Genomic DNA, 60,948 nt, shown 5'->3' with positions numbered 1-60,948 from the left:
TCCAAGTTCATCGCTTTTTATTATACGAGTATATTTTACATGGTTTGTTAAAGTACTCATATGGGAACACCATTAATATAAAGTTTTAATTATATATTTTATTACATTTAATTTACTTTGTTTTTAATTTATGTAGGTTTTTAAAGAAAAAGATTTATTTATTTTCAATGAATTGATCCAATTCACATCGATAATTACCTGTTTGAGGATTGTAAGGATTTAGATAACTCAATTGTTTTGAATTTATTTTAAAAAAAAAGACTTTTAGAACGATTTGTTTCGTGTTGGAAAATTGAATCGAACTACCAAAGATGACAGTTAAGTATAATTGCACAAAATTATCATACCTCAAAATTTAACTCAACACAAAAAATAAGTCAAAAAGGCCCAATACCTAACATGGGTTGGATATATATACAAACAGTTTAAAATCACCGCACATCGTGCGGGTAAAGAAATCTAGTATGTATATATTCATTTAATCACCGATAAATGACTATATATAAACTTTCGACCAAGTAATTTGAAAACAACTCATTGCTCATTCTATTCATTTACAAATCTAATCCAAATCAACTTAACCTTTATGGTCAATCGTCTTAACTTAAATGGTCTCATGTTTATTCAATACAAATGTACAACAATACAAAGTCTCACTATATAACCAACAATGAATGGGACTACTCTAATATATGTTGGATTTTGATGACAAAGATGTTACTAATAAAACTATTACAATATCAACGCTGAAATTTTGTAGCTATAAAATACATTTTCTTGATGCATGTAATTATTTATCACTAACAACAATAAAAGCTATCACAAGCAAAACCTATTTTGCTTAGTACGAGTAATAAACAGAATTAACAGGTTAAACGTACATCAAATAGTCATATGACAATAGAAACACGTTTAACCATATGCCAACTCTTTATTACTCGAATCCTCTTAATGCTAGCCTTAACTTGTTTATCTGCTGTTGAGTTCGTATATCAAAATACATTTTGCACCCCTTAAACTAATTAATGTAATTATTTTTTTGGGTATATATGCGACGATGATTTCATATAACAATATCGAATGTCTTACAAGTAATGTAACAAAGTGTGACATTAGTTCATACATATGACATGCCGTATACCTATAAACACGCAAAATTAAGCTGACAACATAACAAAACATTAAACAATACTCAACTAGTGTAAAAACTTGATCACTGAGCATAAATGTAGATTTTTTAGTACGATTTTTTTCTAAAAGTCAGAAAATACATAACTAATTTTCTATTTTTTCTTATAAGATATAAAAAGTTAAATCATGTTTACACCCCCCAAAACCCAAAATATAGATTGGTCCCCTTTGAAATGCAGTGACCTCCTTCTGCTTCTTCTTTGAAAAAAAACAAACCCCCCCTCTCTCACACACACACCATTCCTCTACTTTCTCTCTCTAAAAAACTCAAAATTTCAATTCATAATTAATTAAATAAAATTAATTATCAACAAAATTTAATTTATGATGTTATTCTTTCTTTTGTGTGTTTGAAACTTTGAATCAACAAAAGAAAAAACAATTAATTTCACACCTCAAAATTAAGATTAAAAGAATCTTGATTTTAGGGGATCTAAAAAAAGGTTTGATTTATCCATCTTTTTCTTCTGGGTTTTCTCTCTTATATCTTATATAGTTGCCGTGGCATTGCGTTTTCTTCATCTTGGAAGAAATCTTTGGCTTTTTTTCTTATGGGTTTTCTGACTTTCTCTCTTATTCTTAAGTGATTTTGTAGAAATCTTTTGGCATTACGTTTTCTGGGTTTTCTCCAACTATCATTTTACTAATTTTGTAGAGGAGCACGGAGTCACATTAGAAAGTCGTCTGTCCTCGTTCACTAATTTAGTCACTATCAAACAAGTCAAAAAGAACCCTTTTAAATTCCCAACCCCCACAATTATCTTTGGTCCAATTTTTTTTTTTTTTTTCCAGTGGTTTATAGTCTAAAAATATTGTTAGTGAGAAGGGTGAAGATAATAGGGTCTAACAAAAAATAATGAATCAGTAGGTGGTCCAGTATCTATATCTCATTTGTAAGAGGGTGCAACTAATAGCCGCCTATAAAAAAAAAAGATATACACATAACTGCTGTTGTATCTTTAATGATGAGAAATAATAGTTAATGTGGAGTTAAACTGAAAGCAACAAGAAATATATGGTGGAATGGAAGCCAAGGTCCCCCACAAATAAGAATTCCGTATGATTGCCTTTGCACCATCACCGTCCACTTACTTCCACCATTATATATCATCATGCTCGCCGGCCTCCATTTCTCATCAAAACTAGTTAAACCCCCATAATTTAAGGGAATTAGTACAAGTCTCAAATCTCAATAGCGGAACTCGAACACCTTCTAATGGTTGATAATGTAAATTTTTTTTGAGTTATGGAAATTTTTTTTTTTTTTACTTAATATACTTAATAATTAAGAACTTAATACATTCAGCCAAATTTCATGTTTTTTTACTTAATAAACACCACTTACCTATTTATTACTTAATACATACAGACATTATTTATACATTCAGTCACTTAATACATTCAACACTTAATGACTAAAAAAAAAAGAACGAGCCCCTTCGCTAAACGCCTAAACAAAGCTCTAGCAGCTTTCGTGAAGGTGCATTATAGTTATACGCTTACCATAAAATTCATAGATGCTTTTGATATGAAAACCTATAAAAAAAATTTATGCACATTATGTGAAATCTTAAAGTCTTTCACTTAACATTTGTTAATAAATTGTACGGAGTACATCACTAAGAGCATCCCCAATGGGTGGGGTGAATACTATCAAATACAGTGCAACATCAGCGCCACATCAGAAAAACCTCTTTCTAATACATTTTCCTCAATTCACACCCAATATCCAATACATCCAATACATAACAATATATATCTAGGACCCATCATTTTAAATAATAAATATTAAACTATGTGAGAGAAAAAAAAAAAAGAAGCAATCCTCCGTATTCACCACCACAATTCTCTTTCTCTAAATACACACTCCAATACTAACCCAATACATAACACTCCCAATGGTATTCATCCGTATTGAAATCCAATATTACCCAATACTATGTACATTGGGGGTGCTCTAACTAAAAGATTTGGAGAGACTTGGTCCTTGAAATGACACGAATTTGTGTCTATTAGAGCACCCCTAATGTATGAATACTAGCACCGTATTGAACTTCGAATACGGTCCACACCATTGGGTGTGGGTCGTATTGCTCTTTATTCGAGGTCGTATTGGGTCGGTTTGTGGTGGGGAATACGGAGGAGGCAAGTGACTTTATTTCTTTTTTTTAATAAATCGATTTATATATATATATATATATATATACATGTTTGTGTGTATGTGTGTTTGAGTGTGTGTTTTGTGTATGCTTGTGTGTGTCTATGCATTTTCCGACAGTACTCCGGTGGGAGTCGATCGAGAGGTTGAAGAAGACCCATTTAAATATTTATACATTAATTAATTTTTATTTTGAACCTTATACTTTTATATATATTTCATTTCTGAACCCTATAGTTTCATATGTATTTCAAAACTGTTTAAAAGTTGTTGTTGTTATTATTATTATTAATTAATTAATTAAAAGTGAAAATAAATATGTTGGAGTGTATTGGATGTATTTGATATTGGGTGTGAATTGAGGAAAATGTATTGGAAAAGGATGGCGCTGATTGGCACTGTATTGGATAGTATTGGGTTCACCCATTGGGGGTGCTTTTATTACCATTTCTATATTCATGATAAATTAAATAAAATTGCTACTTTGCGTAATTATATCAAATGATAGCTTGAAACAGATAAAGTAATTGTCTGTGATTTGATCTCTATTTCTTGCGAATTTTAATCACTTTTGCATTTAATTGTTGTATTACTATATGGAATGTTGTATCGCTATGTGTGGTTATCCAGATATTATAGGTTTATTGCTCCAAAATATATATTTTTTGCTTTTTATTATGAAGAATTACTAGTGATTTCTCATATGTTTTTCTTTATTCAAAAGTGTGCATTAAACAATTTTAATTTTGTTGATTCTTCAAAACATTCCAAGAAACGACCAGAAGATGTGTAATTCCGTCATTCATCTTAAGAAATAGTATTCCATGAGCTAATCTATATCTATACTATCTATATCTATATCTATACTATATTATAAAGCAAACCCTCCATGTCTACTTTCAACATTTACTTTCTCAAAATGCCCATATATCAATTCCATTTTTACCTAACACTTTTTCTCTCTCCTCAAATCTCAACCAATCATTTTTTTCTCTCCCCATAAATCATTTATTCTTTCAATTTATTCAAAATTTTTTATCTCAAAAACCGTACATCGATAAATTTTAAAAATTAAATGGGTGTTCTTAAAATTTCATGCTCTTTCATTAGAGATGTCACTCGATATACTTTCGACGAATTTTTAAATCCAAGGGCGGAGCCCGTACGGCTAAGGTATTTGGCTATCACATTCTATGATCTATCAACCCCACCATCTCACCGTCGCAACGCGCGAGTACTTGCTCTCGTAATCATAATATATTAGACGGAAAACTTACTCAAAAGTTAAATTTTATTGAAATTATATAGGAAACTAATAATTTTTCCTAAGCAATTAATAGTTTCATTCCATTGTCATTTATATAGACTAGCCCGATGCCCGTGCATTGCGACGGCTTTAAGATGATCGCACACGAAACATGAAAGAAAAAAAAGAAAAAAAAGACAACGGTAGGGATTTGATTCTGGCCCCGACGACATCAGAAGAAAAATAAATAAAGACACCGGTGGGTTTTTGTTTGCGTGGATATGTATTTCTAGGATGTGTGGGTTTTTTTTTTGTGTGTGAAAGGGTAAGTTTGAAACTTTAGAAATAAAATGGGGGTATTTTGGGAACAAAAATTATGCTGAATTTCTTAAACTCCAATCCTTTTTATAAGGGATTATAGATAGATAGATTAAAATAACAAGAATATTTTCGAGTTACAAGTGTGGAGGGAACGACATCATTTCCCTTTTCTTCACAATTTTCTTTTAATCATTTCATTGAGAAAATTTCCAAAAGTATTCTCACTTTTTATGATATAAAGGAACCCCTTCTTCACAAAAAGGGACACGAGTCAATGCAACAGTGTTGTGATATACGGGATACTGGGCTAGTTTCAGATCAACGGCATGGCTACCATAGAAATGGGTGGCAGCGGAACAATAATATATGTTTAATTAAGTAGTATAATCTATCTTAAATGTTAGCAAAATGTTTGATTGACCAATCACAATATTTAATTTTAACAAATAAGCTTAACGTAGATCAATGATATTAACATTTAAACATCACTCATATGCATTTTGTTGATATTGATACTAATTAATTGTGATACAGTAATAATATCTATGTCTATCGGTACTATCCTATAATAAAAATAACACTTTATTTTCAAAAGTGTTAAAAGTTTGTAATATTTTTATTTAGTATTTTTTAAAATATTTTCACCTAAAGTACATTATCTTTAATATTAATGATTAAATTATACTATAAATCTTTATCTTTTAAAATATCTCCATTAACCCTTTACATAAATACTTTTACATCAAATATCTATATAACACTCGCCTCCGCCTCCACCACCACACCTTCACCGCTACGACCACTACCGCATTGCGTGAACAACGTGCTAGTATTCTTTTGTAAAAATGACTATTTTTCTTAAAAAAACTTCTAGATCTTACTGATCTACTATGACCCTCAACTATCGGTTTTACTTTTTCATCTATACTTAATATATTTATATTGCCTTAAATGAAATAATATACAACATAGATATATCAACCCATAAAATAATTTTATAACTCCATTTTACATTAATTATTTACATTAATAGCAACTACACCACCACCGTTGTTATCACCCATTATCACCATCAGCACACCGCTACTACTTCCACCATTATCACCATATCACGCAGACATATGTTTAGTTTGCACCAAAGGCTAAATAATATCTCATCCTGCATCGAAAGTATTATACAAACAAGAAAGGTGGAACGGTTCAAGCTTATTAAGTAAACTTTAAACGAGCGTACTCGGTTCAACACGACTGTAATTTATGTCAATTTACAATACTTTTATCATTTTAACCCCAATTATTTGTGGCCTGGTCTTGTAGTAGTCATAGTCATCGATATAACTAATTAATTGCCCACTTGTGAACAAGGTTGGCAAGTGAATTTCAGCATCCGTGTGCGAAATCAAATTTTCAAAATGTGACTCGTATAATAAAGAAAGATTATATATATATATTTTGCGAGAATTATAATAAGTGTACAAAAAAAATAGTAATTGCTTATAGGAACTTCTTAAAGTCAGGGCCATGTGCGCTGACCTATATAGCACTTGCCAATATCATCCACTACCGGTGAAATACACTTGTTTCATACTTTCACAAGTGTTTTTGCCGACTTGATCAACTTGAAACCACCATTTTCGTCCTAGGCTTTCTTGTGGTTAATGTTTTTTTTTTTTTCCTTCAATATATTTATAAAATGATAATCATTGATTGAAATCTCAAAATAGAAAGAATATAAATGGTCATAGACAACGTATTTTTATTAATGAGTTGCATGAAGATATATACACCGTGACTAGCTAGTCACTGAATTGAAACTCAAGTAACAGACTAACAGTAGCCTTCTTGTATGAAGGTGTAACAACCTATATTTTGTATTTAGTGGGTTGGTTATTATTTTTGCCGATCAAACCGATAGTGACGACACATCACTAAAAAGAAAACTTTGATATAACACAGCGAGATCAAGATCGAATTTTCGCAACGATCAAGTAAAAAAAAGCCACCAATCAAGTTTCACCATCAACACTTTCTGCTAAGTAGGCGTTAATTTTAAGGGTACGGGGAGTGATCTGAATTGGCCCTCCCTTCGGCGATTTTGTGCACACCACCCTCCTTTCTCGGCGCGATGAGAGCGTTCAAGATCTGTTGAAGGCTAATGAACTTTACGTTTTTTTTTCTCTCTTTAGCAACGACTTAGCATTTAGTAGTTATCTTTTAGCGAGTTAGTAAAGATGTTTACTTGATGAACGATAGATATTCTACAATGGAGCTATTACTATTAGATTCAAAATTCTTGGTCTTTATCGGCTCGAAGTTCTAGATACTTTTTCGATGATCGTCTCTACTGTAAAATTTTGTTGTGGCATTCATTTAATTTCTATCACTAAGAACAAAATGATTATGGAAGCTAAAACTCAAGGCTTTTATGTCATCTATATATATATATATATATGGTTCAAATGTTTGACCAAATTTTAATAATTGTATCACCATCTAAACGGTCATCATGATTCAAACTTATAACCTACCTACCAGATAATAACAAGACTAAACTTTCTCAAAATGTATAAACAAACTAACAACCTCCTCGATCAATCACTTTCTTTAGAATCGTATTATAACATCATTGTAATTGCGTAGCATTCCAATAAAAGACTACTACATTCTACATATATACATCATTCTTTTTCCGATTTTGAACCGTGTTAAAACATAAATTGTTTTTAAACCAGACTGGATATCAACTGTCTATATCTTCCAACCAACCATACATAATCGAAAAATTGAACCGCTAATTAATTAAGGCAACCTTTGAAGTAATTCTAAAGAAGAGTGGTTGGGTATCCTAATGGGGAATGGGCAAAAGGTGAAGTAACAAAGACTTGCAACCATGGTAGGCTAATAATAAGGAAATTATATAGTATAAAAAAAGAGGTATCATATCTTTCTCTATCATCACGAAGAAGATTCTGTGACCTTCAAAATCTTAAATTCGTTGCGACTACCTATTCATTCTATTCTTTTGTTAATATTCCTCATATATACATATATACATATACATTCTATATATATGCATTGCATGGCAACCAAATCCCAATGCAAATGCCACGATTCCCTCTCATGCATGTTCCTACTCACCGACCCACAATATAATATATGTGCTATGTGCCATTTCAGAATATCAATAAGAGAGACTAAAGTCAATAAAGTAAAGGGTTGCTCGAACTTAATATAACACACTTGCTAGAAAACAAATTATTATTTGATACACATTAAATAAGTAATTGTTTACTACATTTCTACGATGACCTTTTAGCTTATAAATAACATTAAAACCCATAAAGTGATTACAGGTTTTAATTATGAGGGACGAATTTTTTTAGACACTAAAACTACTATGTGCCAACTAATATTAAAAGGTTGGGAAAGAAATATATCGGGTGACTGCAATTGTTAGAAGCGCAGGTATCGAACCACATTGCTAGTCAAGTAAGAGTATGAAAACTAGAACCCCAAACCAGGAAATCCTTAAAATTGAACCACGGTGATAGTAATCCTGATATGGTTCAACCGTGTATATAACTTCATTCGCAGTGAAGCCAGACTTGATTATAATACAACTTTAATCAAACATCTAATCGAGTCCGGTTCCAGTTCATGCATTTTGGGATTAACAGAACCACTTCTAAACCTACACTAGACAATTTGGTACTTTGTTTTCACATGTTTAAAATTTTGATTTCAGGTTGAATTTTAGTTTCGTCCAGTGTAGTTTTTGACTGCTGCAGAAAAACAGGTTATATAGGTAAGACCAAAAGTAATTCGATTAAAAGTATAATTTTAACAAGGATATTACTATACTGTAAGCTCAATCAGAGTTGCAAGATATCCATTTGCAGTTGGTAACTAATTTAGTTCAGATTCTGGCTTTTAAATATATATTTAACAGTTTAAATAATTAAACTTTTTGGGTCACAACAAAAACTATGAAGATAAACGTTAAAAAACCTATCTGTTATTGGATATAAACTATACCATGTTACAGGCTAATCATCCGATTATATACGTATGTTAGACTCTAATGATCATACAGAATTCCTAAACCCTGATACTTCGAGAGTGGATGCATCATGCAAACACAGAGTAGCTGCAGTATATGGAACTTGACTCATATGGACCAAACAAAATATAATTTATTCACAGATGAATGCTTACAGGACATATCATGTTTAATCAGACTCATCAAAAGTAGATACTTAAAACCATAATTTTCCAACATCTTCGCATATTTCCGTTTAGTATTTATTTTTAACATAAAACAAGTGTGCACTATAAACAAATCTTCATTTCCTTAGAACTGTTAACGATGTATGTAGGTAGTTATCGATTTTAACACCCTTCAACACATACCTGGATCATCACTGGTTTTAAGGGATTTAGTTTGATTAGTTCAAAAATGACCAAACTCTAATTTTTAATGCTAAACAAAACTGATTTTACTTTTAACCGGAATCAATCACATGAAAAAATATAACTTCATCATATATTTCGGTATAGTTCTGATAAGAACAAGGTAATCCATATCAACCAGAATCTCCACTTACAACCATGTGCAAAGATCATTGTGGGCCAACTTATATACTATATAAGCATAAATACTTCCAACCAGATCCATGTTGCCCATCTAATGTAACAATGCAAACATTAAATCGGCTAAATAATTCAAACATTAAAGCCGCAAGTCAACACATACAAATTTATAAGCTTGTTGGTGAGTGTGTGTGTATACAGCATTACAGCCAGACAAGAAATTGACATGTATGAAAGAAACTAACCAGAAGTTCTGTCGCCACCGAAACCTGAATCTAAGTACCCGGCACCATTAAGATGGCTGACATCTCCCCATGATTTGATGAGCCATTTATCATTATCTAACAAGTGTAATACATTGACTGACACATTCAATATCCTTCCTGCCCTGTGCCCCTTTCCAGTTGATGCCCGCTGGTGAAGTGCTCTGATCACACCGCCATGAGTCACCACGACCACCCTCTCCCCTGTGAGAAGTTCAAAGTGTGCAACAAGGGGAAATTTTATTCAATTTTGGTATCACTGTAACAATGACTAAACTACTTGAAAAAGATGCTGAAAATGTGCACAGCTGTTGGCCAGTAATGAATAGTACCTCGATGTTTACTGGCAATCGTTTGCAATGCAGTTGTGCAGCGTTCATAGAGTTGATTCAGACTTTCACCACCGCCCTACAAAAACAATAAACTTGTGAAGGATCTATCTTTTATATCCTTTCTCAAACAAATTAATCAATGCAAAAGTGATATATGCATGATCAGTGACTTTCTTTCATTTAGTCATTCATATGCGTAAACTTTTAACTTAGATTTTGTTTAACATGTTCAAGAATAACATATCAATTGGGTTAAAAGTTGCCAAAGTCTATTTTAAATGCAAGTGTTTAATAATGATAGCTAACACATTAACTCTAAAAAACTTTAATAGGATGGAATAATAGGTGTTTGTAGGTCAATCGAACCCCTGTGCGGTATGTTTATCTTTCCTTCGACTCATATTAAGAAATACCATGTCAATGGTCAACCTATGAATCTATGATTGCTTTTATGCGTTCCCCAACCCATTAAACCTGCCCCATCTTGCTGTCTACAACCAAACAAGGATTATAATCAGTTTCATGTTGAAGACAACAGCCAATTTCCATGGTACTTACTGGAATTTCAACATCCATCCCATGAGACTGAAGAGCTTCATATGCCTTGGTTTTGATTTTTGGTGCGTCACTATACACAAGACCTTGAAGAGCACCTAGATGTCTCTCTCGTAAGTTTGGATCTTGAGTTACCTAACATAGAAATATAAGAAACCAACTGTTTACTAAAAAACTTATAGACAACGTTAAATTTTCTAAACTACAAGATTCCACTCCGGCTGTTTTATTGTATGAAAAACATGCACATGTCATCACGAGCAGCCTTAGATCTATGCCTCACTTTAGCAATGATTAATTGTGCATCATCATAGCTATTCGAAAGCACTATTTAGATCTAAATCAGCAACTCCTGGTGGGCCTGTAGCGTGATATGCAACTACTTGAATCAACCATGTTTAGTAAACTGTAGATAATAAGAGAATCAGCTTTTGAAATTAGTGTTTGCATCTATGCACACTTTATTTTATATATGGGTAAGTCGACTAGGGAGATTCCAAATACTAGATTTCCATTCTATAACTGTCTAGCAATGAACTTTTAGAAATGACATCACATGCTACATTGGAGAGCATATACCATCCGTTCATGCTTGTCAAACACACTAATTTCTATGCAATGCTAAACTTCCTTTTCCTGAAGTACTACATGCTTTTTTGTTATAGACCGTTGGTACCCATTTCCAGGGAATGCCAGAATTCTCCCAAACTATAATATGCTATCTATTACATAGCTAATACTACAAATGCCATCTCCCAGCTTCATCCTAATTATCTTCTCTTGATGTAATGGATCATATATGTAGAGAAATTACAAGTGGTTATTAAAATCATACCTGAAGCATCCCACATCTGCTTGCTATCGTCTCTGCAGTTTCAAGAGCTCGTTTTAGGTCAGAAGAGTATATAGCGGAGATTTTGGACTCTCCTGCTAATCTTTCAGCCACCTGCAACAATAACATACAATCTTGGGTTACTAAAGTCATTGCACTCAATTACAAATAGATAAAGTACAATTACGGTTACCCTATTATTTCTTCCAAATATAATAGTATGTAACTTACTGCAACTGCTTGTTGTCTTCCAACATCATTCAGGTCAATGTCTAAATGTCCCTGTTCAGCATAAGGAATTGAAATAAACTTGAAGGCAACATGAAAGGTCATAAAAACAATGAACAATCGATAGCAATGGAATAAAATTTTTTCAGTGAAATGCAATTTTTGGTAATGAAATCAAGCAACAAAGATGTAACTTGTACATTTTATTGTAGCAGGACAATTCAAACAGACGGATACTTGTATACCGTAGTAAAATTTGTACGAGACACGAGTATACCGTATAAGCGAGAAAGTACATTTCTAATCTTTATAACAAGTTCAGAAAAAACATCACATATCTTAATATCCATAGTTGTCGAAATATATAGAGAATCGACAGATAAACGAGTTAAACCACTTAAATTAACTGAATAATAATAAAACCTGTATTCTTCTCTCGGCATTCCACTCGGTTTCGCCGTGACGCACAACGACAATCTCGGTAACATTCCGATCAAGATAATTTAGCTCAACATCATCACTGCATTAATTACCACAATATTACAAAAAAAAAAAAAAAAAACTTCACAAACTAAATATGACATTGATATTATCGACGCTAATTATATCTATCTAACGATCATATATATATATATATATATATATATTAGATATATGAAAGTATATATAGGGCGTGGTAAATTGAAATAGTGTACGTAGTAACCTGGAAAGAGTGTCCGCCATGAAAGGGGAGACGGCGGTGAGCCGAGGAGAAGGAGGAATTGGTTGAAGTGCGGCGGAGGAGGAGATGCCGTAGGGTGTTGTACGGCGGCAGCGGATCTGTTTGTTGGCAAGGTTTGAAGGAAAGTGAGGGGAGGATGATTGTGAATGACGCACAGTTGGGAAGGTTTTGTTCATTCCCTCTCGTGTTGAACACTGTTGGATTAAGGTCGCCTGTTTGGACCCGTAATTACCCTTTTAATTATGAAATTATTATTCATAACGAACATTATACCGCGCAATGCGGAAGTGATAGCGGGAACGATGATTTAGTGGTGTTGATGACCGTATTATTGGTGGTGATGGTGGTGTTAAGTGGTATATGTTGATGTAAAGGTCATGGTGAAATAATTTAAAAGATAAGGGTTTAAAGTGTTAATTTTTAAAATAAGAGTTTAGAGTTTAAATTAATTCATTAAGGTAATTTGGTAATTAAATTTTTTTTTTTCATAATGGGTATTTATTAAGGACAACTTAGTAAATTTGTATGTAACTATTATGTAACACTTTCTGAAATTGGGGGTTGTGATATTTTTTATAAAAGAGTATAAATATTAAAGGGAATGGAAGGACCCTTTTACTATTCGTCCTTATAATAGTCCGTAATATTAGTTGGATTTTCATCACATCGTATTCCGTTCATGTTTTATATTACGTGTTACTTATTTGTTTTTAAGTAATTTTTTTTTTCTTTTGGGTTCTCAAACAATGTATTGCAACTTTTTATGGTTATATGTTGTACCATTTACCATTATTCGGATTTTGACATATAATGATTTGAAACAAACTCATCCATGAGATAATGATTTTTAATTAGGCGGTTAGAGGTTCAACGCAAGTATAATAAAACAACACAACAATTTGAAAACGAAAATTGAAACCCTCATCTCGAACTTTGAACTTTACTAGTTAATAATAATGAGGGGATGTAAGTTAATAATAATGAGGGGGTGTTTGCCTCTTTGGCATGGATTATATTTTTGTGTTTATGTTTTTATTTTATACAAATAGCTTATATAAGCTTATAAGCACTTTTAATGATGTTTGGATTGGCTTATATCCTATAGAGCTTGTTGGACTATTTTAATAGCTTGTGTTAGAAACCATTATTGAAGAGCTTTTCAAAAGTAGATTATACAAGCCCAAATACTTATGCTCCCATAGATAAGCTAGGCCAAAGATATAAATGTCTTATCTTGTGAAATATAACTATATAAGCCATAAAATCAATAAACTCCCATGGATAAAGCTAGGCAAACACCCCCTGATTCCTTTTGTTTTCTTTGTTTTAATTTTGGTTTTGATTGTGACCCATTTGGTGTTTGTGTTCACCTTTTAATCTTTTTATAATTTTTATTGGATACGTGTTATTGGAAAAAAAAATTAGGATATCTAAATTTTAATATTAACAAAGTTAGGCCATTTTTATGTGCAATTTTCCCTTATTAAGTTTTTACTTTTTAAAAAAAAAATATTGTACAGTATAATTTTATATCATGGAACCAAAAAGATATGTCCTCTTCATTGTTGTGCAATTTTAGGAGAAGTCATTCGAGAGAGAACTACCAAGGCGATATAACATAATCCATCTACTTTGATGATCTTCAAAACAATCTAATCAAAATTACAACACGTACTATACTAGGCAAACAACTGGAATATTAACTTAGGCGAAGGTTTCGCTCTTGGCTAAGCAAATTAGCGAAACGAGTCAAAGCTTCAGCATTTGTACCTTCTCTTTCGACCACTTGAAATATACCCGTCTCTAAGTCCACGCGCGACACCTTCTTGTTCAGCATTGTTTTCCCCATGGCCTCGAGTGCCTGCATATTCTCCTCGGTTGCTATGTCTACAGACGACATGTCTCCAAGCAAATTGTCTTCCTGCCAATTACACAAATTGTAAAAAGAACCCATAAATTTAGCTAATTACTACAGTAATTTATAAATTCTGAAAATATATATATGCAAATGCTAACTAAATTGAGTAAGTTAAAAGACTACTAAATAATGTACGTGTCTTGTATTAATTATAGGTTAGTAATTACGTACCTGAATGCGTAAATAGTTGTGTTGGGCATTAAGGGATCTGAAGAGGGTGGAGACTTGAATATCAACCATATCAGAGCTTGCATCACTGTAGATTTCAAAAATAGGCGAGGAACCATTGTTAAAGACCCAATTCAGCAAACCCCATTTGGAAGATGTCAAAGCATTATATTTCTCCGAACGTCTGTTTATACCCGTCCCAAGTGAAAGCACTAGCATCCTTTTGCTGTCGATGGACTCTATATCGGCGAACTTGTGTTTCCCGATCAAAACTTCCTTAAGTATATGTGTGATTGCCACTTGTGTCTATAGTCATAGATTTAAAGGAGATAAACAAGAAGGGCGTTAAATTAAACTTTTGTCTGTAATTTGTTTGTAATTAAGTAGTGTAGTATTTTACAATTTACATAAATGTACATTTTTTCAAACTTAACCATTTTGCTGTTTTTTATATATCCGTATGTTTTTACCATTGTAAGGTACTAAATTTGTGAGTGAGATATTAACTTATATACTTATGGTCTTATGGCAATTACCGGATTGTTTGCTGCAACTCCACCATCAATTAGATCAAATCTATGCATGGATCCATCAGTTTCTTTGGTCTCGAAAAAGTGAGGAGGAAAATAAGTTGGAGCCGCAGACGTGCCTATGCATATGTCTGATAGGCGAGCATTTTTCGAAGCAAACTCTTTTGCCTAAATAGATCAAATTAGGTAACTTTTAGTACTATTAATTCCAGTATTAATTTGTAAAAAGATGATTTCAAACAGATGAATATATATATAGAAAAGAATTTTTAAGGAAATAGTGAACAAGAGATGGAGAGGAGATTGCGTACGTCGTCAGTGGTGAAAATTATGGGCTGAAGGCGTTTGATATCGAAAGTTGGTATGATGACGTCTGTTAAGGTCTGATTGATTGTATGGTTTCCCAATATCTGCCTTGCGATTGATCGGAGATAGTTGCCATCGTATTTTGGTCCAACAACCGCCCCAAAGAAATTTGCAACTTTGTTTAAGAACGCAATTCGGCTATATTCACAGTCAAAAGTTAAAACATGTGTCATACTATTTGTCGCAAGAAAAATGGTTTGGAAGTAAGTTCCGTTATATTTCATGACTAAAAAGATTGGTTAATTATTACTCTATAATAACTTATCTATCATGATGACTTTCGAAAAAAAAATTAACTTACCTAATACAGTATTCCTGTTATAGACTTATAGTCCTATTTCACTTTCATGTCCATTCTCGCTTCTATTGATTTTCATTGAAATTCTGTCAGTTTCTGTGTTTTTCACATTAAATGTTATTAAACACTTCATTGACTACATACGGAACTATCAATTTCATATATGTGGTGATTACATAAAATTTCGTGAATAGTACGTATGCATTAATATTAATATATTAACTATGAAATAAATATATATCACTAACAAATGTCACAAAATTCATATGTTCACTTCCTAATCTAATTTCGGACACATCAGTACATCACATATTTTTGTTTTTATAAAATTTATTTTTCTTTAATAAAAATGTGAGACTACCATTGGTGAGCAACATATTTAATTTATTGGGTTTTTCTTTTTATGAAAAACAGCGATGGAAGCCATATGCCACCGTCACCATATTACTATGTGAGCACCATAGTCTTATCATACAGATATGAGCCAAACGTCCACACTTTTAAGTCGTGTATTTGATTTTCCTAATTAAACCCTTTCGATCATTCACTTGTAATAAAAACAAGGACAAACATTGTAACGAAACAAAATATATACAAGTAGACGGTAAAGTCCGTGAATACAAAATATGGCTTTATGCATTACTGCTAGCTGCTCCAGTACGTCAAATAATTGTAAAACAATATTGCGACAATTAACATTCACGTGCTTGGCCTATAATATTATTCCAAACGCTTACGTTTATACTTTTCTTTTAGAAGGCTTTTTTATTTTACCTTTCATGATCATGCCTCATCTTTTTACTACTTTATAACCAAAGTAATAATAGACCACAAATGTTTCCTTTTTTTCAACTAACATATGGAACTTGTAAGTTGTAATTCACCATCTAAAGGTATTTAGACACGGATAACCCGTGTTATTTTGGCCGGGTCTCGCTAAGGCCCTCCACAAACCTAAAATGATATTAGGTCGTTACTGGGATTCAAACTTCTCCTTCAAAATCCATAGCTTTTTTGTTTTTGTTTTTTATAGTTATGATATTAGGTCGTTACCGGGATTTTTTAGACGTTATATGCATTTGTTGTACTCTATTTATGCATCCTTTTATAATAATATAGTTAGTTAATTTATGTAATGTGTAGGTATGCATCCTTTTTTTTTATAAAAAAACTCTCTACTTTGTTTTGTTTTAACTAATCAAATTAGTGAAATTAAGAATAATAAAGAAATCTAGCTAGTCAAAAGATGTACGTACCTTACTTGAGGAAAGATTTTAGGAGCATGATAAAAGTAAAATTCCTTAATATCATCTGCAGTGTAAAGAGGCCGATTATCGTCACCAGGAACAGCCAGCATGGATGTCATCAATCCTCCTGTACTCGTTCCCGCAATTACATCAAAATAATCCGCAATTCGTGCCTCTGGTCCATCTATTTCCTACACGGGGTACATAAAGTGGTCACTAGTCGATGAAACAAGAAGCAGAATAGCATAGAAAAAAAAAGTTGTCACTAGTTGATCAAATAAGGTAAAAAAAATTATGCATCCAAAAATATGCACCTGAAGCTTGGATTCGAGAAATGAAAGTATGGTAGCCGAAACAATACCACGAACACCACCACCGTCAAGGCTAAGAACAGTAACGAAGTTAGCTTTGGATAAACCAATGCTGTCACAGTTGGCCATGGGCAGTTGCAAGGCTAAGGTTGTGATGACAAGTGAAAAGATTATAAGATTGGTTTTACAGATTAGTCTTGAGGGGAAATTTGTATGCATTTTTTGCAATTCAATTTAATGTTATTATGAAAGAGTTTGATTGAAAAAGGATCAAGTGTAGAAGAGGGGAAGGTGTGACCATTGAGTTGGTTCATCCAGTTTTTATGAGGCACTTCTCAAAAACTAGGAATTTTGTCTACATGTCCACATATTACATTACATATATCATATATATATAGTACGTACGGTGTAAAACTAACGACACATATAAACATTATTGAAAACATGGAAATATTCTTAAAAGAGTTTATAAATAACTTTTTTCACAAAATTACTACCCATCTTTACATTTAATTTAGCTTCTCCCAGCAGAACAATCTAGTACTGCAAATGGATGAAAGTAAGTCGTCCACTTTCCTATTTACCCTAATTAAATTTACAATAGCAAAACACTTAATCAAAAGTTTCTTCTTTTGTGATAGTAATTTAAGTTAGGGCCGCAAATAGGTACGAAATTTATCTTAGTAACATATATCATAGATGTAAGGGTTACAACGACACGTGCATAATTTAGTTATGTTTTTTTCGTAAAATTTAGGAGATAGTCTTTTTATATGAAAAATATAGTCTTTCTTATACATGTTAATGACAGACTTAGGTGTTGTAGTTATCATTTTTCTAAAATTAAATCTGTGTTACTCCTTTTATTTAGCTACATACCTTCAAAACCTTTAAGTAACATCAAGGCTTGGATCAAGAACTTGCTTCTAGAGACAAGCTTCATAGGTTTGATATTACTCCTTTCAAGGTTTGTAGAATCGGAAGCAGCCTTTCTACCTTCGGTAGGGAGAAATCTCGCTACCTATAAACCTCTTCCATACAACGTCATAGACGAGTATTGAAACCCATAGCCAGTGAAAAACTGTACTGAGAGTTACTTTACTTCTTTCAATTTATAATTTAGAAACCTCATTCATATATACAATAACTATATATGTTCTTATGAGACATCCTTTAAAAATTAAAACTGATTTGAATTTTACAATTTATGTTGACTTAAAGATGTACTGATGTACACATTGCATAAATACTTTAAACAAGAACATACACATAAATGGAACTGCACAAAAATGACAATATGCAAACATATAAATGAAACTGCACAAAAATGACAATATGCACACACATATAGATTAAGGATTTAAGGTAATAAGGTGTTTGTGTGGCCCTCCTAATTTTTCTCCATTTTGTTGCTTTGAACAATGGTCAGAGCAATTAAAATGGGGCCTAAAAAAGAGATTTCTAAAATGCCCACCCTAAATGTCACAATGGCAGAACATAACTTTCTTGGTTGTTCAAAATTAAAAGTTAATAATCTTCATATGAACACATAAAGATTTCTACAAAATAAATATATATCGAAAGTAATTGCTTATGTTTAATTCATATGCCTATTAACATTCCATTTTACCAAGTATTCTTGATGTTTGCGGTTTATATGATCTATGCATATGTGTTCCAATTCAATCAATGAATAAAACCAATATTGTTATAGTTTCGTTGATCATTGTGACCGCAACCATACAAACTGTCGCGGTGGTTGATAAGCCAACTAATGTAGGCGAGGCAAACTTTGTCACGATTCTTAGCATCGATGGTGGTGGTGTCCGTGGCATCATTCCTGCCACGATTCTCACGTTTCTTGAATCAAAACTTCAGGTACTCTTACCTTTAAACACATGTGCAAATATAGCTCGAGGTAAATTTAACATTAATATGGTCCTTTGTGGTAGGAAATAGATGGACCCAATGTAAGCATTGCAGATTATTTTGATGTAATAGCCGGAACGAGCACAGGTGGATTGATGACAACAATGCTTACAGCTCCTAATGAGCAAAAGCGTCCAATGTTTGCTGCAAAAGACATTACCAAATTCTACTTTCAACATTCGCCTAGGATATTTCCTAAACTAAGGTGAATTTTGATCGATTTATACATAAAAAAAGGGTGCACTTTTGGTTCAATACATGGTTTTCATCTTCTTAATTTTCCGACTCAAATACAGAGTTCGGCATGATCAGATGGATATTAATGACACTTTTCCTCCTGAACATGAAGCCTGCGAATTGGGGTATTCTCCTCCAAAGACTTTCGTAATCCATGTTTAATGGGAGTGTTTGGATGTGTGTTATAAAACTAATTACTATCTTATAATCAATTTCTAAATACTTCACATATATTAAGTCTTTTCTTTTTCAATCAAAACACCTATTGGTCATCTACATGATCAAAGTTCAGATTTGTGTTAAATATGTCAAAAGCACATCCAGACACTATCTCGTACGACATGTTCTATGAAAGTGTTGATTATTAAGGCAAAATTGGTGTTAAAAAGCACATCCAGACACTCTTAATTAAGCTTTATATTACAAATAGGATGTTAAAAATAACTTTAGTATATGACATAACATTTGTAACTAATACTCGATAATTTAATGACTCGAATTCAAGTTCAGCTAACTTGATAGTAATTTGATTCATTTGGAACTTATAGTATGCTCCTTATATTAACAGTATTCTAAAACAAACAAACTTGTATAGAAACAAATATTAAGACTCTAGTGTTTATAGAAACCCATAATCAGTTTATTGAGATCCTATTTGGAATGGATTTATGACATTAAGTAACCCGGCTGCTTGCTGAAAGCTTGTTATCTTGTAGTCGGAGCAAATTTATGAACTCGGTAGCACACGTGTTTGGGGAAGTCACGGGACCAAAATATGATGGAAAATATCTTCGATCATTAGCAAAAACGCTATTAAAAAACCTAACTCTTCAACATACATTAACGGATGTTGTCATACCTACTTTCGACATCAGACGTCTTCAACCTGTTGTTTTCTCTTCTGCTCAGGTATTTATATATCTCTCAATCTGTGTTTTACTAAAAAAGACTTCATACGATGGAATTCTAATTGTACTGTTTCGCTTAGGCAAAAGAGAATGTTTGGAAAAATGCTCTTCTTGCTGATGTATGCATTGGAACCTCGGCAGCCCCTACGTATTTCCCACCATATTATTTCGAGACTAAGGATGTTGATGGAACCAAGCACACGTACGATCTAATTGATGGTGGAGTCGCTGCAAACAATCCCGTAAGGCTAATACCTTCCTATCTAAGCATATTTTCTAAAATTGTAACAAATACATTTAAGTCAAATAGCTAAAACTTAAGAAAATACACTAAGCTGGGGATATCATGCTGTAAATAATTTAATACTGAACCACTGCCCCAGTGGTCAGGAGTGTTTCACTAAACCTGCTATGCGGGGGCCCTGAGGAGTTTACTCCAAGGTCTCGAGTTCAAGCCTTGGTAGGTTCTCCTCGACGGTAATTTTCAATAAAGAAGGTGGTATGGTGAGAAAGGCTATTTAAGATCCGCTTAGTGCAGGACCCTTTCGTTGTGCGATTAGCACACATCATACGCGTCAGAGGTAAAATTCACTTGTCAAAAAAAAAAATAAAAAAAAAATTTAATACTGTAATTAGTACGAGTAACAATTTTGGTAATGTAGTGCTGAAGTTGCATTCATATGTAATGTTTATTGTTAATCTGGTATCATATGTTTTAAATTGACATCTGAGATTAAAACCTTGACTAAAAAAAGTCAACACACATTGGTCACAGCTGAATCATTCGATTTTATGACAATGGCAGACACAATTGGCACTAACACATATAACTAGGGAAGCACTGATGGGGAAATATAGGTTCTCTGGATCAGCAGAGATTGATGGAAAAAGGATGCTCGTGCTTTCAATTGGAACCGGCATGCAGAAATACAACGAAATATACACGGCACAAATGGCTGCAAGGTGGGGTTTGCTCAGTTGGATTTTTAAAAATGGTTCAACACCCATCTTTCATATCTATAGTGATGCAAGCTCTGATATGGTGGACATTCATGTGTCAACTCTCTTTCGAGCCTTGAAAGTAGAAAAAAATTATTTGCGAATTCAGGTAACCCAAACCATCTTCCATACTCACTTTTTCTATTTAATAAATACGTATAATATATAACATTTTATTGGATGTTTAGTAAAAACTGACCTTTAATGGCAGGATGAGAGCCTGACAGGAGAGCAAACTGAGATGGACATTTCAACACCAGAGAATATGCGGAAATTGGAGGATATAGGGAAGAAACTACTAGAGAAGAAAATGTCAAGATTGGACTTAGAGACAGGCAGATTTCAACCAGTTGAAGCAGAGGGTACGAATGCAGATGCTTTAGCACGCTTTGCTGTAATGCTATGTGCAGAACGTAAGCGTCGCCGGTCAACTTAAAAGGTTTGACCAGTTTTTGTACATAGTTTGGAGATACCCGACACCAGGTTGTTTCTCTTGATTTTTGGTGGTAGTTGTGTATATACGTGTTAATGAAAGAGACACGCATATATTTATCATATGCCTAGGACATGAAAAGATGGTGTCCAAAACTGATTCTTATATGATCTCTATATCAGAAAAATCAACTAGTGAAAGTCAGATGGACGTGTTTCAAAACTAGAGGCTGTCTGTATACACTTTTTGAGTGATCACCAGACAAGGGAGTGAATTTCAGACTCCGATAAAGTGATAACATCATTCTTTTCCTTACAAAACTTAAGGTAGAATGCATGAGAAACACTCTACATGGCTCAAAAAATTATTAGAAGTTTGAGGTATATGCTTCATCCAAACCAAGTCTTAGCAATTAAGGAAAATCACAAAGGCCAGCAATGCATCAAACAAGCTACGCAAAAACGATCCATTATCTCAAAATAAAGTCATCTCGCACACAATATGTTTCATATTTCAATAAACCCCATATTCATCGATAAGCGTATTTAAACTCATATATTGCACTTGTCAAGAAAAAATAGTGTTCCGGAACAAAATTTAACCAGGCATTATGTTCTTACTGCTGCTTCCAATATCTCCAACAAAGCCTGGAAAGTTTTATTTTTAAAAAAAGATCAGTAAATAGCCAAATTTTAAGCACAAACAAATTGCACATAGTTAGACTAATACCTGATGTATCTTGAATATAACAAGCTCTAGCCAATGAGTCTAACTTGAGGTTTACGTAATATAACTGGTGCAAATGTGAACCTGTAAATCCATGTTTGCAAGAAGATTAAAAAAAACATTTTACTTGATGAATTCTTCATTTTTATTCCAGACTTTTTTGGAGCAAAACTTCTCACCTTAAATCTTAGTCTACTGAAACATCCTTGAAAATGCTTTCTTTTCTTGATCCCGTCTATCAGCAATCTGCATCAACATTCGAAAATAAGCAACATTCCCTTCTTTTCGTGATCCCCACACAATGTATTTTCTAACCTAAAAAAAAACTGTGCGTTTAACTATACCACTCACCTTCTTTTTCGCGGCAGCTAGTTCCTTCTTTATACCGCCTAAGTAACCAAACAAGTAACGTCAAAACAAGATTTCAAGCAAAAGCCTTGATTATCCACGAGGCAATTTCTTTGTATCATAATTATAGGAGGACTTGTTAACTTGTAAAAATGTTCTTATGTCAACATTGAAGATATTCTGTGTACGAGGTATTCAAAAAAAGCTTGCCAAATAGATAAATTTAACCTACCGTCATTTGGCTCCAAGACCAGCGCTTTTTTGAAACTTTCGACTGCAGAATCAATGTCGTTGAGTGCCATACATGCCTACATGTACAAATAAATTTATTACGAATCAGCATTGCAATAAGCTGTCAATTGAATACTTCAAAGATCCAGATCAGAATGCACATGAATTTTGCTTCAGTATTATGAGGTAAGGCACAAAAAGAAAGAGCACCATAGCGGCAAAGCTTGATAAAACAATATCACTTTCATGGCAAGTAACAGTCGATATTTAACTTCTTTTGTAAACTCATTTCAAACTAGAACTTAGATGAAAATAACAATAATATCCAAATCAAAAAGACAATTTGTTTTTGAAGAAATCTAGAAGGCTAATGAATGAGTGCAGCAATTCAAGCGTCACAAAGGATTAACTTGACCATTAAAAAAACATTTGTAGATTAAGATGCAATATTATTTACTTAGAATGCTTTTTATTTAAATGTAATATATAGACCTTTAAGAGTTCCGTTTATATGCAATAATTTATTTATAAAAAGAAACAAAGAAGAAGAATGTAGATAGCTAATGTCCTACCGTGAGTGTGAAGAGTGAAACATGAAGAAAAGTAACAATAGTTAACGAAATCTTCATATTCTCTAAAGCAGGGGAGGGGGATAAAACAGTTATCCCATTTCTGAAAGATGTAACACAGTTCAAAATTATCTGAACGGAGTCAACAGACCAATCTGGGGGGGAGCAGATCATAGAATGATCATCACCGAAGATATAGAAAAAAAGAAGATAACCTGTAGGTAGACCTAGTCACCCACATATTGGAATGAGAATAGTAAAAATCGTTTTTCTTTAATCCTTATTATGATTATGAGTTATTATAAAATTTCTGTAGTTACCTATAATCTAGACCTAAATATTAAACTAACACTTATTAACACTACCAAAACAAAGACTACATGACTGCAGAATGAGGGATCGAGGGAAATAAAATAATAGACAAATAGGGTCGCTAACCTGGCCTTGACGATACAAAGCTTTAACGTTATCATCAATTTCACGAAGAGCAAATTCCGCATCCAATAATGCTCCTTTCAGGTCTCCCAGTTTCAATTTGCAGGCCTAAAAAAGAATGTTTAGCAACAGTTAGATGGTACAAAAAACCAGAAATAGGGTTCAACATTAAATCATATATACAAGGCATAAGAAAGACATGCTTCTGCTTAAAAGTTAAAGCATATTTTTTCTATCAGAATTTCTTGAGCATGATAAGAATTCAAAACATACAAGATACGGCCATTGACCAATAGAGAAAATGACACACTTTTCAATACAGATGGTACTGACATAAGGACCTTGCGATATCCAATTAGATGTCTGAACATTAGTAAAGATGGAAAAGAAGACTACTTACAGAACTGTTAGTAAATATCTGAGACTTTGTCTTCCTTAAAGAATCCGTTTTCCCTGAAAATTACAAAACAGCAGTGTCAGATCACAAAGAAACACATCAAACCATTCAGTTTTGGTGGCCAACGAACAGATTATAGAGAATTCTCCTAGTGGTACATCCACCTTCATCAATATCTTCCTTCTCCCAGCACACATCCAAGTAACGGAGAGCCTTGCGGTACTTTCTAAGAGCACTTTTGTAATCTTGTTTCTGAAAAATGCATAATGATCACAAAGAAAATAGTTAGTTGTTGGGGTTATTATTAAAAAAAAAAGACATTAGTTCGCAGAAAAAGCAGATTGTTCCATATAAATTACACAAGAGGAATGGTCCCAGATGCATACTCTGTAAAGCAATTCGAAGTCATCTTAACTTAACTATTTCCAAGCAATTCGAAGTCATCTTAACTTAACTATTTCCAAGCATAGATTTGCTATTTTAAGTAATAGTAAGTGGCCCATAAAGTGTTTTGCATGCACATACCTTAAACTGTTCATTTCCATAGCCTTTGATGGTATCTACAGCAGTCATCCACCAAGAAACTTCCTGATGTTTTTCATCAAGATCGAGTGGCCAATCAGGATAAGTGTCACCGTCTTTGAAAAAGTCACAGACCCCATCATCTGCTCCTTCGGGTAGTTCCCCACAATCTTCAATGATAACATCTAGAGTGGGCAAGTCATTTTCTCCTGTAATGGTATGCTCAACAGAACGAACTACTCCCATTCCTTTGATTACCCTGCCAAACACGACATGTTTCCCATCGAGATGAGGAGTGCGAGTTGTAGTGATGAAAAACTGTGATCCATTGGTATTAGGACCAGAATTGGCCATGGATAACATTCCTTTCCTTTCATGTTTCAACTCAAAATTCTCATCTTCAAATTTCAAACCATAAATTGATTCACCTCCGGTGCCATTTCGAGCAGATATGTCACCACCTTGAATCATAAAACCTTTAATAACGCGATGAAAACAAGAGCCCTGCAATAAGAAAACCAGCCAATATTCATTCCATTTGATGCTGCTGCCTAAACATCAAGAATAAGATTGCTGAAAACGTACTACATGAATCACATTGCATGAACATAACATTTATATCTAACCAGAACAGGTAGGCTAAAACTAAAACCTAAAGCAACTAAAAAACAGAGAAGGTATAAATAAAAATAAACCACCAAAGGTTACGAAGATATAAACTCCTACTGCAAATCAACCTATGTAAGATCGACGAGAACCAATCTGAAGCAATTCCCTACATTAACTTTGGTTGAGCACTGTCTTTCCTAAGAGCCTCACCTACTCAAAAGTTCACCTCAGGGCGACAAAAGCTACATTCAACCATATGGCATCACTTCTATAATAAATGTTTCCTCTCTGTAAAAGGCCTTATCGTCTTACACCTAAAACGTCAATACTTCCCAATTTATAGACATAGGAACAAAGAGATCCAGTTGTATAAATCACAACCACTACCTCATCACACTCAGAACTTTGTATTATATGATTATATCTTATTTAGCTACTAAATACACATAAAAAAAAAATATATAACACGCATGCAAAAAAAACTAGCTAAAATTCCTAAGCAGAAAAGCTCAAAACTAACTGTTCATAGTCCAATTTCAAATCACATATGCTTATATAGACCTAATCTCAGAGTTCACACTTACAAGTCATGCATATACATCTATACACACATACTTGTATGATGCATGTGTGTGTGTGTATATATATAGGTATATGTATAAATATCAAAAAAAGCAGAGAGTATAATAAATAAACATAAGAGAAACCTTGAGATGAAGAGGAACACCAGTATTAGGACCAATCCCTTTTTCACCAGTACAAAGAGCCCTAAAATTCTCAGCAGTTTTCGGGACAACATCTTTATACAATTCAATAACCAACCTCCCTTCCATTTCACCACCTATACTTACATCCATATAACATCTCGGATTCGCCATTTTTTATTTTTATTTTGTCTATTTCACACGCGCACACACTAACTATCAAAAACCCTAAAAAAAAAGAGAGAGAAAAACCTCTCTGTTCTGTTTCCGCCTCCCTGCTATTTGTTTGAAAACTTTTTTATTTTTTTAATCACACACTGTTTAACTGATGTGTGACAGAACAGAAGGATGTTGGTTTATAGATGGAGATGGACGGTTGGATTTGAGTTTGGTGAAGTGATCGGATGGTTGAGAGAAAAAAGGCGGAAAATGAAAAGACATTCGTGTGGATGGACGGGTGGTACTGGACTGGACCCAATTCTGTGATACGGATTGTCGGGTAGTTTGGGCCTACCCTATCACATGTCCCGTCTCCTCATTATACTAGGCCTATATATATGGACTGGTTTTTTAACTATTTAATTTTGATACCAAAAATATTTTCAATTCAATAAATTAGTTACAACGACAAGATCCAATCCCCAAATGCGGGAGTTGTCTAAGAAGTTGCATATTGAGGCCATCATATTTTACATTATGTGGGTCGTTTGGAATTATTGTGATGTGAATTGTTCTTAATATTAATGATACAATGAAGGGCTTTATATAGCCAATATACAATACATGAATATGGAAATAATACTAAAACTAAGACATAACTTGATCGATGGATAAGAATATAATTAACTAATATACATAGTTTCCTTAATAGGAATTACTGCAACATTCTTGTTTTTTAACGAGACATCAAAGGATGGAATTCTTATTTGACTTTTTTTTCTCCCAATCTCATTTGTGGGTCACCAATAGATGTCAATAGGTTTGTGTATCGTGAGACGAGTGATTTCAAAACCTGCTTCTCTTTCTTTAGCCATGTCTCTTGATGGTGGTTTTTTAGATCGTGTTCCTTGGGGCTTATATGGGTTTGTATCAAAAAAACACTACAGAGTGAAAAGTGATTGCTCGGCCTATGCGAGTGAGGATTTTTCTCATGTCATGCTCCATAATTGACATGAGTTTTTTGATCCTTTTTGCATTCCCCACAGTTCAAGCCCCGAGACGTGTCTAGGAATATGTTGCGTGTTGTCTTTCTAGACATTGTAATTGTAACTTTTGTTTCGGCATCTAGTGCTTTGCTAAAGATACAATATCTTTTATTAATATATATAGTGTCGTTCTAAAAAAAATAGGGGGTTGTAAAAAGTGTAGTAACCATAGTATCACCTGACTACATTAAAAAAAGGAAAGAATAACAAACATGCGACCTAACATATTTTAACACAAGTTCAACAATACATATAAAATAGAAACCACATTGAACATATTAGACAACATAAAAACGTAAAAAACATAATAAACATAGTCTGTTGCAAAAAAAGAACATGTGGTATAAAAACAACCATGCATACAAAGGCGATGCCAGAAATTTATGTTAGGGAGGCTCGGCAACGACAAACATACTACTCAAACATTAGAAAGACGGTATCCGTTTTTAACTTTTCGATGCTTTAGCAAGGATAATCAAAAATATGCCCCAAAATTTACTATTTGTAGGAGTTTGAAATTGGCTAAAGATCATTAAGTCCCAACTTACTTATTGGAATCTAGCTTGATTACATGGTTAGCATTCCACTCTCACAGTCTAGAATATAATGCCAATTAAAATCTCAAAAATGTGTACTGTCAATGTTTTGAGGTAGGCTTGAATAAACTTTAAAGTTGATTAAATAAAGTTATTCTCATATAAATAAAATGAAGTGAGCCACACACGTTGTATGACTAGTTTTTAGTTTTATTGAGTGTTAGTTATATATGTCGATTTATGTATTCATTTTCATTTTAATAATTTTTATCTATCGAATAAAAAACTTTTAATCATCCGAATTTTTTTCAAAATACTAGTAAAGTACTCATAATAGTTAAATTTACAAAGTAACAAAAGTGATATAATAATACTATTTTGAAGATAGTTATTGTCAATATCTGAAGTTAGGGACTAATATAGATATTAAATGAATCTATAGGGGGTTTTTATACAAACTCATTAGAGATAAATTTATAAAAAATTAAAAAGTTGTGTATGTTACTGTATTTATCATCTTCCCCATCCCATTACTTCCATTGAAGACCTCGCCCCATCTTTTTTTCTTTAATCTGCAATTAATCTAAATATAGCATAAAACATATTTCAATCATTATAAAGATCATATAGTTTAAATCCCACCGGAAAAAACTTATTTGGTTCACCTAGATATGGAGATTGGGGGTGGCTTCATAGGCAAAATCTTTGAAAGTATGAAACTTGTAAAGGGAAAGACTGGTCGGTTGGCAGGGGCTGAGCACCGGCTAGCCCCCTGCTAGCTCCGCCACTGCATGCATACATACATATAAATAAGAATTAACTAAAAAAGTTATGAGGCCCGATGGACCCAAGAAAGATAACAGGTGTTAAACAACCTATGAAACAAACTAAAATTATGCCGCCTAGCAACACCAATCTTAATCCTTTCACTAAACTCTCAAATTCCACTAAACTAATCTTAGTCTCACAATATGTTTTCATTGGTCATGACCTCCGACAGGCAAAATTTGAAATCTAACATAAATGCTATATGGGTCATTCAGTTTTTACCTCAAATTCTTTCAATTAGGTAGATGGGTCATGTACTCATGTATTGTCATCACGAAAGTCATCTTGAGTTTTCCTAAATAGGACCACGTGGGAAAGCAAAAGATAATACATAGAGAAAAACATAATGGTTCAATTGAGAAAACAGAAAACTTATACCATTCCCTACATGTTTTTTGGGGGGTATATCTCATCGTTTTCTTATATCTAGCATTGGCATGACTTTTTTCTTGATGTGTTTGCTAAGATACATAGAATATATCCTCATGAGAAAATGTGAGAAAAAAGTGGTGTTTCTTTTTATTAGTTTTTTTAATTGTTGTTTTGTTTATACATCATGCAAGCAAGTATAACTAACACACTTCTAGTTTTATCAAAACAAACCTTTCGGTTTTGTTATACATGAGGATCAAACTCTTATCTTTATTTATAGAGATAATGATTCCAATTACTTGATAACTAGCTTTTAAAAGAAATAATAAAATAATTAAAGAATAAGTGAGACAAGGTATAGTTATTAGTGATGGTTTTTAAGATATGAAATAAGAAAGAAATGGTGTCACACGTAAAAAAGTCAAAAATAAATAAATTTGGATAGAATTTCTCAAGCTTAACTTTTTTTCTTTTTCTAGAACAGTCTGTTAGATAAAAAAAAAAACTTGATCTACGATTGTGTGAGAAAATAAAATAAAAAGTAATAAAGCGACCTTATGATGAAGATTACATATATGCTTTCGTTGGATACAAAAAGGTTAAAAAAATTTAGATGTGAAATGAGATTTGTTGATGGAAGTAAGTGGTTTATGCTCACGCAAATTTTCAATTCATCGATGTGGGTTATGTCGTCCCTCTTTGATGTGCAAACCCCTATCAGAAATTAGTTATTCTTTTTATTCGACAAATTCTCTTGCGCAAAACTTGCATGGTGAGCAGTTTCCTCTCATGACATGTGATCGATCCCTAGATGCTGGCAAAATACGATTTTATACTTTATCCTGTAGCAATACAAGGATGGAGATGTTATAAGACATGCTAAATATCACAACGTTAGTCGAAACACTGAACACGAAGGTCTGCCATGGAAGGCCCTACTCCCTAGGGAGGGACAAACACGACCCCCCATTTTTCTTTTGGGGCACAAATTTTTTTGTGAAAATAGTATAAAGTTAGTCGTCATTTATAAAAAAAAAAATTTGATAATGTATTTAAATTCATTATGGGTCAGGGGCTTTTTTTTCCCAACTCGGTCTGAGTACTAAAGTAAATTGCTGCAAGATAAAACATCAACCTGGTTTAAGTTCAAGAACTTATGTTCGAGTAAAGTGTTAGCGCTTGGCCTTTTTGCAGGGCTCCTGATAAAGCAACAACGCAAGAAATCTTTGCCTTCCGGAGACATTGTTTCAGGTATCGGTGGAGTCTCCTTTATGACCTTGAACATTGCCGCAGGCTGCAATGTAAAAGTAAACAGACGAATTGAAAAAAAGTTTCTTAATAGCAGATTTGCAAACTTAACATCATGAGTTGTTGCATACCCCTTCATACTCGCTCCAAGGAGGTCTCCCGTTAATCATTTCAATAATCGTACAGCCTAGACTCCATATATCGACAGCCAAAGCAAGATCTGGACTGGCATCTTTTTGCGTCTCATACTGTAAGAGCTGCAAACGATACAGTTTCTTAGGAAGATTGTTTTTTGCTCATATGGAAACCAAAATTTCAAGTCATATAACAAAAATCGGATTAATTACCTCAGGGGCCATCCAATAAGGACTTCCTTTTAGAGACAAATGGCAAGCTTGTGCATTAAGCTGTGTAAACCAAATCAAAGTTCGATAAACCAAATCTGAATTAAGGTGTGACTTAAAATTGGGTTGGGTGATAACTTCTTTATTTACTACAACTTCAGTTTTGGGCTTAAGCCGACTAAACATAAGGTTTCATATGCATAAAACTTACGTGTTTAGCCATTCCAAAGTCAGCAAGCTTGACAACCCCGTTTGCATCAACGAGCAAATTAGCCCCTTTGATGTCCCTGCAAAATGTAATGACTTTCAGAGGACAACCAAAGATCCTAAATCACTGATAATAATATAACTAGATGGTTCATATATTATATGTAAGCTTACATATAAAAGTTGCTCCTAAATTTAATTAATAATCCAACTATTCAACTATATATTACCGATGAATTGTCTTTGTGCTATGCAAATAGGCGAGCCCAGAGACAATATGACGTGTAAAGCTACGTACAATAGACTCTGTCATTCCTCCACAATGATCGCGAGCATACTTATTGATTGAACCAGGATGGACATACTCCAGGTATATGTAAAACCGGTCCTCAACCTGCATTTGGATCACTCTTAAGTCCAAGTTTGGTTCATCATTGACAGGCATAATGATTGGAGTTAGAAAGTCACTTACTATTTCACTACCATAATACTCAACTATGTTTGGATGTTTAAGCTGACTTAGCACATTTATTTCCTGAAATGAAATCACAATTATAAATAAAAGTTAATTTATAGTTAATCAAATCTAATAATCTACATTTTGCAACTTTGGTAAACTGAACCTGTTGTAGCTGTTTTATACGATCTGACGATCTGCACATTTTGTATCCTCTGATAATAACTCAACTTCTTTCATGGCGCATAAAGCTCCGGTCACTCTATCATATGTTGTAATAGTATTAGTATTTGGCACCACATACGAAAATATATCTAATATATGGAATTTACAAACCTGTTTGAACCAACAAAAACACTTCCAAATGTCCCACAACCTATCAGCTTTCCTTTTTTCCATTGTCCTTTTGCTGGTAAACTTGGCATTGAATCAGGTTTACAGTTAATATAAGGTGGTGAGGAAACAACTCTTGGAGGGCGAGGTAAGGGGTGACATGTAGCCACATTAGCTTTAGCGTCGCTGTTCATTAAAGGAAAAAGACCATTCACTATATTTGGTTATTGAGGTGACCTATCAATCAAGAGGCCGTGAATTCTAAACAACCACAAATACAATTCGAGTAATGTACTCTTTTGTAAATTAAGTAACCATCCTATTTCACACAACAGGATATTAGAATGGAATTTTGAAACAAAGCAGGTTATACATCATTTAAATATTTTTTAAGTTGAGTAACACGAAGATTGGACTACACAATACTAACTATTGCAAATCCAAACAAAGCATATTAGCTTCTTTGACATATCCAAGTGGCCTAGTGGCTAACATCCTGGACCTTTTTACATAAGGTATAGGTTTCAATCCAGCTAGGTACAATCTTGGAGGTGACTAGGGAAAAACGGTCGCAGGATACTTTGGTTAGGCTCCGTACATCTGAGTCAAAAAGACTCGCCTTCTCCGGGTAATTTTAATTTGGAAAACCTGATCCATTTTACCTATTTATCTTCTTTTGATACAAATCTAACTTGATAATCAATTCAATAAGAAATATATATGAAACAAGTAAATGACTTGGCTTTACCTTTGAGACCTTTTCCTATCACTGTGATTAGTGGTGTGTGACATTATTCCCTTTTCACCAGCTTTCTTAGAGGCATCCCGCAATGTGACATCACGTTTGAGTGTAATCGTTAAGTTAGGAAGAGGCAGGGGATGTGCGGTGCTGGTGGAAATCAATGAGTCATCATCATTAATGATGTGTTTTAGCTTCCGGCTATATGCAGGGTGAGTAAGCTGAAATGTTCCATAGTTGAACCTACGACCACATGAAAGCCGTTTTGGAGAATGGATCTTATTGTTAGTGAACTTTTCGGATGATGATGAAGAAGGAGAACATGAGCTTTCAGACCAATGCATCGCAATATTTTCAAGTGAATAATATATTTAAGGTTTTGAGAAAGTCATGTGTATATAAGAATATACAACAATGTAGTGTGTGTTTTTTATGTCTTTTAAAAACTTACAGTTGTGCTTGTCTAGTTGTCTTGTCTTTTTGCATATGACCTGGGAGGTAACCAGTTATCAATCATTTTAGACAAAGTCAAACAACGACTTTTTAAGAATATGAGTCAAAATTCAATCTAAGAGGCCTTTGTCGTACAACTTCAATGTCAACACATAGAATGTATAGAGATGGCGAAATAAACATGTTTGACCAAGTCAAATAAATTTGGATTCAATGTAGAGCAAATAAGAAAAGGTGTGGCGGGTTGGGTTTGGCCCAAGTTTTTCTTTTCAATTTCTATCACATCTTATAACTTTTCATCTTCCCCAGGAAAATAGTTAATAAAATACCATTGATACAAAATGAGAGAACCAGTCCTACCATCTCTATTAATTGCTAGGAAAGTATTTCAAATTTATTGCACAAAATCTCTCGAGATAAGGCAACATTACATGCAACTAACTTTTCAGAAACCCAGACCATGCTGGCAATTTGAAATTTTCTGAATCACATAAAGCACCTACTGTTCAAACATCGAGTAATCAACCTTAGCTGCAACGATTTTGCAAACGGGCAAATTTTCATTTTTGCTTAGAAGCTTTAAAGATGGATGGACCTTTACATCATTCATGAACACCTTATCTTCAATATCCAAGTTGCTAATGTCAACTTCAATCTTCTGAGGAATGTGCTCTGATGGGCATTTGTACTTCAAACTAGTTCTTATCTTGTTCAAAAAACCACCTGTTTTCTCACAAAAGGATAGATGAGACGATTATGAGATTGGATTTTCTTTGTGCTATTAACATAAACTTACAAAACCCTTACCAAAAGCAGCTAGAGATGCACAACTTTATAATACCAAACATTATCCCCTACAACCTGTTGTATAACAGCCGATAATACAAATTTAAGTACTTGATATCACATGAGTACTTTCGAAAGGCATATCAAAACGCTCCATTAATGAGTTAAAAAGAAACTACCAAACATGTTAGCGCAGGGGGATAAGTGCTCGGTTTCATACATATTAAATGCAGTCCCGACATGCTTTGGCCTAATGGCATGTCCTTTGAAGGGGTTTGTAATGTGACTAGTTTGATGTTTTAACATCTGTTTCAGGCCCTCAATGTCGGGTTTGTGAAGGCCTTGGGCTTATTTAATAGCATAGGGCCAGTTTTAGCTAAGTTTTTACGGACTCATATTAGGTTTCCTTGTTCACAACCTAGACTGTTATCTATATATATATATATATATATATATATATATATATATATATATATATATTGTAGCCTATGCATTCCAATTTTTGTACTGAGCAATAATAAATGTCCCTAGTTGCAGTCGTGGATTAGTTTACACACGCTGTGTGAGAAACCACGTTATATTATGGTGTTCCTTGATATTGTTGCTTGATTACTTCCGCTGTGCAATCTGATTCCTAACATTCAAAATCTCCTCAACCCCCCCCCCCCCCCTACCCCCCCAAAAAAAAAAAAAAAAAAAAATTGGAACACTTACAAATTTCTAAAAGAAAAGCTTTCCCGTCACACTCAAAAGGTCCAAATACCATTTTGATACTATTATTTTACTTCTCTTTGTGTGATGCCTCTTAACATTTTTGTATCATATATTTGTTATTTTTATTGCAAGTCTATAAAGGAATGAGATCGTTACCGGAATTGTATCGTCAGGTTGAACTTGCGCAAAACCAAGAACCCAATATCGAAATTTTCGGTCAAGACCGGTATCAAGGTACCGGTTTTTCAGGCTGTACCGCTTAAATACCAAAACTTAGCCAGCTATTGGTGTTTGTAATACATACAGCAACAACATAACACGCTTTGGTAGAGATTGTGTACGGTTATTGTTGTATTTTCTGTAGGCTTTTACTATTTTCTTGACAACCTTCTTTTATTGGTTTGTTTTCCGGTGCATTCATCTATAATCATGTTTTATTTTTACTGAGGTCCAAATCTAGAATGAATGGTATCCACACTTTCAAGTAATAAAGCTGATGAAGAGTTTAATATACAAAAGTGTTGGCTTATAAACTTATACATGAAAGTCAACCAATGTCTTTACTGAAAGTTCCCTTCTGAATATTTTACTCAGAATGTAGGAAGTTCCCTTCTGAATATTCTACCTATACATGAAAGTCAACCAATGTCTTTACTGAAATTCCATTTTCACAGCATATATTCAAAACTTCAACACATACCATAGTACGAGTAATCAATTTTCTTTGATAAAAATTCGGTATCACCGAACCGTATGGTACCAAAACCGATTATGTCCCAAAGTCCCAGAACTGAATCCCCATAGATACCGGTTTTCTGTCCGCTTTGGTACAGGTTTTTGAGTTTTTCGGGTTTTTTTGCGCATCCCTAAACATGACTCCTATGCTAATTGTAATGTTTATGGTTGGGTCTCAACCGTTTTCAGCCTTCTGTTTCATCCAAATTTAAATAGCAAATATGTTAGGTCTCATGATTCCTAGCAAGTAATGACCTTTGGTTGGGTTACCATATTTCATATTTTTTTTATGCAAGAGGAGAAGATCCCGCAATTTAGGGTGCAATTAGGTAGAGAAGAATTTTCTCTATATTTCTAGAAAACAAAAAATGTTACCTATCTCTAACCTCTAAGAAGCCAGTGAAATTTCAAAAATGTGTTCAAATTTTATCGTTTTGTAGTTTAAAAAACATGATACAAAGGTAGTCAAAAACTATAAAACACGGTTTTAATTTCATAGGTTCGTATATAAAATTGAAAAACAGGTTCTTTTCTCTATGAAGTTTTTTTCAAGACAACACCTCACTTTCCTACAGCTACACAGCCCATTGCCAGAAAAAGAAAACCATACCCAGCCTATGCTCCCAAGATTCTAGCATAAAATATACATCAATGCTAAAAATGATTGGTGGATATCTTATATAAACGCATGACCTGTTTGTAGCAAAACATACTCAAGTTCAATACATGGCAAAGTGACAAACAGTAATAAACAATGAGATAAACAGAATAAACAAAAAGAATACAAACCTTTCTTGATACCAGGGCAAACATCTTCACCTTTGAAAACAACGGGCACATCAACCTGCAGCTCCGTTCCTTCATCCGCCCAAACAAACACTAAATTTAACAGCTTTCCTGTCTCTGGGTCTCTATGCACCTACACCATCACATAATTCCACTTAATTATTTTGACACTAACGGAAAAAAACGTCGATCAATAATCAGCATTACCGTAACCAAAATCATCATCACCTCAGCCAAAAAATGAAACTAATCTATGTTATTTCAGCTATATGATATACCAAGATATGAAATATCAAAAATCTATAAATCTAGAGGGGGGAAAGCTATAATTAGTACATTTATCCTACTTGGCATTTCATCGAACACCTTATATGCAAAAACTATTTCAAAAACAAACATACATTTTTTTCACACTAAATAAACTCTAAAAAATAAAACCACACTCGCCTTAATAGGAAGAACATTTCCGGATTCAAGTAAAGTAGAAGAACCCGACCCGGCCCGGATCTGTAACGGGAAAGTGGTGGAACAGAAAAAAGGAAGGTCGACGGAGTTAAGAATAGCTTGAATCTGTTTTTTTTCAGTAGTGAGTAAGTGTTTTCTTGAAACAGACCTCGCCGGATTACCACCGGTGTCAGGTTGTGAGAAAACGACGGCGGGGATACGACCTTGGGCTCTATCTTTGATGGAAACTCGGTGTCCGGTTATTTCTCTTGGGATTGCTTGTATTGTGTGGTACGACTTTGATGCTTTGTTTAGGGTGGTTACGGCGGTGCGCCACCATTTCGACATTTTTTATTTTAGTGGTCTGTCTGTGGAAATATTTTGAGCTCAAGGTGATCGAAACAAAGAGCGAGTGAAAATTAACACACTGAAAGAAATCATTTTTTATGAAGAATGGGCTTGATGTTTTCTAATCCAAGTACTTATTGGGCTCTCTTAAAAGTCATGAATATATACGTCTCGCAAATTGGACTTATGCATTGGGCCAAGTGACTTAGTCGTCCCCAAAAGGCGGTTCCGACCAGATCACACCCAAACCGGGTTGGTCAACGGGATTAAAAGCGGGTTCCGAAATCTCGGTTTTGACCGGGCTCGGTTTCGGTTTTTCAGAAAACGGTTTTTTGGTCACCTCTACTTCAGCATAAAATTTTTTGAAACGTGTTTGACAACCTCCCGGATAGCTTAATAATCGAACATGCTCTTGAATTTTTTTTTTTTTGAAGTTTTAGATTTGAATCATGCTAAATGTAACTTAAAAATGGTCCCGGCTAAGTCATATACATCTGAGGGTAAACTTAACCCGTCGTTTATCCGACTTTCTAAGACGTCTTTAAATTAACGTAAATAATTTTAAATATATACGTTTCAACTCGAACCATACAACACATTCTTTTAATGGCAATATTTTCTACTATAGATGATAATGTGATTGATACTATGTTTTGATATGAGACGATACAGTTTATTGAAATCATGATATTTAGTTGATGCTGGAATTGATAGTATCTGTTAAATTAAAATGATGATCCGAGGTTTTAAGATTTAATTTGATTATCATGCTATTCGATTACATGAGTTTATAAGTCTTTTCCCAACAGTGACATATTATTCACCTCTTCTTCATTACCACATCAGCGCCACATCACTTCTTCTTCATTTCATCGTCTCATGACACGCATCTGCCAACACCACATTTTCCTTACTTCTTTCTTACCTCTTCCTCTTACTATTATATTATTTCCCAAAAATACTTCCCCACAAAATTAAAACTAAAACATATATTAAAAGTATACAAGACAAATTTATGCCCACAATACTCATCTTCATTGTGTCACCACAAGGACGAAATTTGGTGACAAGCTCTAAAGAAACACCGCTAACATCAATGTCACTGGAAGAATAACATGTGACGAGTTGAAGACATGCCGTTGGGACGGACCTAATAACTAGGGGTGTTTAAACGGTCGGGTTTTCGGTTTAATAAGGTTAGTCGGTTTGGTTTAATTGGGTCTTAAATAAAAATTTAACCAACCAATACCCAATCCAAAAATGTATACACCCGATCCAAACCACCCAAAAAACATTCGGTTTAAATGGATTGGGGCCCAATAAATCCGAAAATGTAAAATGATTCAAAAATTAAACTAAATATATATAACGACTTATCATGGATAGTAAATTAGAACTAAATTTGTAACATATCTTAAGTAAATTAACTACATAAATATTGTGATGGTGTTGTCTTCATGATATCATACTATAATTATTCTAGAATACTTGCATTTTGACTATGCGATATATATAACCAAGTTCATCAATATTAACTTATCGGGTTTCGGTTTGGGCCCCAAATTTTATTTTTTTACCCAAAACCAATCCAATACCCGATACTTTTATTCGGTTATAACCAATTAACCAATCAAATCCAAATAACCCAATCCCAGTTAACCCAAATCTAATTGGATTGGGCAGTTTTCCGGGTGAAACCAAATAATGAACACCCCTACTGATAACCATTGATTTAGTATTCTTTTGTATGCTATTTTTGGATATCTATAAACCCTTATAAAGAGAATAAGGTTTAAGACTTTAAGCACTTTTTACAATATCTCTAAATTACCCCTAACCGTAAAATAAATAACACACGTTCACTTCACACAACTTCTTTGTCTCCCTTTCTTTCATACTATCACTTTCCAGTGTGACAGTGTCCATCATCACCGACACCACGACCATCGCCTTGCATATCTATCATCACCACACTTAACTATCGTTTTTTAAATGGTATCGTTGCAACGCGCGGGCACACATCTAGTTCTTTGAAAATCAAAAATGTTAGTGACTAAAATTAAATTATATTAAGGATTAAAGATAAGAAATAAAAACAAAGAATATCTAGTGGTTTTACGTTATATGCCAAATTATATATTTATCTATGTGATCTTGGAAAGAAAAAAAACTACCTTAAAAATAATATACAAGTAGTTGTTAACAAACATATTTACCATGAAAAAGAAAAAGAAAAACTTGGGTCATAAAAGATTTTAGGTTCAAAATCTAGCTAGTTACTCGTATGATCTACTGATCATAGTGGTGGTCAAAGAAAGATTTGGATATAGGCACGGGATATCCCAATTAGTTCATGTACAATTGATTAAAAGAAAAACTTGTTTGCATTAGGTAACCTGAATAGGGATAACGATGTAAACCGTTTTTTTTCACTCGTTTGTGGATTCGACTCATACCTCTAAAGTAGTAAAGTAGTCTAGTGATTAACATCTTAAAGTTCTTTAGGGGAAGTTTCAAGTTTGAACCTAGCTAAGTTTTTTTTTTTAACGTTCGTATCACGTGACAGCTAGCCGTTACATCTATACGGGCAGGCAGTCATTAGCGACTGATCCACAAAATTAGGGACCACATGGAAGGGAAAACTCGTCAATTTAACCCTTACAGAAGGCACGACGTTTGCTCAGACTCGAACCCTAGTCTCCCTGGATCCAAACATCATTGCAGGAGTTCGGAATGCCGCTGGGGTTTTTAACCCATTGGCTAGCTATGACCACTGCCAGCTTAACTATTACTATGGGTTAGACATGAGCCTAAGGCTCCCAAAATACAAAGCCCCCAATTTTATATATTAGGCTTAAATGCTTAATAATTTAATTAAACTTTAAATTTGTAAGCTAGATATTAGTGTTTTATAGACTACAATGCACAACAAATTACGAACTAGCGGCGGTACTACCACGTCAGCATGTCTACCACCACCAGTGGCGTCCGTGCCACTAGGTTCACTGCTTGCCTTTTGTAATTCTTTTTTATATTTATTGTTATTAATGCTAATTAATTTGTAAATCTGATTTTAATGATTAATATTTTTTTTTCAATATTTTAGTAAGCCAGACCCCAAAATCAATGTTGTTTAATGTCTTGAAAAAGCTTGAGCCGACAACGTAGATTACCGTGGAGAAGTTTATAAATGCTAATGTAATTAAAGATTACCGCATACATTTGAATATAAAAAATATAAAAAAAAGATGAATAAGTAAAAACTCTTTTTAGATATGGTTGATGATTTGTACACCACATGTTTTTGATCGTATACCACCAAATGTGTTTTTAAGTGTTGTACGGTATAATGTTATATAACATATTTGGTGGTGTATAGTCAAAATCTGGTGGTGTAGAGATATTATTTTTTAGATATATATACACATTAAAAAAAAAGATGACATAATAGTTGGTATTAGGGACAAAGAGGTAACTCAGAAGAGAGAGACCATTCAAACCATGGTTGCAGAATTCATATTTCTTCATGCCTCTATCTCTCTCCATATATACACACACCTATACATACATTCATAAATAAATATAAATATACATAGTAAGGAGTCTATATGTAAATGTATATATATCTCCAAAGATTTGTGTAACAAACCACTCCGAATTTTAAAATCAGACGGTCAAAACAATCTCACACTGATCTCCAAATCTCAAAATTAAGCTGTAAAATACACATCCCACACACGCTCACACACATTCACACCCCGCCCCCCATTCATTCCTTCCTTCATTCATTCTTTTTACCCATTCATCACACACACACGCTCTCATGGCGACGACGTCGTTTATACTTTCTTAAATTTCATCCTTCATATCTTTTTCTTCACTACACACTCCGTGTATTTGTCGATGTTTCTTCACCATTTTATTAGCTTTTATTTTGAGATCCTAATTAAAATACTATTTTCAGATCAGGTACATACATATATTATATAAAATTCGCCATCTTTTATTTATTTCGTACAAATGTACAATATACATATACATAATCGGCGCATATATGTGTATGTATATATTGTTTTGCAGGTGATTAGGAGATTGTTTTGGAAGGAAATCAATCACAGAACAACGTAAAATAGGTGAGATTTTTTCGTTTTTTTTTATTATTCTTTTTCCATTTTTGTAGCAGTTTGTTTATTTATATTTTATGAATAAAATCGGATCTAGGAATTAATTAATCTATTTGTTTATCCTATATATATGCTTCTTCTTCTTCTTCTTGCATATATAATATATTAGAAGTTGATGTACAGTGTGAAAATGAAATTCTTTATTACTATAATTTACTCAATAATTTACTTTCAATAATCATTTTGTTTGTGTGTACGCAGCATTTTGTTATATCACCATGCTAAATTTTTTATTAATTATTATATCATTAATAATTAAATGAATATAAATACTACTACTTACATGATGATACACATATGATAACAATTAGGAGTAATTAATTAAAATTCTAATATTGACTTACCATTGTCGGTTTCGATGAAATAAATAAAGGATTTTAATAAGGGGGGCTGGGGGCGCAGCACCTTCTTTAGAATCGGTAAATGAACCATTTTGCTGAAAGCCACATTTTTAATGCTTTTCTTAGATTCTTTTCTACGTTTCTGTATCTATCTATCTGTATATATGTATTTATATCTATATTAAATGTATCTATCATGATCTCATTTATTCCATTCTACTACAATATAATATACTAATAATAATCACATGCATATTATACGCGTTCGTTTATGTTTCGAGACTTGATCAGTCTATAATAATGTTATGATTGTTGAGAGATTATGCTTCTTTTTGGCACTTAATTTTGGGTACTGTACAGGTTTTTATATTTTATGCGTAAAATGTGCAAGTTGTTGAGCAATAATCGGAATTTTATGTCATTGTGAAGGTAAATATAGAGAAAAATGTCTTCATCGAGTTCACCTTGTGCTGCTTGTAAGTTTTTACGGCGTAAATGTACACAAGAATGTGTGTTTGCGCCTTACTTTCCACCAGACCATCCTCAAAAGTTCGCGAATGTGCACAAAGTGTTTGGAGCTAGCAATGTGACTAAAATTCTCAATGAACTTCCAGCTGCCCAAAGAGAAGACGCTGTTAATTCTTTAGCGTATGAGGCTGAGGCACGGTTGAAGGACCCAGTTTATGGCTGTGTTGGTTATATCTCGATTTTACAGCAGAGGTTGAAGCAAATCCAGACGGATTTGCATTCTGCAAAACAAGAATTGGCTACTTATGTGGGACCGTCTGCTATGCTGCCTACTTTGAGTCCAGGGTTTATGTCACAATATCAGAATATGAATATACAGCAGGGGCTAGTAGGACCAATTGGCCCGGTTGGACCTGGGACGCCTTCTAATGTGCAGCCCATATTGACCCTTCAAGGACCCGGAACTTCCCAAAATGCTCAGCATCATCAGAGGCTATATGAGGTTCAGCAACAGCAACTGGCCGTTGAAGCTGCTAGAGAACAAGAGTTTTTAAGGAACCTTGAGCAACAACAACAACAACAACAACTGCAACATCAGCAACAACTGCATCAACAGCAACTAGAGCAACAACAACAACTTGAGCAGCAACAGTCAATTGATTTAATGAGGTTTAATAGAGGTTTTGATGGTGCTGGACCATCTGGGCAAGTGACTGCTAGTGGGTTCACTCATTTGACTGGCCCAGGACCCATGTCTCCCTCTTTAGCATTGGGTGGTTCATATGATGACAGTAACAATATGTATCAAATCCAACAGCAGCAACCGCATGAAGAACAGCTGTTACAACACCAACTCTTGCTACAACAACAAGCTCAGCCAATGCTACAGCCACAACAACCGCAGCAGCCACAGCAACATAATGGAGATATTAGTCAGGAGGACAGGAGCATTGGTCCGTCGAGCTGATGACAAAAATTGGATATGCTTGGAGCAAATATTCTTTCATAGATTCGAAGTACCAACAATTAGGCATTTTCATTTCTTGATATATTCATAAATGCATTAACTTTTTAAACAGTTGCACACACGATTCAATTTGAGCTATTCATATTTTAGCTTTTTTGGAATATAGTAGAATGTATTTTCTTGAAAGATTCATATGAAGAGATTTGGTTTTTGCAGAGTAAAGATTTTGACTCATTCCTGGGTATGTCATGATTTTGCTTTATTATTATTATATATATATGCGAAAAAGTTGATGAAAATCCAAAGTCAGTCTTTATCGAGGAATTATTGTCCCCATGTCAAGAATTGTATAAGATTGACCTTAAAATGCCTTGAGATGATGCTATTGCATAATTGTAATTAGGTGTACGTGATTATATGGGCAACATTTTCTGTACGTTTATATATTGTGGTATAATTTACCAATGAGCGTCTCTTTTAATCTGTTATTTCCTTTCACCAAAATAATTAGAGTAAATAAATTTTAGTAATAATTACATCGTGCTTTTATGCCTTGTGATGCGAGGTACATTTTCATTTTATTTTAAATACATTTATGTGTTCACATAGAAAGGAAGATTAGAATTAAATTTTGCCATGTCTGCATGTTCATTCTTGTATTATAGAAAAGAATTTCATCCTCGTAATTCTTTCTTAATCTCGATTTTGATTGTTGTTGGGCATCCAAACGTGCATATTCAATGAAGAAGCTAGGTTTGACTTAGACCAATGGTCTACTGTTACGGGTACTTTTTTATATGCAATTTGGTAAGTGGTGAGTATTACACATGATTTGGACATTAAGATTTTGACTAGTTGCATCAAATTCATAGGGATTTGAGAAGGGAAAAAAAAAAAAAAAAAAAAAAAAAGATAACGTGCATAGTGTATTAAGACTTTTTTAGCTTTGGTTTCAACAATCAATTCAAAGTTTTCTTTAATTTATTTTCTTCAAACACACAAAAAGTTTAAAGATGGGCAGGCAGGCAGGAGAGAGCTCTACTTGTTCATGTCGGTAATAAGTAGAAAATACTTAATTTATGACACTTAGCTAGATTGCCTTTTCATCTCTTCATTAACAACTTAAGTTACAGATACTTTAATAAATTAAAGTATGATATGGACGTTACATGATATGTATTCAGGTACGTATAATGTTATCCATGTATATGCTTTAGAACATATAAGATCGATTTGAGGATTATTTTCTAGTTGATAAGAAATTTGTAATGTGTTATAACAGTAACACAGTCTCTTAATAGAGTATCTTCTTAATTCTTAAATAATGTTCATAATAGGACCAACAATAACTTTATTGGGTTAATTACAGATGATTGTTTCAGTGTTTGTGTTGATTAAGTCATGAGACTTTGATTGTTCTTGCTTTTAGACTACCCCGTCTTGTTCCCTCTTTAGTCCAACGACAAAGTGATGATGTACATTAATCAGAAAATTTCCAAGAATGTCGTGTGCAAATTTATGAATCAAGGTGCACTACAATTAAACAATAACGAGGGCTAATGTTTACGTAGTTGAGGATCAACCATGTATATATTAATTCATTTATCATATATTATCAATCCATATTGCTTTCTAGTCCTCTAACGGTAAGTCAGCAAGCAATATCAGTCATGTTTGATGATAGTAAAATGGCAAGGCGAGTTACGAGATATATAAGGCGGTGTAATTGTTGCAGCATCATGTTAAGTGACAATGTCACAAGGGGCTAGCTACCATTGTTCAGCACATTTAGAGCTATTAATTTCTCTTTGCCAGCTTCAAATTTTATGGTGTTTACGTTTGGCCCTTAATCTTCCATTTAGCTTTTAAATTTGAAAGAAAAATAAGCTTCCGTTGGGTTGGATTGTTAGGCCTGTGCTTATAAGGATGACTGTCCTCCAGCTTCTTCACTGCCACATCAGCATCACATAACCCAGGACTCTCTTTAAGACACTCAGTGTTTATAAGAACAACTTATTCAGAACTTCTTCGCCACATCATCAAATTTTTTTTATTATATTCTATTACTTAAAAAAATAATAATAAGCAATTTATAATTGATAAAAAAAACATAAAATAAAATCACATGTAAATTAATAAAATTTTAAACATACAAAAGTTAAAAGACTAAATTAATTTTAAAGGGTTATATTTAAAATTTTTAAAACTATCAAAATTATTCATCAATGTAGTAATAGTTAAGGGTTAAATTTGAAAATTAGTTTTATATATAATAAATATAGGGAGATGATATATTCATAACACACATTTTCTATCTAAAACAACTTTTTTTGACATGACTATTATACCCTTTTCATATATTATATTTTTTACCCTTTCATTTTATATCTTTTCACATGACCAAGAATATATTATACGTTATTTTTCTTTCTCCACACATACACTAGCATGCTTTTAGCATGATTCTATAATATAACTTGACTCAATATAATAAACATGACTGTAATATTATATCATACGAGCTGCAATTCATAACCCAACAATAAAGACTTTTAACTTCAATAATCCAAGTGCAATAGAAACTGTAGTTCTGAATGGATAATCCCATTTAACAAGATAACAATCGAAATCATGAAAAGAAAATGTCCTTTCAAAAATTAAATACCATGTCAAAAAATATCAAAGATTTTCTAGCAGTACTTCAAATTGTTCCATGTGAACATTCTGATCCTGCACATAAAAACTTTTTGTTAGCTCTAAAGAGAATGATATAATTGGTGCATAATATTTAAATACATCTTCAGTTGATTACCTCATAGTCATATTACTCTAACGACGACGTAAAACTAAATGGAAAATCTGAAGATACACTTAAATCCATCAAGTTTCCATGATGCCCGTAACCAAACTCCTCGGTAACTTCATTGTTTCTTTGGAACATAAAAGTAGAACTTGAATAATTTTGTGCTAGTGACAATTCTACATACTCAAATCTCGAAGGATCCCTTGTTGTAGAAGTTATTCCTTTTTTCTTTTTTGCTTTTGGCGGTCTTCCTTTTGGTCGTTTAATCACCGGCTCAAAAAATGTATCAGATTCGTTGATAAAGTTACTAATCATTTAAACAACAAATTCTTTTTTATTCAAGGGCCACAATTGGTACTTCGAATAAAATTCTTTGAGCAACCTAACTACAGTATCATCACCATCATAATCATCTTTCGAATCCAAAGAAAATGAATCAAACCTCCAATGTGGATGAATAAGATGCAATGGAAGGGCCATTTTGTGTTCGACGTAATATTGTATCTTATGAGCACATGGAAGTCCCATAGTAGATGTAAAATGACTGGTACAGGGAGCCATGGTACCTAAAACCACAAAGAAACAGTTTAACGAAAGTACATATTTAATTGAATAACAATATTGAAATAAAGCAAAGGTTACCAGCTTGTATTTTTTGTATTGCTCATAGATTTCCTTTAATGCAAAGTGAGACACACGATATAGAAGCTCTCTAAAAATGGGTATGTTGCATTCAAGCAGCACTTTAATTTTCTCACTTGAGAGTGTCACTTTAATCTCATTGAACTCATGCTCAACCGCAAGACAGATCTTATCTTTCACTTCTTGAAAGTCACTCGTAGAAACTTGTAAATACTTTTTTTGTTTTCGCATGGGCGCCTTCAACTCTTGATGACGTACGGGTACCAAAATGCAAATACTTTTCGGTCCAAACGCTAACAAATTTTTCTTTCCAAGGCAGCCATACCTTTTTAATGTAATCAATTGGACCTTTTTTATCGTTATAAAACAACTCGAATTCAGCCCAATTATACTCAAACATAGCTTCTGTTGCTGAATATATCACATTTTGCCAACTTCCCATGAAGATATCAAACTCTTTATCACAACCAAAGTATTTCTTGCAATTCGCCAAAACATTCTTTTCAATATGCCAAACACATAAAAGATTCGTTGTAGCTGGAAATTCATTCTTTATGCCATTCATTAAGGCCAACTCCCGGTCTGTCATAATCACTGATGGTAGATTACCCTGTCCAAGAATCTTCTTGAATGCACTTAACGCCCAAACATAATTTTCTTCATCCTCTTTCTCCAAAAATACGAACCCAGAATAAAAGGTGGTGCTGAAGCATGAGATTCCAATGATATCAAGTAATGGCATGTTATACTTATTGGTCTTATAAGTGCAATCCATCACAAAAGTACTAGAAAAGTGTTTGGCCAATTTAATTGACAGTGGGTGTGCAATGAACAGGCGAGTTATTCGCCCATCTAGATCATGGACAATATCATATGTAAAACCAGCCTTTTCAAGCTCTTCAAATAAGGCATTAATCATAGGCCGATTTCCTAATTTTTCCCTACGAATTTTTTTCTTCAGGTTGTATATTGTTCTTGAGTTTGCTGGGAGACTCGGGGTTTCTAGACGTAACGAAGAAAGAATTTGTCTAGGAGGTATTCCAGACATTGTCATTTCCTTCACAGTTTTCACTTTATTTGGTGATAGTTGACGAAATGATGAGTGGTCGGACATGTCCTTTGATGGTTCATGGTTATGTGTCAAGTTTTTCACTGTAAATGCCCAAAAACCATCAGCTCCCCTTTTGCCGGACATCATATAAAAGGACTTTTAAACATGATAACCAAAAGGGAGTTTTAATCATGATATTACCCTTATGTTTAAAGCATATGATATTTCTCTTCAGAACCCACAGTCACAAACAATTATACAAATTTAAAAAAAAAATGCCTTTAAGTTTGAATGGTAATACTATGTGTATAATTTAGGGCTTTTTCAGTTAGTTTAATCAAGTACCTGTGATTCCATAGTTGATCCGATTGAGGCTGTAGTTGGCTTCTAGACGATATAACTGATGTGAAGCATGAGAACAATGGAAGCAAAAGATAGTATTGAATAATTAGGGCTAATAGAGAAAAAGAAAAAACTGAAGAGTCGGTAACAGAGAAAATAAATATTTAATTAGTTTTTTTGGTCATGTGAAAAGATATAAAATGAAAGGGTAAAAAATGTAAAATATGAAAAGGGTATAATAGTCATGTTAAAAAAAGTTGTTGTAAATGGAAAATGTGTGTTGTGAATATATCATCTCCCATAAATATATATATATATATCATGACACAGCCCCATTTCCCTTTCGTCTTCACTAAATCGGCCGGCCAAAACACAAAATTGATCCTCCACTTGCAAATCAACACACTCACACAATACAGAAACATATATAAAAAACTAATTTTGAACGTTGGGGATAAAAAAAAAAGAAAAAAAAGCATAAACCTCAAACGGACCCACATTGGAGCGTTTTCGAACTTCTTGGCGGAGAACAAAGGGGAGGACGCAGACACAAGGACGATCAAGGCCACTAGGGCGTCTGCGTCTTCCGACCTAGGGATGCTCGCGTGGAAGTATTATAAGCACCGGCCTTAGGGCTTGCTAATTACTACTCCCTCCGTCCCATTAGAAGTGTCCTACTTTGAATATTCAAAGTCTTTAGTTTTAAACTTTGACCATAAATATATTTTTTTGTGATATATAAAACTTGATAAAATTTATACCATTAAAAAACACGTCTAAAACACAATCAATTCATATAAATTTCTTCAGTTTTATCAAACACAAATAAAACTATTTAAGGTCAAAGTTGCAAATGTTAGACTTTGAAAATTAAAAACATGACACTTCTAGTGGGACGGAGGGAGTACTACAATCCACTATATGATCCTTTTGTTTCTTTCTAGCTTTTCAACATTTAGTTTATCACTAAAATTTATCTTAACTTATGTCATTACTCATTACTAATCCTTCAGCTATGGTCATTTTTTTTTCTTAGTTATACCTTCCTAATCTTAACATATCACACTTGTTGAGATGGAGGAAACATCAATAATAACTTTATATTCATTTGTGCGTTTGGCTTAAAAGTTAGAATCATTTATTTGAATCCAAATTGCAAAAGCCCAATAAAAAGGGTTTTTTGGTTGTCAGTCACTCAGTCTCTCTTCTCAAATCTAAACTAATATAGGTTAAAACTTAAAAAAACAAATTTATTACTCAAAATGTATGTATAGAACAAATTTACCACTTATTTTTTTATAAGGATAAATTTGTCACTCAAAATAAATATAAAGAGCAAAGTTGCCACTTAACTTGATACTAAGTTGTAATTTTATATTTTCTTTTTGTTAAGTTGATGATTATGTTGTCATACTTTTTGATACCCATTAAAAATAGAGATATTACTAAATATATAATTTAGTATGTACAAGTTGAGTTTGGGTTGGGTTTTAAGTATACGGGTCTGCATTACGGTAGAGTTTGAATTTGTAAAGAGTTATAAAGCAAAAAAGTATCAACATTCACGCATTACTTGAGTACATTTTTAATCCTTTTAACATTACGGTGGATGCTTTTAATTTCGTTTCGTTTTAGTTGGCCTTGGAACTTGTCGAACAACATGTGAGGGAGAAACGTGATTTTGTTAGCAGTTTAAACCAGTATTTTGAAACTAGCTTGAACTCAATCAAACAAGCTCAATCCTGGTTAACAAGGTCTCATAGCTCATTAGCTCGAACTCAACTATTATATGAAGTCAAATACGTTGAATTTATAATGCTGGAGCTCCAACAGGAATCGTTTGTCATAAATTTCTCACAAAATAAAAACATGTCACGTCATCATTTATCCCTCATTGCTCGCCACCATGAACGACCAACCAATAAACTCGATAGAAATAATTAAAAATCGCTAAGAAAAACACAAAACGTGCATTAACTAGTCTGCAGCACCATGTTACACATCTACCATGCTAGTTATTAAGAAGAGTAAATCCTATTAAAACAAGAACCCATGACTTCATCAACCCAGATAAAGAGGTCACATTTCATTTCATAATCAGAACAAAATTGTTAACCGTGAGTTTGGCTAAAAAAGAAGTTATGTTCATGGAAACTCAAAATTGCACCCCAAAATACCAACTTTGCCTGTTGTCAATAAAACCATAAAACCTAGTTTTGAAAGTCTTAGAACCTGAGACGTGAACTGAAGCAAAAATGGTTCCGGTCTGATTTGGTCCAGTTCCAATTCTGTTCTACAGTCTTGTCATATCACATGCAATCCATAGACGATAACAAGGCCTAACAAAGCATTGCAAATATATATCCATACTTTCATATCCTACGCCTAACAAATTGTTCCTTAAAGCCACTCTTCTAGTCAATACCTTCCATGGGAAAAAAAGTTGATAAAATACAATTGATACAAAATGAGAGGACCAATCCTACCATCTCTATTTAATCGCCAGGAAAGTATTTTAAAATTTACTGCACAAAATCTCACAGTAAGACAACATTACAAGCAACTTCCTTTTCAGAAACCCACACCATGCTAGCATTTGAAATTTTCAGAATCATGTGGTTCATTTAAGCACCTACTGTTCAGACTTCGGGCTATCTCCTTAGCTGCATCAACTTTGCAAACGGACAACTGTTCATTTTTGCTTAAAAGATCCAATTTCATGAGGAATCTGCTCTGATGGCATTTGTACTATCGTTCTTATCTTGTTCAGAAAAGCACCTGTTTTCTCACCAAATAATAGATGAGACGATTACGAAATTGGATTATCTTTGTGCTAGTAGCATAAGCTTGAATGACCATAACCAAAAGCAACTACAGATGCACAACTTTTAACTTTATAACACCATACATTATCTCTACAACCTGTTGTATTACAGCTGATAATACAAATTCGATTACCTGATATCACATGAGTACTTTCAAAAGGCACATCAAAACACTATTAATGAGTTAAAAAGAAACTAGCAAACAATGTTAGCTGAGGGTGGTAAGTTCTGGGTTTCGTACAAGAAGATGCAGTCCAGACATGCTTTGGCATGTCCATTGAAGGGGTTTGTAATTTGTCCACTCACATTTTGAACACATACATATTTCTAAAAGAACAGTTTTCACATCACTCTGAAGCTCAAATGACTAGTACTTAATCTCAGCTATCATAGAGACCTCATTACCCATTATCTATTAACTAAGAAAGCAAAGAGAGTGCAAGCAATGACTACTTTCAAACGCAAAAGCATCATAAATGTTCATGTTCATGTTCCTGTTCATAGTATGCACTGCTATGATACCGATTTTCATTCCAAATACTCAACAAATTCAAAGAAAAAAATAAAACACATTCATTTCAATATTTCATAATCAAAATAAAATTTGATACCCATGAGTTTGGCTAAAAACTAAAGAAACAGAAAAAGTTATGTTCATGGAAACTATAGATCACATGCTTTTGCTTGCAACATCCACCCAGTAGGGGAACAATTTAGATTCACTTACAGAGTTGTTCAAGTACCCGATGTCAATCAGAATCAGAAGAATACTCTTGCTGAGGATCAAGTGCCAAAATCATCTTTGAAAGATTTTCACCAATCTCTTCAATTTCTTCCCTTCCAAACCCCCAACCTCTAAGTAAGTTGGAACCTATCGATCCTCTTTCAAGGCCAAATTTACGAATGTTACCCAATCTATTCTCCAAGAACGGTAAAACAGCAGTGCTGGAACGGAGTCTGGCTACCATAGGGATCGAATGGATGTCAAGTGATCCCCTCCTTTCTGGAGAATCTAATATTGGGCTACTTAACCACTCCCCACGTCTGCCAACACGGTTACCGAAGATGGAAGGAAATGGTAATGGTATAGGAAGAGGACAACGAGATACAGATATATGTGAAAACCTAGGCCTTGTTGATGCGTTCTCATACGCAGTTTCAACTGCTTCCTTCACTTCAGAAATTGATGCCTCGTGGTCTCCTGTTTTAGCATACTACAAATTATAAGGAAATGAAGATGCAAGTATTGGGTGATCCCAACGCTAATAAGTCTATTATTCACATCATGAGTCAAGATATGCAGATTGGATGTGGTAGCGGCTGGCTGGGTCATGGTAGCAACTCGCAACTGTTGATATATTTTTGACACATTTACTTATTAATGGATTGCTTTGGGTTGCGTATTATATAATATGGACCAATTGAAAAAGTTAAGTTGGTGAAGTGGTTGAAAGTTATCCAAAGTCTATTAACGCATATAACCTTTCAAATTCTTCTATCCTAAAAATTTAGATAACTACTGTAACTATTTTGTAAGCATAAGAAACGCATTACTTAAAAAAGGGTAAATGGGTGGGAAACCTCTGGTCCCATGTACCATCTTGGTACCTAGAGCGCACACCACATAGAATTCATGCTCGGTAAGTCAACATCCTCACACATGGATCACAAGATATAGCTTCTCCACTTGCCTTTGACAAGTTTCAAACCTGTGACCTACAACCTTCATGTGTGGGCCCATGTGGTCACATGGTGGAGGCACCACTGGGGTTTCACCCCATTGGTAAGAATTTCTTACTAAGAAATGCATTAGTTATACATAGATAAATACAGATATTTTATTGCAGGCCAACCAAATCCGACTCAATAATATTTCCCCGTGCTAAAAGCTAAGCCACTAACCTCCATCTTAACCTCACTGAATGTTTTCTCTTGAAAATGGAACATGTAAAAAGTTAAGAACGAATATGGCCTTCTTTGTTCCATAATTATAGAAAAGTTGCCTTGGAAAAAAAAAACCATAACTCAACTTGAAAGATTAGGAACCAGTAGGTCAAGGTTGTAATGATGGCCATATGATTTTATCACAGATACAGATTATTCTAGATGAGCTCTCCACATAGGTGTTAGAAAAGAAAATTGTGAGTGCATAAGACCAGGTAACCAACCAAAAACAAATTCATACCAGCTCCATGGGCTCCGTGCACAATCATGGATTCAATAGCTTGCAAGTCCTCTACATCATGTGCCGTTTCAGGTGTCAGTGATTGCAAGTTCCCTAAAAGAGATTGCTGAAACTGTCTACCTGGATTTATAAAACAGCATATAAGAAACAATACAGTTGGGACAATGTATTTGAAATCTGGATTGATATTATACCAGTTATAGAAGGTGCTGGTATTGCAGAATCTAGAATAGTAACAATATTTTGCCTGGCTTGCCCTGCTAACATTTGTATGCCTTCGTATAAATTCATCGCGCCACATCCATTTGAAGATTCACCAGTTGCTCCAATTCTTTTCATTCGGAAAGGGAGAGAAATAGAGTGTATTGCTGATGCATAAACCGCACTAGAGTGATATGGCTTTTCATCGTGTAAATTAAGTAACTGGGAAGCTCTGCCTTTACCAACAGAAACAATAAGCCATGTAAATCTCAGTGACCAAAGATAAGTGAAAGAATAAAATAATTATTACAACTTTACGAATACTACTTACTTTGACTTAACGATGGTAAGCCAACAGGAACAATCAATTTGCATAAGGATGAAAGGGTCGAAAAAGACACTGCATCATGAAGATTACTGGAGATGACCTGCTTTCGGTTTGTTAGGTTATTCTGGGCGTTAGGGCTCCGAACAGAATAGAGCAGAACTGGAACATTACTGTACTCATCCACAATATTCTCCAAAAGAGATGCAGCAGCACCAGAAAATCCACCCGAGTCATCAACCATAAATTGAATTCCCTGCCATAAAGTTTCAGCAACAATGAAAAATATGACATTCATGAGTATAACTAAATGATGTTAACAACTTAACATACCTGGACATGGTCACATTCTTCTATAAAAAAACGAAGTCTCTCATTGATTTCATCCCCTTGTAGACCCTCAGATACGGTATCTCTTCCGATACCGAAGTTGTTGAATTCTTGAGCATTCATCCATAACCCATTCAACTCGAATAAACTTTGTGGGTGATAGTGAACTTTTGCATAATCTGTCCAATACTGGACGTCATCCTCAAGGGATTTTACTACATCTGTATCCAAAATCTCAGTTTGAGATTCACCACTTACTTTATTAACTCCATTCCCTGTAGCTACTATATCTCGACCTTCATCGTACAACCTCTGCAAAAACAGATTCTTTTTATGAGGTTCAGCTGCTTGGGTGGACACACCACCCGTCCTGTACGGTTGCTTACAGAATTAGTATATGTATCACACAGTATGTCTCTGCATTCAAGTTCTATCAGGTAGTATATGACAAGCATCGAAACCATAATTAATGGCTCACCACGTGGCAACACCTGATGATACAGATTGATTTTGGTTGTACAACGTTCCACGCGAACTCATAGATCCAAGACATCCTGTAATACAAAAGCAGATTGAAACAATATCAACATAATTACAATCAAAGCACATAAATAATAGCCAGGTCCAGCCACACTATTTTGATTACTTAAGGAGAACCGAGTTACTGAGATATCACAATATAACCAGCAACCGCTTTCCCTTCGCTTAAATTTGGCAATTACCTTGGAAATCAACTGAAATCAAGCGAGGCGTGTAAGTAGGCATGCCCTGTGAAAAAATCAATAAACAAATACATATTACAGAAACCATTATAAGATATAAATTAAAGACTACCTAAAAAAATAATATTTGTAACATCCATTCAATAGGTCACAGATCTTGACCAATGTCTATATTATTATATATGACTTCAAATTTTTATACCAGTATACCTATCTTCAAACTCTAGTGAAATGACTGCATTGGTTGTACCTGTTGAGTCTCCCCAGTGCGGTAGAGCACATCCATATCAAGGTTTTGATTCTTATAAACCAAGTCAGCTTGAGTGTCTTCAAATAATCCCAGCAATTCATCCTTCAGAATGCAAACAACAAAATAGAATAAGTATCAGATAAGTCTGATAAAAAAGAGTTATGGGACTAAAAATTAGATTGGGATGATGATTTTCTCAAAATACAAACACAATGATAGCTTCGGTTCCATAACAGCTAAACATTAACCCAACCATATGCAATCGAAATGATAGGCCACTCATCAGTTCGGTTATCATGTTTATTGTGAGCCATAACAGCTAATGGATTGATAATGATGCAGGTATATATGCATGTACATACATATACATAAAAAACATAAGATATAGAGAGTAAATATAGGAAAGAAGAAAGAAGGAAACCTGGAAGTTCCAAAAGTGGGAACCGATGAAATTAGCATAACTTCCAACTTGAAAAGTAATTAGCTCTCTCATACTTCCTGTCAAATTAACCAACCAACTAACTGAATGAAACCCTTATAGCTAGGGGATACTAATGAAAAATACACATGTTCAACTAACAAAATCACAATATACATACACTAATAAATAATAATTGATTGACTAGGAAAAGGGAAATAAAATGGAAGTTTCAAAAGTAAAAGGGTTTTGCTGTTGGTTGTGGTGGAAGGGGGGAGAGAACTCCCTCGCGTAAGAAAACAAACACACTGCAACTCGGCCCAGCCGGCCCAACCCAACTCAACCGGGAGCCTATCTATTTATTAGAAATGATTGATGTATTTAAAAGGTAGGCCTAAAAACAAAAGTAGGCACATAATAAAATCAATGAAACTGATTAAAAAAGAAAAAAAAAAATATGTAAATCATTTAATCATCATGTATCAGTAATTGAATGAAGTGGACATATTCTTTAAGCCTATGTATTCTAACTCGTGTGAGCAATTATATCAGACAAGGTGAACTATTAAGTTCCACATGTTGATATGTATAATTCACATTCCATGTAGAATACCAGAATGTGAATTATCCATATCAACTCGTGTGATGAGTAAAGTTAGCATAACAAATGGATTGTGAATTATTTATATTGACTCGTGTAAGCAACACCTGATGAGACATTTTATTAAAACCTTTCTTATCTTTGAGACAATTTTATAACATCTTTCTTGAATCTTTATTGTAAAAGGAAGGACAAATCATCAAGAAAGAGTATTTAATGCATATCTTGTAGGTCTATGCTAGCATTTCAAGTCTCTAACATTATAACCAGCCTGTCATCGATAGAGACAAGGTGTCCATATAAGATGATATAACATACACATAAAGGTACGTATGTAAATAAGTTCTACTCTTACCCAACTAAGACCTTATTAATTGTTGCGGGTATAAAACCCCATGGCTACACAAGATCACTTGACAGGGGTATGGTCAGGTCTTTTGAACTAGGTGGTACCGGGTTACTCAACTTCTTGGTGTGGCTGCAGAATAAGACATCTCAGGTCTGTTCATCCTCTCCAGAATGGGAATTTGTGTCCTCAGATACTTTACTCTTCCAAGTATTTGTACCTCCCATATACTCTTGGCCTTTGGGCTTTTGTCAATGCCAGTAATTATGTTTAACTAGAGCCAAAATAGCCTATTAGTAAAATATTATTTGTTTTAAGGCCTGAATGACACTAACATAATACAAGATTTATTGATTATTTTTGTAGTGACATTCATACAACAAAATTTAGCTCTCTACATCAAAAGTATAGACTTTATTGTATAGTGTACAACTCTATGATGCAGACATTGTTGTTGATGGCTCAATACCTGTAAAAGTATCATTCCCCTTATCTTTATCAAAACGTTTTAATTCTTCAGCTGCTAAGTAATAAACTATTAAGTGTAGTTCAGAGTTTAGGTTACAATAAAATGTTAAATAATGAGTTGTTTTACATTATAAACTAGTATGTAACCCCTGTTTGTTGTGGCAGGGTTGTTTACCTCTATTAGTAAAAGTAGAGAATTACACCTAAGACACCATATGATTACAGCCTAAACTTCAATCCATGAGAGCAAACTCTAGTCTAATGATAGGAGTAACACAAAAGCAAAGCAAGGTAACGCTAAACCAGGTATTTGGGTATGCTTGGAAGTGAACCCGAATCCTTTTTGAAGTCAAAAAATTGATGAGCTAATGTATCAAATAAAAGTAGAATATTATACTAATAACATATTAATAACAAAAAAAGGTGGTCCCCTTGTACATGTTTTAGACATAAAAGCCTGCCTGTATGTGATTAAAACACAAAAGCCTATTAAGGATTACATGTTGATTTGTAAGTATAACTTTTGTTTCTAAGAAATGATACATATGAACATGTCTAAAAGATTCAGATGACATGACAAAATTTGCAAGCAGTAGCATATCATCAGAATGATATGATGCTTTCTGCAAGCCCACCAGACTGAATACCTACATTTTAGCTTTAATTTTAAGGATGATATAAGAACATCTTGCAAAATAGCACAAGCATCTTGCAAAATAGCACCAGCAGCTTGCCTTGAAGAAAAGGCAATGGAAAAGCAAGTGTATGTATGAAGAAATGTGGTAGGGTTCCTGATCCAAGTAGTTGATACATGATCAAATAAGTTCATAGAAGCTGGATTTGAGTGATTCATTGATGAAGATATCCAAGTCTACAATTTGTGAACTAACCACTCAAAAGCATCAGATAACAGTCGATATAAATTATAATGTAGCTAATTGCTACTATAATCTAGGGTAAAGGGAACAAAACTTCTAATAGACATAACATCAAACACCTTATGTGCATTCAACCCCAAACAAAAAGGTAAAAACACACAGATATTCAAATAAAATTAACAATAATTACATATTATTATGATGTGAAGCATAGTTAAATAAACCACCTGAGATGAGTCAATGAAATATCTTTCCAGCTAAACCCACTTAGCTACAATAAGCACCCGAAAGCGGGATTGGAGCTGAGTAGTTATCTCCGGCGATTGGAGGTAGCAGGTGAAGAAGAAGAAGAAGAAGAAAACGTTTTAGAGTAAGCAGATGAAGGAGAAAGAGAGTGTGGAAAGTGGTACAGTAGAAACAAAAGAGACTATGGGCTTATGCCGCAAAACGTAAATAAATAAATAAAAATACTTGTGGCAAAAGCAGAAAAATATAAAAATTCTGCGGTAAAAACACAAAAGATCAAAAATTTAGAGGTGCGTTTAGTAGGAAAAAAAAAACTTTTATTTTCCCTTTTTAATTTTCAAAAAAAAAAATGAAAAATTGAAAACGCATTTAAATGATAGTTTTCGAAAAAGTTTTTCTATGTAAATACTGTTTTCTACTATTCTATGGAAAATTATAAAACACTTATTTTTTTTTTATTGTTTTTCACTTTTCATTTTTTATTTTTTAAATTTTGAGAACCTCAAATTGTTTTCTATTTTCTAGTTTTGAATGTGTTTTTTAAAATTTTCAATTTGTTTTCTAGAGATGGAAAACTCATTTCATTTTCTAGAAAATTGAAAATGAAAAAACTAGAAAAACTTTCGGGAGTAGGAGGGCTAGCCGGTGCTCAACCCCCGCCAACCAGCCAGCCTTCCATTAAATCGTCGGAGATCCTGTGGTAAATAGTCGGAGCTCTTGAACTAAATCTTCAGAGATCGTGAATAGTTGAAGTAGATTGGACTTTAGAGATCTTGAAGTTAACCTTGAAGTAAATGAGTACTTAAAGTAAATCGACGGCTTTGAGCTTCCGGTGACTGGTGGGGGATTTTGTAAACACTAAATAATAATAGGTATAGTGTTTGGTGTTGAAGTTTTTGAAAAGGAAGGTGTGGTCAAAGTTTTATGGGGAGTTAAATTGAAAGTTTTTGGGAGTAGGGAAATATATCTATCAGGGGGAAGGGAGTTATGTAGTGAAAAAACTCAACCCTCCTAAATCCCACAAATCAAATATCTCCAACTCATTTTTCCTTTTCAACCCTCTAAACCAACTCTCCCAACTATTTTCAATGGCATTCATCACCTTCTCAACCCTCTCAAAAGAAATTTCTTTTTCATTTAATATAATCAAACAATATATATACTATATAACAATAACAATATATATAATATAACTAAAGATGATAATTATTTTTTTTTCTTTTTTATTCATACCCTCTCAAATTATATCGTTTTTCTTTTTCATTTATATTATTAAATAACAATAACAATATAATATAAAGGTACCTTTTGTATGATGAATATGTAGGGTTTAAATTGAAAAGTGTAAACAGCATAGATAAAAAATGAATGTTTGGTGTAGCTTCCTCCAAATCTTCCTTCTCGTCATTGCTATTCTTTTTCACCAGGTTTTTTCTTTTTTTCTTTTTATTTATTTATTTAAGTTTTGAAGCTCAAAAAGGGTTGGACCCCACCTGACACACGCTCACACATCCCCTAACGCTCGAAAATAACCCAACCCGCAGCTGGCTTATTACCCGCTCAGATTGAGCCCGTCTTTAACCCGCCTTAATGGCAGCGGTGTACCCTCAACGGGTTGAGAAGCGCGCTCCAAGCTGCTCCCACTCCCTTCCCCCTCAGGATTATCCCTTTGATTTTAACATATTTTTTTTCCTAACTTTAAAGGTTTTTCTTCAATAAGAATTTAATATATTATTTGTTAATCAACCTAGTTTACGTCTAACATTTCGCTTTTTATTACGAGTATTTATTTTCTAACTGAAAACATATATTTTTATTATTTATGAAGTTACATATATAGTTTTTAATCTAAAGCTATTGGTTATGACTCGTTAATAAAACCAGTTTGACGTTTAGTACGGTCCAAAAAATATTGGCGACCGAGCCCCCCTCAATATGAATTCCTGGCTAGCCTCTGATTACCGTAATGCTATCGTTCGGGTTATTGGGTATGTGCATATCTTACTCTTCCAAGTATTTTTACCTTCCGGATACTTTTGGCAATGTCGGTGACTTGGTAGTTATTTAGAATTAAAACTAGTTGTATATTTTTAGGCTTTCAAGTAAATTCTTGTTTCCGGATATAAATATATTAGAATGTCGAGTCTTTTAACAAATTTCAAGACAATTGCTTGCACAACACATAATCAAATAGTTCGAATTTAAATATCTGATCATACTGCACAACTCTGAAGCTTATCAAATCCATAGATAGTTGGGTTAGACTGGCGTACAGGAGGACCATGACTCAACTTTGAAATTCATTAATTTTCATTTTGGAATACAATATAGATAAAAAAAAAAAAACATATGTACTACGCTCTTGTCACGTCAATTAAAATGTCAACTAACTTTAAGAAATTCATAAACTCTGAAAAAAGATTGTCTGTTTTAGTATATAAGTAAAACCAAAACCACAAATCTATAATTGAGATAGAGCAAAATAACATTAAATGAAAAATAAAACTTCAGTTTGCATTGCATAAAATTGGTGAGGAAAAAAAACACAACTAAATCAATTCTTCTCTCTCTAACCTCTCCCTCTCCTTAACGGTAACAAATTTCTAGATCTAAGATCTGAATTTGTGATTCGAAGAGTGGGATTGAGATCGAGATTATCCCTATCCGGTTAAGGCTTCCACTTCGGTGGATCTAACCCTATTTTTCACTTTTGGGCCGGAGGTCCCTTCCACTCCGGCGGATCTGGAAGCAGCCTCTCTACCTTTGAGTAGGGGTAAGGTCTGTCTACATCATACCTCCCCCATAGCCCGACTTATGTCGGGATTGGGTACCTTGTTGTTGTTGTTGAAAAAAAAACACAACTCTTGCCACTTTTTAATCAGTTTTTCTTAGATTTTCCATTTAGACGACATCAAGCGATTAAATGAATGTATGCTCTTTTTGCCTTCTAAAACAATTAAGCAATAATGAGTAATTTGATATTATACATTATTGCATATATAACATAATGTAGATAAATGTGTGAAACAGTGAAAGCATGCATTTTGGGATACCTGCAAATGACTTTTGATTTGTTTAGTTGTGAGACCATCATCTTGCATAAGTGTTTGAATATTCTTTTGGCTTTGCCACTACAATTTTCACAAATAAATACATATGATAACTAAAAGAGAAAAATACAAGCAAACTTATTATTTTTAATGGTTCCCATCGACCTATATTTTGTCACCATAACATGTACATCTGATATCCCTATATCATATTAAGTTTCATAAACAAATCATAGACAAAATGAATTTACATTTTATTCATTTCGTTAAAAAAAATTAAACAAAATGAAGAAAGTAAACAAATACGTGATTTGCACTTACGTTAGATTCATTGATGGTTATGGTACCAATATCATATTCTATAATTTTAACTAGTGGTAAGGACTTGTCAGGCCTGTTTATGTCAACGACGTGACGCCTCGTCCGACCAACCCTATCCGTGGGACTT

General features: G+C 33.8%; 9 protein-coding genes across 13 annotated transcripts; 2 read left to right on the top strand and 7 right to left on the bottom strand.

Moving 5' to 3' along the window:
• Nucleotides 1-9,606: 9,606 nt before the first annotated feature.
• On the bottom strand, nucleotides 9,607-12,644 carry LOC122588738 (phosphoglycerate mutase-like protein 4). The gene is made up of 7 exons (XM_043760912.1): nucleotides 12,420-12,644; nucleotides 12,140-12,236; nucleotides 11,720-11,770; nucleotides 11,492-11,602; nucleotides 10,660-10,791; nucleotides 10,102-10,177; nucleotides 9,607-9,973 (listed from the first exon to the last, which is right to left on the bottom strand). The coding sequence occupies exons 1-7, from the start codon at nucleotides 12,611-12,613 to the stop codon at nucleotides 9,747-9,749; spliced, it is 888 nt and encodes a 295-aa protein (XP_043616847.1). The 5' UTR covers nucleotides 12,614-12,644; the 3' UTR covers nucleotides 9,607-9,746.
• Nucleotides 12,645-14,051: 1,407 nt separating this feature from the next.
• LOC122589901 (patatin-like protein 2) lies at nucleotides 14,052-17,619 on the bottom strand. 2 transcript variants are annotated; one of them, XM_043762231.1, is made up of 7 exons: nucleotides 17,279-17,619; nucleotides 16,974-17,155; nucleotides 15,365-15,557; nucleotides 15,060-15,221; nucleotides 14,718-14,829; nucleotides 14,527-14,611; nucleotides 14,241-14,358 (listed from the first exon to the last, which is right to left on the bottom strand). In XM_043762231.1, exons 1-7 carry the CDS (start codon nucleotides 17,492-17,494, stop codon nucleotides 14,325-14,327), a joined length of 984 nt encoding a protein of 327 aa, XP_043618166.1. In that variant the 5' UTR covers nucleotides 17,495-17,619; the 3' UTR covers nucleotides 14,241-14,324. The 2 variants fall into 2 exon arrangements, with proteins under 2 accessions (XP_043618165.1, XP_043618166.1); XM_043762230.1 differs by having other exon boundaries at nucleotides 14,052-14,358; nucleotides 14,527-14,829.
• Nucleotides 17,620-18,925: 1,306 nt separating this feature from the next.
• Nucleotides 18,926-21,903, top strand: LOC122589902 (patatin-like protein 2). The gene is made up of 6 exons (XM_043762232.1): nucleotides 18,926-19,153; nucleotides 19,228-19,409; nucleotides 20,158-20,350; nucleotides 20,430-20,591; nucleotides 21,155-21,457; nucleotides 21,560-21,903. Exons 1-6 carry the CDS (start codon nucleotides 18,965-18,967, stop codon nucleotides 21,782-21,784), a joined length of 1,254 nt encoding a protein of 417 aa, XP_043618167.1. The 5' UTR covers nucleotides 18,926-18,964; the 3' UTR covers nucleotides 21,785-21,903.
• Nucleotides 21,904-22,233: 330 nt separating this feature from the next.
• LOC122589903 (peptidyl-prolyl cis-trans isomerase CYP40-like) lies at nucleotides 22,234-26,634 on the bottom strand. Of its 2 annotated transcripts, none has more exons than XM_043762234.1 (10): nucleotides 26,326-26,634; nucleotides 25,013-25,513; nucleotides 24,652-24,739; nucleotides 24,491-24,543; nucleotides 24,094-24,198; nucleotides 23,088-23,163; nucleotides 22,859-22,896; nucleotides 22,687-22,753; nucleotides 22,511-22,604; nucleotides 22,234-22,428 (listed from the first exon to the last, which is right to left on the bottom strand). In XM_043762234.1, exons 1-8 carry the CDS (start codon nucleotides 26,494-26,496, stop codon nucleotides 22,700-22,702), a joined length of 1,086 nt encoding a protein of 361 aa, XP_043618169.1. In that variant the 5' UTR covers nucleotides 26,497-26,634; the 3' UTR covers nucleotides 22,234-22,428; nucleotides 22,511-22,604; nucleotides 22,687-22,699. The 2 variants fall into 2 exon arrangements, with proteins under 2 accessions (XP_043618169.1, XP_043618168.1); XM_043762233.1 differs by having other exon boundaries at nucleotides 22,511-22,591.
• Nucleotides 26,635-29,788: 3,154 nt separating this feature from the next.
• Nucleotides 29,789-32,935, bottom strand: LOC122588137 (mitogen-activated protein kinase kinase kinase 5). Its single transcript, XM_043760271.1, is given in 11 exon segments — nucleotides 29,789-30,105; nucleotides 30,399-30,557; nucleotides 30,643-30,768; nucleotides 30,859-30,918; nucleotides 31,067-31,142; nucleotides 31,293-31,456; nucleotides 31,535-31,597; nucleotides 31,686-31,721; nucleotides 31,724-31,781; nucleotides 31,856-32,038; nucleotides 32,601-32,935. Coding segments are annotated over 11 exon segments (1,272 nt in total). The 3' UTR covers nucleotides 29,789-30,093.
• Nucleotides 32,936-33,304: 369 nt separating this feature from the next.
• On the bottom strand, nucleotides 33,305-36,927 carry LOC122588490 (50S ribosomal protein L25). Its single transcript, XM_043760621.1, has 3 exons — nucleotides 36,513-36,927; nucleotides 36,069-36,198; nucleotides 33,305-33,767 (listed from the first exon to the last, which is right to left on the bottom strand). Exons 1-3 carry the CDS (start codon nucleotides 36,855-36,857, stop codon nucleotides 33,544-33,546), a joined length of 699 nt encoding a protein of 232 aa, XP_043616556.1. The 5' UTR covers nucleotides 36,858-36,927; the 3' UTR covers nucleotides 33,305-33,543.
• A 4,900-nt stretch (nucleotides 36,928-41,827) lies between these two features.
• LOC122589799 (LOB domain-containing protein 36-like) lies at nucleotides 41,828-42,980 on the top strand. Its single transcript, XM_043762122.1, has one exon. It carries the CDS (start codon nucleotides 41,828-41,830, stop codon nucleotides 42,815-42,817), a length of 990 nt encoding a protein of 329 aa, XP_043618057.1. The 3' UTR covers nucleotides 42,818-42,980.
• A 2,661-nt stretch (nucleotides 42,981-45,641) lies between these two features.
• On the bottom strand, nucleotides 45,642-47,457 carry LOC122588136 (protein FAR1-RELATED SEQUENCE 5-like). The gene is made up of 3 exons (XM_043760270.1): nucleotides 46,521-47,457; nucleotides 46,011-46,186; nucleotides 45,642-45,893 (listed from the first exon to the last, which is right to left on the bottom strand). Exons 1-3 carry the CDS (start codon nucleotides 47,455-47,457, stop codon nucleotides 45,642-45,644), a joined length of 1,365 nt encoding a protein of 454 aa, XP_043616205.1.
• A 2,594-nt stretch (nucleotides 47,458-50,051) lies between these two features.
• LOC122589882 (protein misato homolog 1) lies at nucleotides 50,052-57,561 on the bottom strand. Of its 3 annotated transcripts, XM_043762211.1 has the most exons (11): nucleotides 55,979-56,097; nucleotides 54,915-54,991; nucleotides 54,494-54,595; nucleotides 54,244-54,289; nucleotides 54,000-54,075; nucleotides 53,525-53,891; nucleotides 53,198-53,447; nucleotides 52,860-53,102; nucleotides 52,666-52,785; nucleotides 51,208-51,681; nucleotides 50,052-50,433 (listed from the first exon to the last, which is right to left on the bottom strand). In XM_043762211.1, exons 1-10 carry the CDS (start codon nucleotides 56,019-56,021, stop codon nucleotides 51,230-51,232), a joined length of 1,776 nt encoding a protein of 591 aa, XP_043618146.1. In that variant the 5' UTR covers nucleotides 56,022-56,097; the 3' UTR covers nucleotides 50,052-50,433; nucleotides 51,208-51,229. The 3 variants fall into 3 exon arrangements, with proteins under 3 accessions (XP_043618146.1, XP_043618147.1, XP_043618148.1); XM_043762212.1 differs by lacking the exons at nucleotides 50,052-50,433; nucleotides 55,979-56,097 and adding an exon at nucleotides 57,432-57,561 and having other exon boundaries at nucleotides 51,030-51,681; XM_043762213.1 differs by lacking the exons at nucleotides 50,052-50,433; nucleotides 54,915-54,991; nucleotides 55,979-56,097 and having other exon boundaries at nucleotides 51,030-51,681; nucleotides 53,525-53,833; nucleotides 54,494-54,540.
• Nucleotides 57,562-60,948: the final 3,387 nt, after the last annotated feature.

Source organism: Erigeron canadensis, chromosome 2, assembly GCF_010389155.1.
Source record: "Erigeron canadensis isolate Cc75 chromosome 2, C_canadensis_v1, whole genome shotgun sequence".
NCBI classification, from domain to species: domain Eukaryota; kingdom Viridiplantae; phylum Streptophyta; class Magnoliopsida; order Asterales; family Asteraceae; genus Erigeron; species Erigeron canadensis.
Note: the sequence above shows the minus strand (reverse complement) of the source record. Positions and strands in the feature narration are given on the sequence as shown.

Bases quoted from the DNA above. Each gene is read 5' to 3' on its own strand.
- LOC122588490 (XM_043760621.1), bottom strand. From the start codon at position 36,857: ATGTCGAAATGGTGGCGCACCGCCGTAACCACCCTAAACAAAGCATCA. The intron at 36,199-36,512 runs GCGAGTGTGGTT...GTGATGGTGTAG, and splicing joins GAAATGTTCTTCCTATTAAG to GTGCATAGAGACCCAGAGAC. The intron at 33,768-36,068 runs GTTTGTATTCTT...GTGAGAAAACAG, and splicing joins TTGCCCTGGTATCAAGAAAG to GTGGTTTTTTGAACAAGATA.
- LOC122589903 (XM_043762234.1), bottom strand. From the start codon at position 26,496: ATGGCGAATCCGAGATGTTATATGGATGTAAGTATAGGTGGTGAAATG. The intron at 23,164-24,093 runs GTTAGCGACCCT...TTGTACATGTAG, and splicing joins CTTTGTATCGTCAAGGCCAG to GCATGTATGGCACTCAACGA. The intron at 22,754-22,858 runs GTGAGTGGTATA...ATGTTGATGCAG, and splicing joins TAGCTGCCGCGAAAAAGAAG to ATTGCTGATAGACGGGATCA.
- LOC122589882 (XM_043762211.1), bottom strand. From the start codon at position 56,021: ATGAACAGACCTGAGATGTCTTATTCTGCAGCCACACCAAGAA. The intron at 54,596-54,914 runs GTTTCCTTCTTT...TGCATTCTGAAG, and splicing joins CCCACTTTTGGAACTTCCAG to GATGAATTGCTGGGATTATT. The intron at 53,448-53,524 runs GTATGTTAAGTT...ACTTTATGGCAG, and splicing joins AAGAATGTGACCATGTCCAG to GGAATTCAATTTATGGTTGA.
- LOC122588136 (XM_043760270.1), bottom strand. From the start codon at position 47,457: ATGTCCGGCAAAAGGGGAGCTGATGGTTTTTGGGCATTTACAGTGAAA. The intron at 46,187-46,520 runs GTACGTCATCAA...TTGTGGTTTTAG, and splicing joins GTATTTGCATTTTGGTACCC to GTACCATGGCTCCCTGTACC. The intron at 45,894-46,010 runs GTAGTTAGGTTG...ACATTTTTTGAG, and splicing joins ATTATGATGGTGATGATACT to CCGGTGATTAAACGACCAAA.
- LOC122588738 (XM_043760912.1), bottom strand. From the start codon at position 12,613: ATGAACAAAACCTTCCCAACTGTGCGTCATTCACAATCATCCTCCCCT. The intron at 12,237-12,419 runs GTTACTACGTAC...TAATTAATGCAG, and splicing joins ATGGCGGACACTCTTTCCAG to TGATGATGTTGAGCTAAATT. The intron at 10,792-11,491 runs GTATGATTTTAA...TTTCTATGTTAG, and splicing joins GCAGATGTGGGATGCTTCAG to GTAACTCAAGATCCAAACTT.
- LOC122589901 (XM_043762230.1), bottom strand. From the start codon at position 17,494: ATGCATACAAATTTCCCCTCAAGACTAATCTGTAAAACCAATCTTATA. The intron at 17,156-17,278 runs GTGCATATTTTT...TACCCCGTGTAG, and splicing joins TTCTCGAATCCAAGCTTCAG to GAAATAGATGGACCAGAGGC. The intron at 14,359-14,526 runs GTACGTAATTAC...TGTAATTGGCAG, and splicing joins ACAACTATTTACGCATTCAG to GAAGACAATTTGCTTGGAGA.
- LOC122589902 (XM_043762232.1), top strand. From the start codon at position 18,965: ATGAATAAAACCAATATTGTTATAGTTTCGTTGATCATTGTGACCGCA. The intron at 20,351-20,429 runs GTATTTATATAT...TGTTTCGCTTAG, and splicing joins TTGTTTTCTCTTCTGCTCAG to GCAAAAGAGAATGTTTGGAA. The intron at 21,458-21,559 runs GTAACCCAAACC...CTTTAATGGCAG, and splicing joins AAAATTATTTGCGAATTCAG to GATGAGAGCCTGACAGGAGA.
- LOC122589799 (XM_043762122.1), top strand. From the start codon at position 41,828: ATGTCTTCATCGAGTTCACCTTGTGCTGCTTGTAAGTTTTTACGGCGT.